Source organism: Simochromis diagramma, unplaced genomic scaffold (genome assembly GCF_900408965.1).
Source record: "Simochromis diagramma unplaced genomic scaffold, fSimDia1.1 OVJJ01000717.1, whole genome shotgun sequence".
Taxonomy (NCBI): Eukaryota; Metazoa; Chordata; class Actinopteri; order Cichliformes; family Cichlidae; genus Simochromis; species Simochromis diagramma.
Genome location: NW_024387503.1, coordinates 349,020 through 421,108, shown reverse-complemented (window position 1 = coordinate 421,108; position 72,089 = coordinate 349,020). Strand labels below are relative to the sequence as shown.

Here is a 72,089-nt window from a genome sequence, read left to right as displayed (position 1 = left end):
GACTTTACCTTTCTCTTTGCAGCAAGTCAAATTTCCTGGATGGTGGCAAAGAAGGCTTTTCTCCGAGCCTTTTGAAAGCTCGTTTGACACGCACTTCTTTTGGCTGTAGTCTCTGAACGTTACAATAAATAGTGCAGTCAAATCAAAGCGCGCTGTATACTGACAGTGGGATGGGAGCAGGGTAGGGTGTGTCTGGTTAAAGCTTGCTAAATGTGTCTAATCTAATGTTAATGAGAAATGAGGCCCCTCTGAACCCTGAGTGGAGGTGGTGATCCACGACGACCATATGGCTCCACAAAACACCTATGACCCCGTAGAAGACACAGCCAGCCATCATGACTTCCTGAGTCTGTGTGTGTGTGCAAACAGACTGTAACAGCTGTCTTCTGCAGAGTGCTCTGGGTAATGGCTGACCTTATGCCTTTCAGGTGGCTTCAGCTCAATTTTCTCATCACTCCCCTCTGCAGGGTGATTGAAGCTGTTACCCCTTTTTCTTTTCTTTTTTTAAGTTGAGCATAAAACACAGGTCGCACAGTAAAAGCAGCAGTCTGCTGCCCACAGTATACAGTGTACTAGTATACATAAATGTGCACTGTGTGTATACATTCACAAGCAAGGGTCACAACCCCCAGCCATGTTTAAGCAATGTTTTTTAAGATGGAAATGGTGGCAGACAAATAAATGAATAGCCCTGGGGAAGACTTCACTGTGGATCAGCAGCACCTCTCAGGACAGCTGGATCAGGTGATACCTATAAGACACAGAGAAAGAAGGAGGAAAGCCAGGGCCTGGAAACAAAGGGTTCACCAGTGTGTTAACATTTTTTGTACTGGTCTGAGTGAGTGCATAACCAGTTCTGTAATGGACCTTTTTGCAGAACTAGTCCACCTTTCTAGCTGGTTTGAGAAATAAAAGTTACATAGTCTGTAGATCAGTCACTACCCCTCCCTGAGCATCATTCTCCCGGAGCTCTTTTCCTATTAAGAGGGAGTTTTTCCTTGCCACTGTCGCCAAGTGCTTGTTCACTGACTTTTGATGTGTATTGGTGCTAATATCTACATAACACAAGTTGACACCTAACAAGTAGGGGTGCAACGATACACAAAATTCACGGTTCGGTTCGGTTCGATACTTTGGTGTCACGGTTCGATATTTTTTCGATACAAAAAAAATGTTCATGCCTTTTTAATTTGTCATTTATTAAAATTATGAATATATATTTTAACTCAAAAGTACACTTTTTAAATTTAACCCTAACCCTTGTGCGTGTTTTTTATTTTGACAGCGAATGCGCACCTGCAGACCACTTATGTGCAGCCCTGGTTATTTAGCTCGTCATATTGCAGCCACAGAAATTATTTTGTCCATGAAACCATAAAGCTGCACTTTCTTTTTGCCTTATAGTCTGATTTGTCATAACTTCTCCGTTTTGTGGTAAGCTTTTCTTTGGCTGTCACTTCTTCACCCTGACCTGTCTTATTTGGCTCAGCAGAACTAAAATATATATGCTGCTGGTTTTACACACGCACTCACATAAGCTCAGCGATTCTCTGCGCGGTCAACCTCTCACATGTTTAAGCTTGCTGCGGGAGATTTCACTTGTCATGTTTGCATAGTAAGCTAACGATTAATAAGACGATGTCAGAGGAATTGGTGCACAAATTATCATCACTCACAGATCAGTGCTGTCGCTCTCTATACACAGTTCGCGTGATTGCAAAGTGAAAGCAAAAAAACAAGCGCAAATTCAAACGCGATTTCAATATGTCACATATTGACAGTGGCTCACCGATGCCAATGACATAATTACCCAGCTACATTTCTGAAAGAATGCAAAAGCATTGACATATATTTTTCCTTCCTAAAATAGCCCAACGGGCAGGGCAGAGATAGATTTTGGTAGCCCGACTGAAAAAACCGCTAGCCCCGGGACGTTGGGCTAGCGATATTGCGAGCCCTGTATCTGATTGAGGAATCACTCATCTTTGGAAAAGAGAGTTTATTACAGAGAAATGTCTCTTTCCAAAATAAAAGCTATACTATCCGCTTCTTCTGGGCTATATTCTCAGCAGCATATTAAACATATAAGGAGAATCATGTGCTAACAGCTGTCTAAATGACTCGGCTAAAGTTAGTAGCATGCTTGCTTGTTTTTTTTCTGCTTCCACTTGTCTTTGCACTAGGATGATGTCGGTGTAAATGTGCAGTCATATTCGTTGTGTTCCCACTAGTGCTTTCAGGTTAATCTCGTTGAAATGACCTTAACGCCACAACACGGCAAATCTCCGTTAACGAGCTACCACCGATCGCCCCGTGCATGGGGCTAGACGGCCAACACGTTAACGAGCTAACTGCGCTAACACACTAGTTCCCACCCATGTAATTGAGCATTGCATGGCACATCCAACATACTGTTTTACTTTAGTCCATGACTCGCTTACCTTCAGGGTCATACGTCACATGAAAACCAAAATAATTCCAAACGCCAGATCTGAATGAGAGTGGGGGAGGTCCATTTTGCAAGGAGAGCTTAACTTCTGTCTCGCTAGCTTGCCCTGCGCTCTTCCTTCTGACGATGCTGTCTGTGTTGAGCGCTCAGTGGATCTGCGTTCGACTACTCCGCCTAGGCTGCACTGTCGAGCCTAGGCGGAGCAGTCGAACGCAGATTCACTGAGCGCTCAACACAGACAGCATCGTCAGAAGGAAAGTTGATAAAATAAATTACAAATGTTGTATTGTTCGATACATATGCGTACCGAACCGAAAGCACTGTATCGAACGGTTCAATATCGATACGAATATCGTTGCACCCCTACTAACAAGGTCAATGTTGAGATCTTTCCATCACTTCATGCATTATAACCACCATCTTTCATCTTTTTCAGGTGCCGGCAGACCAGCATGATTTAACAAAAAGTAAGATTCACTCAAAACATTCCAGTTTCCAAAGCACAGATGCTTTCTTCTAATTCAATACGAAAAAAATCAAAGATAATTTATAACATGGGGCTGTGGCTTAATTAGAGAGAACTGGATATGCTTTGTAAATATATTTTACTAAACATACTTGTGCATCGCCTCCACAGGGTGTCTCTGTGGTGCAGCCTGAAGAGGCCAACTGTAATCTTCGTCATCACAGCTCACAGGCTGTCCATCAAACAGAACACAAAGGGTTAACTGGATGAAAACTGTATGTACTTATCTTGGGGCTGCGACAAAAGAAAAAAAGGCCGGGGATAGAGGTGCTTTGTTTTTGATTCTCAAGTGTGATTTGGGAATGAGATCCAGTTTCCCAGCCTGGTAGAAAACAGGTGCTCACGCCAGTTGTTCTTTTGTCCCATTACGCAGATTGAAAGCAGAGCTAGCACCTGTTAGCATTCCTCAGCAGTTGTGAAAAAAGACACTGCGATGAAATACAAATGTTTCACACAGGAAGTGACATTCCACAAATCCAATTAAAGAAAAGTTGTTATGAGAATTTTTTTAAAACCTCTTGAAACCTGTTACAACTGAGTTTACTTTGGTCACTAAAAAAGGTTCCTGATTGGCTTACACTGTTAAATTTGATCTTTCGAGACTGGACAGTCTCCTTCAGCCAAAAACAGCAGGATTAGCTAATCGGCAGTTTTCAGCCAAGCAGAATGCAACCATTTACTTACTCTTTTAAAAGCCAGCATTTACCTGAAATGCATTTTTGTTTTTCAAAACATGTTAAAGAACTGCTTTGGTTACACAAAAAGTCAGAAAACAAGGGTTTAAATCAGCTCCACCGATGTTTAGGGACAGCATGGATGGGGTGGATCCTGGGTGTTGCTCAGCTCCACTCTGGCCACAGCTGTGCACGGCTGTCAAGAGGCTCTGATGTCATGTATAATGGGAGTCCACAGGGATGCAGGAATAGAGGGATGGAGGGAAGAGTGAGGTGAGGTGAGGTGAGGGGGGGATGAAACCAGATCCTTGCACTGCGCTTTTGCTGCGCTCCTCAGACTACGGGGCGAGGGTTAATGTGGAGCCACCTGCTGCAAGTACTGCACATCTGATACTGTCCTGCAAACGGAGACAGACGAGGGAAAAAAATTGCGTGTGCTGCTGGATTTCTTTACAGTTTGCATGCAGCAAATGGCAGTTGAATTGAAGTAAATGAAGTGTGCACGCTAATGTGTGAGTGCAGAGGAAAGGAAGGAAGAAGGCTGACAGTTACGGTGACTTAATACCACATGATATTTCATGGCTGGGGTAATGTGGCGGCACTCCCTGCTTTATGGAGCTGGCCTGGATTATTTAGTTGGATGAAGTCCTGCCCAGAGGAACAGCTGAATGATGTCATGCACAAGTATTTTTTTTCTTGTTAAATCAAGCGCTGGATTCGGATTTGAAGGGTTCTGGTTTGCAGAGTGGGATGTTGGGCAATTGGAAAGGTGAGCAGAGTAAGCGAGGGTGGGCCTGGGTTGATTTCACAGAGATGGGGGGCAGATGTGTGTTTGGAAAAAGAGATGAGCTATTGAGGTGGGTACCAGTAAGCTGACCTCACAGGGCATATGGCTCTACAGATGTGTGTGTGTGTGTGTGTGTGTGTGTGTGTGTGTGTGTGTGTGTGTGTGTGTGTGTGTGTGTGTTCATATGTATGTTTGTTCCATCTGGCCTCATTCTAAATGGCTAGAACAAGGTTCTCCTCTCCGCTGCTCAGAGAGGAGTGTGTTAGCATGCAAGACCCTCTCTTCTCTCCTCCTTATAAGAACCTAAATATGGAAACAGTGATTGGAAATTGTTTAGACAACCTGAAATGGTTTATCTTGGGGCTGTGCACAGCTCACAGATCAAAGCAGAGGAAACATGAATCATACAGAGTTTCTGTACGGAAACAAACCCTTTCTTCCTCCTGACACACACACACTGGCACAAATAAGAACGTTAAGGAAAACAAAGGAAAAAGAGGCAAAGGCATGAGAGAAAAAGCCTGCCTTTCCGAGTTCACACTCACTGACTTTTTCTTTGATCATACTGTACCTGACATCATGTTGCCTGCAACTTCACTCCCCCCCAGTAAATTGCCACGCATTAATAAAGAGTGCAACGTCACCCAGAGCCACTTCTGAAAGCAGCGGAGGAAAATCTCAGGAGAGGAAACTCTTCAGATGCCTGTTTTTTTCTTTTTCTTCACCTCCTATTCTTTCTTTCCCTCCTCTCCCTAAAGATCAGTTCCACTGCTATTCCAGGGAGCAGCATCTATCACAGGCTCTGCCTGCTCAGCTTTCTAAAAGATCCATCGTCTAAAGAGCATCACTCTCCTCCAGCCATCTCTACTTACTCTCTCTGGGGAAGGGCCAGGAGAAGTAAAGCCCAGCAAGGATTACAAACCACCAAATGACAAGCCCTTCGTAGACGATTCTATGTGACCACACAGTCTGACAAACTACCTAAACGCTGTCTTTCCCTTAAAGGGCTCTGATTAAGATGAAAAAAAAACAAGTGGAATCACCTTTTTGTCCCCTGCCGAGCTCCTTTTTCTAGGCTCAGTCTCTTTGATCTTCTACCTTTAGTTTGATCAGCCACAGTAATCTTTATCTTGCAGGAAAGAGAATGAGGGAAAGGACTAATTGTACACATTTTCAATTCTGATCAACTTTATTTAAATTATTAAAATACTCCTGAATTCAAAGTGAGGGTGCAGCGAAAAACATCCAGTGTTCAATCTCACCGAGCTTGAAAGCATTTCTAAAGGGCACACATATTTGCATCTTAGTTGTTCCTCCTCTTCTTCATCTTCTGCTTTTCCTCTCCCTCCTCTCTGTCAAGCGGACAGGAGCGGCTGACTCACCATTTTCAGGGAGGCAAAGCTGTGCTGATGTCATCCTGACAGACAGAGCAGTCCAGTAAACACGGCAGAGATGGCGTCAGACCTCGGACGCATCACTCTCGGATGACAGAGGTGCAAGGTTGATGTCAGCGTGTGATGAAATCATGATGTGGGCACGGCCCTGGCGTGACTGAGCGCTGTGGAACGTCACAGAAAAATGGAGTAAACCTTGGAAACACATGATGTAAATATCTTCACACCCACCTGTTTAAGTGGTTGTGGAGTTGTAAAAAGACCTCCACCTTCACCCCTACATACACACCCAAATTGTACCAAGAAATAACTAGATAAATGACTGCAGTGAGGCTGAACTTCTATTTAACTTGATTCCAATGCAACGTGTTTGATCACTAACCTTTGCACTGGAACACAGTGCAAAGGTTGTTATTAATATTTCCATCCATCCATCTATCTTCCGCTTATCCGGGGCCGGGTCACGGGGGCAGCAGCCTAAGCAGAGAAGCCCAGACCTGAATCTCCCCAGCTACCTCCTCCAGCTTGTCCAAGGTGTTCCCAGGCCACCCGAGAGACATAATCTCTCCAGCGTGTCCTGGGTCTGCCCTGGGGCCTCCTCCTGGTGGGACAGGCCCGGAACACCTCACCCAGGAGGTGCCCAGGGGGCATCCTTATTAGATACCCGAACCACCTCTAGTGGCTCCTTTCAATGTGGAGGAGAAGCAGCTCTACTCTCAACAACAACAATCCTCAAGGCGCTTTATATTGTACAACATTCTACAATAACGAGAGAAGACTCCAACAATCTCTTATGAGCAAGCACTTGGCAACAGCGGGAAGGAAAAACTCCCCTTTAACAGGAAGAAACCTCCACCAGAATGAGGCTCTGGTTGGGGTGAGTCAGTGATCTCAGTGATATATGGCCCTTCACCAGTCTTTCAACAGCTGGTCCAGTGCTCATATTGTTGAAGACACACCCATCAAACATTAGGTGTTCCAGATGTCCATTAGGATAAACTATGGGAGATAAAACAATCAGCTGTCATACACAATGCCAATTTTCATTCTAAACTTAAATCAGACCTCCTTTATGTCATCCAGACCATAATTGGATCGATACTATGCAGCCTTACAGAGAGATTATGAAGACAAAACACCCTCTTTTTGGGTGGGAAACTGCAGTCTGAGTCACATGTGGTTTCACTTTAACTTTCACTTTCAATCACTGTTTACTTGTGCTTTAGGCACAAAGACGATTTGGACAAGGTTAAGAAAAGATTATGTTTTGGGTTAAAGTACATTCTTTTACAATGTTGACATGGTTAAAAAGCACCACCCTCCAGCTTTCCTGGGTTCCACCCCACCTACAGGTGATGACAGCAGAGGACACATTACATGCGAGTGTTGGAGATCCCTTAACTTTAGAATGAAACTATAGTTTGTTGTAACAGCTGCTTGCACATACAACCTGTCTGTTCATTTTCTGGCGATGGACAGTCTCAGTAACCAGTCTCCTTCTAAATTAGACCAAAAAATATACTGTTCAATTAATTTGCACACATTTATCCAAATCACACATTTAACATGACAGTAGCTCTTTTGGAAGGCTATCCCAGTACCAACTACATAAACCAGCACCTTTCAAAATCTGTAAAATAAATTAAATATGGCTTTTGTGCCAATAAACAGAGCAGATACCTTCGGTTTGTAGTTACTGCTAATATCAGGCTGCACCTCGTGGATGGGCTCTCTCTTTGAGCATATCAGGTGTCGCTTTAAATATACCTCTGCGGATGGTTCATTTCATGGTCACTTGAACATACAAGGCATGCAGGGTTTAGCGCCCGATTGTGTCACTTCCCGTGTTGCTCAACTGAAGCAGGTTGAGCTCTAACCGGCTTAACATGGAGGAGAATTTCTCCTTTGTCTCCTCACGCCTGGCGTCTGGATGTAGCTGAGACCTACTGAGGCTCAACTCTGACCCTGGACAGGTGTGTAGGCTGCCCCTCCACAGTCACACACTTATTCACACACCTACTACACGCGCACACATGCTGTACATATTCACTTTAGAGGTGCTCAAGTTGCCCTGAAATAAGAGACTGCAAAAGATCTATCAACAGAAAAATCACAAGGTAATGACATACTTAACTCCCCTGTGTGCAGATATGTGTGTGTGTGTGTGTGAGTGTGTGTGCTGGCACATTCTCGTGTGAACTCACTCATATTTCACATGTGCACAAAATGCAGCCGGGGCAGCCCCCCTCCGTCCCTCTTCTCCTCCAACCACTCGGCAACTTTTACCTCGCCTCATTTGCTTCACGGTGAAGGGGCTGATTAAATATTTAAAGTATGGAGTACTTTCCATTGGCATCAGGTGTAACTCACTTCTGTAATCTCAGATAGCCTGCTGCACGGTGCAGTAATTATAGTCGAGTTAACAGTGTGAGGCTGAGAGAGGCTCAGCGACAGGCACAGCTTTGTTGTTTATGCCTGCTTACCATTTTATAGGCCTGTTTCTGCTTTCACTCGCTCCACTGTGCAGACTTGGGGCCCTTTTTACATTCATTCTTGTAGGAGTAACTGTATGCCTTCCAAGGAGTGAGAGGGTGTAAACGCTGTGTTAATGTTAGGAAAGGATGAGATTCTGTATATTTTAACGAACAAGAACAGTAACTTGTTCGTTACTGTTTATAATGTCGTGCAGAACCTGTGACCCTGAACTGAATTTTTATTTCACCCCAAATGCTGATTTGTGAAATACCTCTTTTGTATTTAAATATGCACATTGAACTATATCATAACCTGAAAGTTACTTGCTGAAAAGAAAATCATGACATCAGACAAGGAAAGAATACAGACCTAATGTGTGGAAGCGTTTTAAAGTCAAAAGCACTATTATTAGTGAAGTCAGGCAACACAATGAATAAAAATTGAATCCATAATATGTTTAAATAATACAATTTTATGAATTTAAACAAATGACACCCTGAATTTTTTCTTCTTTTCAAATGCTAGATACTAGAATAGCTAAGTAAGCTAGCGTATCTCATTAGCTTAATGTTGCCATTACCTGCTATGAGACCTAAGCAAATAAGATTAAACCGGTAATGTGTAATAACTTCTTACTTTTTTTATCTGTTCAGTTTGTAACTGTTCACTTGTTTCCCCTTATTGCAGGTTACAGTAAATAATCTTTAACATACATGAAAAGGTTAGCAGAGAGTTGATGCTGTCATTGATATAGTCTACATGTAAGTAAATACTTTAAAAGGCCTTTCTGTCAAGTTTATAGTCTTAAATGTGGTCCAGAATCTTTACTACCTGTTCTTTCCCCACAACAAAGTGGCTAAAGGAGCCATTTGAGTATTCATTCTGATGGACTGAAAGCTAGCTAAAAAGGAAGCTAAGTTAGGTTGTCGCTGGACTGAAAAAGATGCGGTGAAACAAATTCAGAGCGCTCAGAATGCTATGAAGCTAAAAGAACACAAATTTTGTCTTTGACCTTTCTAAATTTATTTAATGATTACTTATCTCTTAATAAAATGCACCTACATTAAAAGAAATAAATAAGCAGTAGCTTTTTTGTTTACTATTATGCCCCTTTTCCACTAGCACCTACTTGGCTTGACTCGACTTAACTCAATGTGGTTTTTAGTCATTTCCATTCGGTGGTAGTACATGGTACCAGGTACTTTTTTATACCTACTCAGCCTTGCACTCAAAAAATAACTCTTTGAATGAACATTTAAAAAAATCATGGAAGGAATTTCCAAGTGATTATATTGCTTCTGTTATTCCAACTTAATGTACTTTAGTTAGACCGACCTAATTAATTAATGATGACTCAACTTATTCATCTCCAGTTGAGTCGAACTTAATTTAATTGAGTTGATCCAACCCATGCAAATTACGTTAGTCCTTAAAAAAACACTTAATGCTAATAGAAAACCATTTATTAATGTGGAAATCCTTTCCATTGCGTTTATTTAAAGAGTTATTTTTTGGAGTGTTCAACAAAGTGTAGAGTCTGGTAAAAAATACCCTTACCATGGTTGCAGGGAGGCTGGGGCCTATCCCAGACATGATGGACCCTGAACAGTTTGCCGGTCTATCACAGGACTAACAGAGAGACAGACAACCATTAGCACTCACGGGTAATTTAGAAACACCAGTTAACCTAACCCTAATAACTGTATGACTTTAAACTGTGGGAGTTTAAAGTTATACAGCAGTCATACATTAATGTGAATGTGAATATAAACAATAGGGTTTGTTTTTTTTGGAAAATGACTGAAATTGAGTAGAGTTGAATTGAGCTGAGTAGGTGCTACTGGAAAAGAGAACGGAAATCACTTTAACGATCTACTGGAAATGAAAACTACATCTTTATAAAAATGTTTCTTTCAAACATTTCATTTTGGAGATAACTTGACATTTACAGGAGCCTGTAATGTATGCACAATTAAATATATAAATATATAATAAGAAACTCATAAAATCCTAAACTCCCAGGAAAATGAAAGAAAAGAAAAACTTTAAGACCCATACGAGGTGTCGTGTCAAACAAAAGCACTTTTACAAAACATATACCCTGAGCTGTGAGGCCTCGTGGACAGCCTCTTTTAATCTGTAAAAACAATGCACTACCAACAGTTCTGCAGAAGCACAGAGCCTTTAGAGGAAGAACAATAGGTGGCAGTCTTAGGCACCTCCAAACGTCTGAGCCTAAGCTATGCTGAACAGACAATTCAGCAGCTGGAAGAAAGTCACAGTGGGCGGCTGGTTGAACATCAAAGCATCCAGTCACAAAGATACAGTGAAGAGGATATATGCCTAAATGTCTGTTTATACAAGGACTGAATTGTGACTTTAATCCATTTAGGTGCGTACCTCCTCCAAAAAAGATGCCTTGAATGTGAGATGAGTAATAAAGCAAAAAGAAGCCGCATCCGTGCTTTACCTTAATCCCACACACTCTCATTTTGTCACTAATCTGACAGATTTACACCCTTTTATTACCTGAATATGCCGCCCTCTACATCTTTCACCTCATGGAGAATCCTGTTTGAGAATGTTTAAGTTGTAGGAGCATTTCTTCATGGTTTCTGAGAACGTGTTATCTCAAACAACAGCTGAATAGGCTCTGAAGAAGAAAGGTGAAACTGACTTTGAACTTTCGGTCATTAAGGCTGCTAAAGCGCAGTCCTAAATAAAGTTTCCTGGATACAGTTATTATTTCACAAGGAACTGAAATGCAAGACCTATAATTATAGTATCCTTCAGCTAATATCATGACTTTAGGGAAGATGACAGTAATAACCTCCATAAGGAATATGAGAGAGTGACAAATTGTGTTCGTGGACCCCTTCGTGCGGGTGTTTAGATCTTGCGTTTCCATTACACAACACGGATCGTCCTTCTCTCTGTCTCTGCTGTTCTTGTTCTGCGGACTGATTTGTTAATCTGCACCGTTGCCAAGGATATTTATGAGTTTTTGGCCGGTGATGCATTCAAATAAACAAACTCCCTCACTGTTTCCACAGCAGGGAAAGTGCAGCTCGACAGCGTACTGTAATGATCAATGAGGGTTTCTGACCAAACCCAAGGCCTCGTCATGTAGGAGCTGGAGCTAGGAGCTGCGAGGCCCCTCCAAAACACGGCTCGTGTGGTCGTGTTTGGAAACCCTCTGATTTCTTACATGTGTCTACCAGGGTGTGAATTGACAAACTGTGATTCTTGCTGGCTTGCCTGCTGCAGCTTTTATCTTAGGGATTGATGAACTGATTTTAAGGGAATGAATCCGCAAAGCCGAGATGCTTCAGTGATGTAAGTGTTTGACTCGGGTTCTTTCCAGTGGGAGCGATGAAGAAGCTTTCACTCATCATGTTAGTTTCACCCTCACTTTCTGAATCGCCTCATATGCACTCAGAGGTGGGTTTTTTTTTTTCTTACATGTGCTTCGAAAAGATGATAGAAAATCTCCCTGGTTGTATTGAGTGGGCGGAGGTGAGTTTTCGTGAAACGGCTGTGTGAGAAGTGCTTGTTTTCCCTCAAGTCTCCAGGGGATTCCCCTCTCATCTCTCTGCTGTAAACCAGCATCACCGCACCGCTGATGGACGTCTCTGTTTGGCAGGTGCTCATATACTTGGCGCCTACTGTTGCCCACAGCAATGAGGCTGTCAGGGCAGAATGCCTTCCAAGAGTGCAGGGGAACATTATATTTCACATTATCTCAGAACAATAGGTCATTTCCTGCTCGCTGCAGGCCAGAGAGGCTGATCAGAGGCTGCCAAGCTCCAGGAAGGGAGCACAGACTGCAAGAGAGGTTGGCGTCTAAAGGGGGGAAATGTATGAAGTTGATGAATTGTTAGGTAGGTGGTTCCAGAGTAGGTGCAAGCAGAACTAACCTGCCAGTTACTGTGAGTAAGAACAGCCCGAGTGTAGTTCAGGTATGACTTGAATAGAAACATGTGTCCAAAACTTAACTGCCAGTAGTGTTTTTTTCTTTCTTTTGTGGGGGGACAGCCCAGGGAAAAATGTCTCAACAACTCCAACTTATAAAGTGGTGTGAGATCTAACAAAGTACAATGAGTATAACACCTAATGACTTAGGTGACCTCATCTTCTTGTGCCACCCGCAAGCAAAAGCTCCCCTAATATTTGTAGTTTTCTGTTAGATACATGAGCATGAAGTTTGTTTAGATATTCACGATAGGCTTGTAATTGGGTGTTTCACAATTGTACAGTTTTTGACAATGCGTTTTAAAAACTGAAGTTCCAATCTTTATTTTATTAATGCCCATTTAAAAAAATAAAAATAATCCAACGGCAGTAATAATCCTAGCACCGAAATACTGAGTACCTGAAAAGTTAAGCTAGTAGAGGTTCAGACACACAGTCCTGTAGAAAGAGTTTTTCTTCTTCCACTTATCCAATTCCTGCTCTATTGCAGGGCTAACAGACAGATAAACCCTTTGTTATTATTTTGGCTGTTATAATGGTATAATGAAAGTAGGGTATTGCGGCAGCCCTGCTTTAGCCCCTCTATCAGCCATAAGAAGCTAAACACTGTGATAAATAATACATGTTAATCACCTCTTTAACATGCTAACAGAAAAGATGTCACAGCGTCACATCACAGCCTTACAGAGCCACAGTGGTCCTTCTTCCTCCTGGGATTGGTTGGAAGTAGTTAACGTACTGCTGTCACTTTTGGAGCAGCTGAACAAATTGTTAAATTCATAGATTACAACACACTGTTATTCCGTGAAAAACAACTCTGAGGGTAAGTTTAGGTCACTTGCTAACCCTAAACCCCACCCAGATCTATCCAGCTACTTGACTCGGGTGCCAAATGCTTCGCAACCTCTGGAAATACCTTCTCACTGAGTGCTCCTTCTCTCCCTCTCAACCCTTTCTTTGGGTTGCGTAACAGCTCTTGTGTTGTATTATTGAAACGTTTGGCTCTGATTAGTGCAGCAGATGAAACGGCTAAATGCTAATGTGTGATTTCCCAGGGGGCCGCCCAGCTTCATGGGCTGCAGGTGTTTGGAGAGCAGGAGGAGGAGGAGGGCTTTTAAAGCGCATCAGTGCCAATTACACCTTGCATTGTTTGTATTTTATGTTACTCATCGGGGCAGGTAAACACTCCAGGTTTGCTTCTGAGGTATTTTAGGTGTCGACAGATGCCAGCTGATATCAGACCCCTCCTCCATCCCCCCCTGCCCACGAGGAGTGTAAGCTATTAAAATCAGCCAGGCATTAAATATGAGAAATGTAGGGAGCACCAGAACCCCTTCTTGGCTCTGCTCTAGAGAATAACATGGTATTGATTATCTTGATGGACACAAACCCTCCCACATATCAGCCCCAGGTCACATTTCTGTTGTTTTCTTCTCTACAAGACCTGTAATACCTGAGTATTTATTTCAGCAGCAGAGCTTAGCATGTCTAAGGTGACGCTGCTTTGCATTGATGTTGAAAGATGTTTTTACAGTTCTTGCTCAAGGGGCGTGCTGAGGGCTTCCAGCTGTATGATACCCTGTGAGCAAACTCAGCTCCCTTTAGGATCGTGCATCCAGTGTCCAAGGTGAGTAACTCTCTTTTACTGTCCTGTTTCACTCTGCCACACCTAACCACCCCCACTCCCCATCTCCATCCTTCTGCGAAAGCCTGTGCTTTTTTCCCCCATTGTGCTGAGCAGGCAGGCAGTAGCACTGAGCCTCCCGGCTTCCTTTCTCTTCTCCTTCATTTAATTTTTTTCTACAGTACATCACTGCAGATTTATCACCTTGTGCCGTTTTCCTCCCGAAAGCGTTGGAAAAGCAGGGGAATTATTCCTCGGCCCTGACAGGATGGGGGGCCTCAGGGTGGTGGATGGGGGTGGACGCTGTTAAGAAAGAATGGAAGTAGATGCTCTAGATGGGGTCTGAAAAATGTGAGTCATGTAAACGCTGCTGAGGAGGGAAAAGGGAGCTGAGGATAATTGATTCTGACGACCCGAGTCAGACGGCGCTCCACCCCAAGGGGGAGACGGTGAGCAGATCCCAGACATAGTCTTCAATGTGAAGCTGGGGACGAGGGGATGAGCTGGAGAGGAGGTGGAGGTGTGTTTTCTACACAGATTGTTGATTTGGAAGTCACTTCACCTACAATACAACACTTGCTTTCCACTTAATGTTTAACCCTCTCAGGCTCAAATTAAACTTTTTGTTTCTAATGCACAACCAAGTCCTGCAGTGGTACTCCTGAGTAAAAAAAACTCATAAAATATGTATGTGGGGTAATCAGGTTGTTAGTTTTTAACTGTTGCAAATCGGCAACGCCTGCCTCGAGAGGGTTAATGCCACCTTCTTTAATCAAGCCAAATGCATATTACATTACATATGCTTGGGCTAATCAACCTATCAGGTCAGTAATGCAGATTTCCCCATTTCTTGTTCTTACCTATCTTAACTGTAGGCAGGACAGAATAAAAACAATGTGAGGATGATAGCTCTAAAGCAAAATTTCTCTTTTGCACAACACTCTGCAGAAGAACCCCCTTCCTCTTATTAGCCCACGCCCACGGCTCCTTGGAGCCAGACTAAATAAATTCATTACAGATTCAGATGCCTGCTTACTCGCTAACCTTGTTAGCTTTTGCGCTCCAGCAAACAGAGTCCTACTTGTTTGAGTGTGTGCGTCTGGAATGTTTGTATTGATGATTGTTGTATCTGTGTGTGTGCTCTCATATAAAGCCCTGATTCATTTAACCTTATGTGTAAGAATGCTCAGTAAATGTAGGTTACAGCTCAGGCAAACATAATTCCCCAAAGGCAAAGAGCAGCATTAGCATCCGGCTGTTTCGCCACATTCCCTGGAGCTAAGATGACTCCGGAAAGATGCTCTATGTCTTGTTTGAATCCTTTCGGACGCACACACTTAACTCTGCCACACACTCGCATAGCAGAAATAGAAGCTGATGTGAGGGTGAGAAATGAGGACAAGACACAGGTAAAAAAAAAAAAAGGCATATTGTTACAGTATAAAGACAACCATGGAAAAATACTAGATGGGACGGAATCTGACCTTTATCCTTTATCTGTGTCTTTACATTCACTGAGTTGAGGCCTAGAGAGTTGGAGTTATATGAGAAGATAGGGGAGGATCAGAACAGATGGCACAAGTCCCCCTGGGCAAATGCCGCCTACCCTGCTGAACACTGGGAGCTCTTGACCATCTGGACCAAGAGGCAATGAGTAGAATCCCCCTAGCAGATTCCCCATCGAAGCGACATGGAAAAGTAGAGGCGGACTCACTTGGAGCAATGTCACCAATATGGTTTCCAATCAGCTCCATGTCGGAATAAAGTGTCCCACATTTGGAAGTCAGTGACCAGATAGACCTGCTGTGTAGGGATATAGCAGAGTAGTGTGTTGCGCTTCCTCTGCAGACATTAATGAAATGCCTGCTGAGTTCAAAGTTGCAATAAAATGCATTTGTTATCCCGAGAAAAGAAGCCTGTCTTGAAGTCCAGGTAGCGTGTATGTAAATCATGGAGGGAAAGGTCCTGTATTTCTAAAGAAGGGAATGTACAGGGAGGCTAGAGATTTCTTAAAACTTTATGAGCTGTCCATCCTTCGTGTAGACAGTTTCTGGACCAAACTGCATGCAGTCAGAAAGGTTGGCTAACCCTGCCTCTCTGGCAGAATAATGTCTCTTCTACAAATCAAAAGCATATTTTTGGTTTGGCTTGATACGCTGTGCAGTCATCTCTCCTGCTGAAGAGTATGAGACTATTGGATCCAGACTGGTAATGGAATAGGAGAGTTGGGCAAGTTCTACATTTAGTTACTGAACTCTGAGCAGGAAAAAAAAATTGGATTTCAGAAGAAGATTGCAGCATTAATGGGTCTTAAGGTGGCTAACTCCACTAGAAGGAAAGTGATATCCCTGAATCTCTCATACATCAGATCAGCGAGCTAAGAGGGAAGTACACAAAGGAAAAGACTAGCAGTATTGACCAGACACCATGGAATTCCAGTGATATTTGGTGACACGTAGAAATGACAAGTAAAATAACCATAGGCAGTACTGACAGTCAGCTATGAGGACTGAAACACGTATCAGTGTTAGGAATACCACTCATTGACTGATAGGTTTGGAAATATACAAGAAGGTTGCCTCCATATCATGAAACTTTGTGTCGGAGCAACATGTTACTGGAGGCAGGGAACATCAGTAGTTTTCCGAATCTGGATGCATGTCACACATTTTTACTTTTAGCATCAGAACCCGTGTTCCAAAAGAAAACTAAAGCCTTTAAGCAGAGTTGCTCTATACTGTACTTATCCAATACATCTGTGGTTTGCATCCTGAGGGATTAAAGATTCAAATCTATGTTGTAACTGAGTACATGAACAGTGGAGAAGAAAAGCATAATGGAAACAAACCCCTCCAGAAATGAAGGCAATCCGATAATGCTGCAGCTGCTTGTGTCACAATATAAAGGTTTTTAGCCCTACTTAGTTCGACCTAGCTACACTGGATAGCTCAAGAAAGAGCAGTCACTGTTGTTGTTGGGCTTTTTTGTTTTGTTTTTTGAACTGCCTTAGAGTGAAAGTCAAAATCAGATGCTATCATTTCCTTAGTAAAGCAAGACAAAATGGAATATATAGGCAAAGTAAACTTTGCAGAGTTTTGTATGTCTGTCGGGTAGTTTAGCAAATCTGAAACTGCCTACAGCACCTGATCTAATAATTCCTAATAGTAATTAAAGTTTTTGTTTTTACACAGAGCCAAAAAGAAACCATGAAATTTCAAATTTGTCAGATGCAAATTTGTTGTGTAATATTATTAATTGCATTGCAATTTTGCAAAAAATTTGTCCTCAAAAATGCTCTACAAGACTAGTCTTACTAGATCATTTGTTCAGATGTGAGAAATCAGGAAAATTGAAAAAACTGAGCACGATCCCAGAAAATAAATCTGTCTGGTAGGTATGAACAGCTGCATAAAGAATAGGTGGGTCCAAAAAATATTTTTGACACACAACATATTTGCATGAATTTTATGTATTCTGGTGTGTAAAGGCCTTTGGTCCTTTAGTTTATGAGGAAAAATAGCAGCCATCAAAGCAACTGTACGCTCAAAGCTCAAGGAGCTGCTGGCACATTTCAGTCCTTTGCACACACAGGGGTGGCGGTTCTAAAAACAACACTCAACAACAAGATCAGACTGGAGGTTGAGTGGTTCAGGGAAGCTCTCACCCCCCAAAAAACTTTGGTGGTTGCTATAAAGAAATTTTGACCTCTTGCCATACCTCCATTTGCCTTGTTGTTAGCTCAGGAAGAGGAAAGAGAAACTGATGAATTGGACTTCAGTCACCTTCTGTCCCAGCAATGTTCCTCTGAGTTTTCATTACATGACCTCACCCAACATTTGTTATCAGTCATTAACAATAAAAAATGATCTATGCTGAGTTTTAATGTAATAAAGGTCAGCGCGATAGCATCAGCAAAACCTTTTTGGTTTGTTTTCCTCTATAAGTCATTTTCATTGAACTTAGTTTAACACCCTCCCCTCCCTGATCATGCATGAGCCCACTAACAGTGAAGATCTACTGTGGCAACTGGTATTCAAGTACATCTCTTACAACGGTTATCATCTGCATGCTGCAGCAGTGCAGGTATAAAAATACCTGCACTGCTGCGAGGTGGAATTTATTAACTGTTAAGGTTATAATGGAACCCCCATAATTTTAATGGCTAAGTTATAAAATAATTCACCCTCTGTACTGTCACCATGAATGAAAAAATAGGTACAGAGACCAAAAGTGTTTCTTGTACCGGGCTGTAAACTACATTGGACATTTTAACTTGCTAGTTTAGTCGGATTGGCTCGCTTTGGGTGCCAGCCTCAAGTGGCCATTAGAGGTAATGCACTTTTTGGCACTTCTACAATCTTTTTAAATCAGTTCTTTGTGTTCTACCAGATCTATTGCAATGCTAATAATTAAATTAATTAAAGCCTACTTATAAGGAAGAGGCCTCCCTTACTACATTAATTTATATTCTATTATCTGTATAGCACTTTAGAGCACACCTTTCACTTTATCAAAAGCACCTTATCAAGCATTTTATTCAGCATCACACTTTAAGCATGGATTTGCACAGTAAAACATTTGCACACAAGAAGTTTAATTATTTATTGAATATTTATTGGGAATTTTAAAATCAGTTGGTGGCCTTGTTTCAGATCCTGCACAGCTGCTCCTCATCAAGCAATGTGTTGGTTGTCTGTGAGGAGAAAAGAATGGTGATTGAGATTGTGATTAAGGTTTACCAGTAAGGAAAACTAACGCAAATGTGTGTGGGAAATCTAGGATTAAAAGTGGTGCAAATAAGTGTTTGTAAGATGTGATTACTCACTTTTCTTGCCTGTGTCCTCTTCAAGGTGTTTGGGCAAATGTTTCCCTGGGGGGTTCAGACACCATATGAAGGTTCCGGGAGAGACCATGGGCTGAGAGTGTGGTGAATCTTTTTATAATATTGGGTTTGGTGTAAAATTAAAGTGTGAAAGATTTATTAATATAAAAATGTGCAATGTATTTATGTATTTATTTATTCAAATTGATATATTGTATACTGTGAGTGGAATAATGGTTTAGTCTGTGACCGGTTGTCATTAGAGAGGGTTGATTGTGCTGTGAAGAAGCTCGACGAGTGAATTCTTTGTAAGGAGAGCTGTATGGCAAATAAATACTTTTTGTTCCACTACACTTGCGTTGGTCCATCTCACTGTGATTCCAGCCGCTAAGGGCCGCCTTGTTACACTGCTGCAACAATGAAATTATAAACTTCAGTGGAGGTATTATTGTAATTAAAGGCTTTACCTCAGTATTATCACAAATTCACATTCAGAGGTTTTATCAAGATTTATCAAGTTGGTCTTCCTACAAACTTTGTTGTCCAGAAGTGGCTCTTTAGCCTTTTCCTATTTGTGAATCAGGGAAGAATACTGAATCTACATCCTAATCAACTGAGCACAGAGTGTTGCAGTGGTGTACCTGCGCCTGCTTATCCTCCTGAGGTGTCTCCTTCCCTGCTCCATTTAGAGCCACAGCCCAGCTCGGATCGATCCCTTTCTCCAGCCGCCCGTCATCAATTATTCACCTGATCAGCACTGCTGCTCATTAGATGACTAATCTGGGAGGAGTGAAGAGAGATGAGGTGCTTTGAAACCTGAGACCAAGAGGCAGCAGGGAAGGAAGGGAAGGGTTGGGTCACATCTCCACATCGAGAGGAGAGAGATGGAGGGAGAGTTCATAGATGTGGGATTACCAATTTGTTCGCCTAAGTCCTGACATCCAGGAGAGTTTATAAATCTTTGATGAAACCATAGAATCACTTTGATGAACGTGCACATGGATCACCAACACGGCACACGTGCTGACAGAAGCTTCACGGGTGTTGGCTTATTGAGACAGAGTGGCAGCAGAGCGTGCGTCGACACTGAAAACTGAGAAAGTGGGAGTGGAGCCGGCCAGAAAGATTGCATGTTGCCCTGTCATTACACCCCACCTTAGCTGTTCACGAGAACATCTGTGGTCAGCGTGGGTCACATTTTTACTGTCCTATAAATCTCCCTCGGCTTTCTCCCGGTGACGCCAGTTGTTATTCCAAGTCTTCCTGCCTGTTGTTTTGTGCTCTTGTTTCGACCCAGCCAGACATGCACATCAGGGTCAGATGGAAAAGAAACAGGTACACACACCAACTAAGTACATAAGTGGATCAATGTGTCCAATATGAATAGGATTGAAAAAGCGCTGTTTAGAAGCTGCTCAACCTCAACACTTCCAGGATTGTTAACGGAGGTTTTGCTCAAAGGCCCGAGGAAAGAAAGAAAGAAAGAAAGAAAGAAAGAAAGAAAGAAAGAGGCAGCCCCTAGCTCTCCTCCTTTCCCACTGATCATATACAAGCAAGGTTGGGGTAGGTGTGTGTGTGTGTGTTGTGGGAGGCGGGGGGTCGTGGGGGAGGGGGTGGCTTTGATCTCCCCTGTCCCCCTGAGAGCCACAGTGAGGTGGGAGTGCGCCGTGATGGCTGTGGTGTGCGTTTGATTAAAGGGAAATATGCATCAGCGTACAGCGCTTTCCTTTTTATCTGCGCCTGCGATGTGGTGCGATGGTGACGATAATGTAGCAATGTCGCAGCTCTATCTGTGTTTCCACCCAAGCTGAAATCCACCTGAAGTCAAGTGCTTGTAAAGCAGTTTGGAGAAGTTGAGGCACCAATACAAAACCTGACAGAGGCTGTCGTTGTTTTGTGTTGTTTGTTTGAGTTCGTAGCGGCCGAATCAATTAGAGCCCAGGACCTGCATTCCACACCGGTGTGGCAATGGGTAGCATGGCTAGGTCCCAGGACACATCAGAGACAGTTTGAGCCTGGCAGCATGCAAACTACTATAACGTCAGCATCTCTGTGTTGTGTGTGAATTTGTCGTCTAACAAAGCAGGCAAAGGGGTAAAAGATGGAGATCAATACTCATGACTGGAAGTCCAAAAGCTAGAAGTGTTTGCACACATGTATCTGTAGAGTACATCAAGACTCTAAAACAGACAGATGGAGAGTCTGCTGGGAGGGGAGGAGCATTGAGGTAAGGCATATGCAGGCTCACAAACGCTTTTTGGGTAACCCACTTTACTTGACCTTTATATCCATACATACGTGCACGTTTCCAAAGAGAAATATCAATTAATGTCATTGTCTAAATCTCTTCTGGTGAGTATCCTGCAGTGCCTCTCTGCTGTTTTTGCTCCAGTGCATTCCTGTAGAACGGTTTCAGGCAATTAAAATCAGTTTCATTATTTATGTGATCATCTTTGCAAAACTTTTGACATTCCCATCAGTGTCAGTTTTAGTTTGGGATTAGTGCTAATTAGCAAATATTAGCATGTCAACACATGTAAGATTGTGACAATAGTAAACATGCACGCAAAACAGCACGTTAGCATATCGATGGCAGTTCTGAGCACTGAGCCCGTGTCATGCATGACTATCTTGTCACCAGTGCCGATGTTTTTCACATGCAGCCGGCTGCTGGTGAGGTGCCAGAGGTAGGAGCTTAGCAAAATGAACAATGTCTTTTCCAAACAAGTGGTTTCAAGCAAAATCAATCATGACCTTTCTAAAGCTGAGATTTTGGGTTCTGTTTTCAATGATAACCCCGGTAATCATGTCAGGGTTTAGAGCTTTTCAATTCAATTCAGGTTTATTTATACATTGTAAGGTAAAGACCCTGCAATAATACAGAGAAAACCCCAATGATCAGATGACCGCTTATGAGCAAGCACTTGGCGACAGTGGGAAGGAAAAACTCCCTTTTAACAGGAAGAACCTCCAGCAGAACCAGACTCAGGGATGAACTGTCAGCTATGACCGTTTGAGGGTGATTGGAGGGAGACGGGACAAGAGACAAGTTGAGGCACCAATACAAAACCTGACAGAGGCTGTCGTTGTTTTGTGTTGTTTGTTTGAGTTCGTAGCGGCCATGGTGTGGAAGCAGGGTTTTAATAGTTTTTCAATTTTCATTAGTTTTTATTTTTATTTAGTTTTGACTTCAGATTTTCAATTTTATATCAGTTTTAATTAGTTTTTACCAGTTGTTTGCTAGTTTAGTTTAGTTTTTATTTTTTTGAAAATCCTTAGTTTCAGTTTGGTTTTGATTAGTTTCAGTTATAGTTTTAGTTGTGTTTGCAATAATTAAGTGTAACAAAATCCCAGTTTCATCATATCAGTCATTCTCTTCTGCTTATCCTTGGGTATGTTGCTATTCCAGCTACCATACCCTGCACCCCGGACAGGTCGCCTGTCTGTCGCAGGGCTAACACGCAGAGACAGACAACTCACATTCCCACCTATGGGTTCTTTAAATAAATAAATTAGGGCAGATGAACAACCATTGATACCAGGCAACTATAAAATGTATATCTTGGCCCCAATGAGACTATTAACTCTTGCAGCACCAGGTGTTCGTAATTTTGGTTCAAGTGAATTGATAAACTTTTTGAAGGCAATTGACTCACACAGTTGTGTAGATATCCCAGTCCTGTTGTCTCGGGATGCATCACGCTGCCTTGCCTGGGGTTAGCTTCTGTTTTCTGGGGATGAGGGTTGAGTGTGCTCCCTTACCTTCTCAAGGTAAGCTAGGTTAGCCTTCTTGTGTGAGCTTTTCAAGTGCACTTTAATGTTTGTGGGATTTTTTCCCCTTGAGAAATGTCCCTCATAATTTGTCTCTTTCCACTACAAGACACTTGCTTCATCCAAAACACAGTCATATTCAAAGTAATCCCAAATTGGACTCTAGCGCTTTTTTTTTTTGCTATAAATTCAGTTAATTTTAGTTAGTTTTGTGAACACTCATTACAGTTTTAGTTAGTTTTCCTTTTTTCGTAAAGTCTCGTTTTTATTTTTATTTCCGTTAACGAAAATGTTTTTTCACTTCTAGTTTTCGTCATTTCGTTAGTTTTCGTTAACGATAATAACCTTGCGTGGAAGAGAGTGAGAGATTAATAATAACTAATGATTATTAGTGATTGTTATTCTTTATTGATATAAATAATGCAAGTTATCTACCAGCCACACCCAACCACTCAGCGTCATTACATAAATGAAGTAATGCAAACTTCTTTTTAATAAATCCTGTCCTGTGTGGAAGCTTTTGCAATCAGAACTGTGATCTGAATGCATTTTGGTGCCGAACACATTTTGCTTTTGCAAGAACAGCCGCAGAGAATCTCTACAGGCTCCTCTTGTTCATGTGAATCTTTTATCTGTTTATTTATTCGTTTCTTTTTGTGTTCATTTTGCTATTACATTGTAAGTGGAATAGTATGAAGATGTCTAAGGCAAGACAGGCAAGAGAAACAAGCCAGAAATGGTTGATGGAAACAAATAGAAATGTACAATGTATCGCCAACTACTGCACCAGGAACCCGACACTCCCCTAGTGGCCAACCCAAGCCACGAGGGGAGCGGGCCAATGACCACACTAGAACATCCAGCCACGCACCTCAGAACCAACAAGAACCTGAATCCCAGGGAGGGGCAGAAGCGTCCAGACGGGAGCAGTGACCATGTCCCATCTTAAACTAGGCCCACCAAGCCCCAGCCCCATTATTGTAAAGAGCTAATGTTAAACCTTCAAATACACAGTGGGTGGCATCATGGCGGCTCTGTCCATTGTTTTCAAATACAGTCTATGCTTCCTACAAGTTTAGCATTCTGAACTTTAACTTTTCCTGAGTTACTAACTGTTTAGTGAAAAAAAGAAGAAGAAAAAAACGTCCACACACACAGTGTCCTGAACAAAGCATATCTTTATTCTCATAAACATCAGGTTCTTCAGGTACATAAACAGCCACAAGCACGAACACTTTCAGTCTTTTGTTATTTTTTTTTGTTTCTGACAGCCAACATATCATGTGAGCCAAACACATTACATCGCCTAATGTGAGATTTTTCACTTTCTGACTTTTGCTGACAGTCATACACGCACGTATCTGAGGAGAGAAGAGACTGACCCTTAAGCCTGCCACTTCCTGGTTTGCGTTGAGGGCTTGAAAGCGAAGAACAAGTCACCGATGAACACCCAGACACATCAGAGTACTCTCTCAGTGCTTTGGCCTTCATTCAGTCCCCTGTTTGTGTCAGACACATAAGGACAGCTCTACATGGCTTTTTGTTGCCAGTGCTGGCAATGATGGCATCTTGTTTCCCCTCCTTCACTGACAGAACAAAGCAGCTGATTCACTTGTTACTCTATGTAAATATATATATATATTTATTCTCATTATATCTATATATTCTATCTATAGAATAAGTCTATGTAGCATATATATACTTTTGGTAGGTCTTTTAAAAGATTCAGGTACATTCACTTGACCCTGTGATTTTTTTCTTTTCTTCTTCATATGAAAGATACATACAGACAGACGTTAACAGAGCTACTGTGCCCCCCAACCAAGAGCAAGACATTTAAGCACCCCCACCCCCAAAAAAGAAGCAAACACAACAAATGTCTCAGTGCTGGTTCTTTAAGGACCAATAACAAGCATAAATATTCTCAGAGACCTCTTTAATAATCTATATAGTATAAAATAGCATATTTTCTGGACTTGACAACAGTTTATATTAACTCTATTCAGAGTCTAGGTGCACACAATTCCACAGGTGCGTACATGAGCTGGCAACAACAGGTAGGCGATTCAATGGTTTTCCTTTGCGTATTTACTAAACCGATGGTATTCTGTCAGTGGTTGAAAAAGCTTCAATGCAAACCTCACTTCTACAATCACAAGTGTGAATAGACCCTTGGCATATCACAGAATACACATATAGGCATTAATCGACAAGTCAAGAAGATAGAACTCGGCTTACTGAGGACCATACCAATGATAAGTCACGTTACGCATGAACACCAACATTTTTTTCCGTTTTTTTTTCTCAGAAGGCCACAAGGATGTCACTTGGGTGCTGGTTAAGAAAAGTGTTCCTTCATGGGTCCAGGTGGATAATGAACCCCAATACTGCCCTTAATCGGACTCTGTTACACGAGCAATACTACACTGAGGATTGTACAGTTACAGAACACTTTTAAACTGTTATGACGCAAAGGCCAGTGGTTAAATTGTCAGCCACTGAGATGGTACCCAATGAACTACTTTTAATTCAGCCGTCCCCGAATAAAATGATCTCCTCAATGCTCTGTTGTAGTATCTAGCCATGCAGACCTGGTAGCTTGAGTCATCTTTAAGATTTCTGACTCTATCTGATAAATGGAGGTGACTAGAATTAGTTTGTGCTCACATTTTACATATCCGCAGTAATGTTTTGCTTATAAAAATAGCAAAATGAATGGGAAATAACGAGTAGGAAGCTGCAGGAGCTATTGTGACTTATGAACAACAAACTTGGAGCTACAGCAGTTGACTGCTAAACCTTTGTCCTGTGAAAAATGTGCCTGGTGTTACATGGAAAGGATGATCTGGCTACAAAAAAATGTTTCGCTTTTAAACATTTGATCGTGTGTGGTGTCACTTTTCGTTTTGGTTCGGCATGTTTAAAAAAAAAAAAGAAAAAGATAAGAAAATCTGATCTTATCTGCATGGCTAGATATATTAAAGGGTGAAATGACCCCTCGACTATTTCAGTTGGGTCATAGATGACCTCTAATAACTTTTAAATAAACAATAGATAGAAAATAATCATTTGCATTTCCAACGAGATATTAAATACATACTTCCAAACAAAACAAAGTCCAAAAACAGAACAGTGCAATCAAAATAACATGAAAAATGATATTGTGTATAAAACTGGATTCTCTGACCTAGCGAGAGCATCTCTTGCAAATCTTAACACAAAGATCACTTTTCACCACAGGCTTGATTTTATCTTTACTGTTTTTCCTCTTTTGCACAAGGTCAGATTTCTCCAGTGGTGAAAGATGAAACTAGTGCTATAAGAGAACATTTCTATCCCTGTGCTGCTGATTGTTAGAACTGAGTGTGTATGAGTAGGAGCCCACGCCAACCCAAAGGGCCAGTCGGCTAACGCGGGCTTGGAGCGGGAGTTTCCAGATCCCGGTCGGCCTCGCCCTCTTCCTGGCCAGAGTATGAGCTCAGGGCATCCCACAGCAGGCTCGGACGCTCACAGTGGTGGTGACACCTCCAGTGCTCCATGACCAGCTCTTTAGTGTCTAGCACCTCACTGCAAAGCACACAGTTAAAAACTGCGCCTGTGGCAAGAATGCCGAGGCCTCCGCTGCTTTCTGGTGATGGGAGGACCCCGCTGTCATCTCCTTCCCTTCCTCGGTGGTGGGACATGATGTGCTTCTTAAGCTTGGAGAAAGAAAAGAATTCTTCGTCGCAGCTTCCACACTTGACCAGATTGCGCTTCTCATTTAACTGTCGCCAGTAGTGGGCAGCGTGCTTTACCAGTTCGTTCTCGGCCTCACGGCCTCCCCTTGGGGGTTGGCCCTCACAGAGTTGAATGTGGACCTCCTCCCCGTGCACATATCGCAAATGCATCTTCATGTCTGCAAAGGTGGGAGTGATTGCCTGACAGCGGCCACATTTGATCTGCAGCTCCACAGGATCTTCACAATCCTGTTCATCTGATGGTTCCGGCAAGCTGCCCCTGCAGAGAAATAAAAGGAATAAGGTGCAGTCAGTCAGTATCTTTGGCTGTTTAATTCCCCTTGCCAGAAGTTAAAGATCAAAAATGAGGTTGCAGCATATATTCATTAGTTATCTCAATCGCTAATAATCTTACCCCTCTACAAGCACGTCTTCCTCGTGATGACTGACTGACGGCTCCACGGTTAGCACCACCTTATGGACCTCTCTCAGATGACTGAAGTATACCCCAACATATCCAAAGGCCTTTTCACAGAACTCGCAGGATAGAGAACGACGTGGCCGTACCTCAGAGTGATGAAGCTTCTTGTGGGTGCTCAGGCTGCTTGAGTGAGCGTACGTCTTGCGGCAGACGGGGCAGATGTGCGGCCGATTGTTGGCGTGACTGTTCATGTGGCTCTGAAGGTGATGCTTGAATTTGAAGCAGCGGCTGCAGGTGGGGCAGCGGTGGGGCGGTCGGCTTCCTATGAACACTCTAGGATGGGAGCCTCCTCTGAGGTGGAGGGTTACCGGGGTTGGCTGAGGTGGACAGTCCAATGCTTTTGTTGTGGTAGAGGTGGGGAGCTGATGACCAAGTATGAGCTCCTGTTCTTGGCCATCTGGCGTAATAGCAGGCAGACTAACCAACTGGGGAACTGTCTCCATCACCAACATGGGCTTGGGTCGAATGCTGCGGTATTTTTTTGAAATATCAACTTCCTTTTGTTTGGATCCTGGAACAACTGCCGGCTGTTTCTCCGGGACCCTTCTACGGAAGAAGGATAAAGACCTTTTCTTGCGGGCTTCAAAAGCTAAGATGTCTTCCATTGTTTTTCTCTTCCTTCCTCTCTTCTTGCCAGGTGGCTTCTGGAGTGTTCCTACAACAGGCATTAATGTGGGCTGGGCCTGAGGCTCTAGACTGGAGTTAGGCACCCGGTTGTGACTCAAGGTTTCAGCTGTCTCGTGGGACTTGGATGTAGAATCTAAAGGGCTGGTGAGTCCTTTCAGGCCAGGTAAACTTTTCTTTTCTGGAGATAAATTATTGAGCTTGGCAGCCGGGATGAGGGTGCTCTTCATTTTAGAGTAGGGCAAAATGGGTAATTTCCCCTTAGGTGGGGATGGGATAATCTGGACTGCTTTACTGAAGATAGCTGGAGAAAGGACAGTGATACTGCCCTGGGTCTGGGCTGCAGCCAGCTTAGATTGGCACACTCTCACTGTAGTCTTATTGTCCTCCGGTGATTTGCTCTGGGAGCTTTTGATGGAAGCAGGGGGGTACTGCAGGTTCTGAATGAGACCAGTGGTGGTAGGTCGTTCTGAGCCATCTGGTACTCGCTCCAACTGAGAACCCGGGTAGAGGACAGCATTATCTGGTAGAAGAGCAGTAACAGAGATGTCAGAGGAGGCTGGGTCTATTAGAATTAGCTGCTCTGAAGGCTCTTCTTTGGGCACAAGGGTTTCCTTTGTGTGCTTGGTCTCTTGTAGATTCTTCTTAATAGCTGTTGATGCTCCACAACCCACTGATTTGGTCTGTGCTGAGTCAGAAACTCTGGAGGCTGTTTTCACCCTGGCAGGTAGTGGAGGAGATTTGACCTTATCTGTGGTCCCCTTGCTCCTCATTGGCTGGTATCTGGGAATGGGTAGTTTAAGGTTCTTCTGATGCTGCGGCGACTGAGAAGAAACAGAAGGTGGGAGCGCCACCAGGGAGAATGTGCCATCTTGACCTGCTATTTGCATGAGTGCATAGTTTTGGGTGGGCACAATGATGGACTTGGGGCTTGAGGCAGTGGTAGCCTCAGGCAGAGCAGATGAGGGCTGACAGGACTGGACCGCAGGGGAAGGAGAGGGCACCACAGCCGGGGCCTTGGGGGCAATGCTCCGAAACTGAAGGCTCTTCATCTGATGGTCTGCAGTCACTACCAACTGAAACACAAGCATAAAAAACATGTATATAAGTTCATGCGCTGAGGGCCTTCAGCTTTTCCAGTCTTAAATCCCCCTTAAACCCCGAACAGGCAACCCATCAGCTAGCCTGCATGCTGATGCTCTGACAGGAACAGCCAATAACAAACATCAAGGCCAAGACGTCCTGATCGCATTTGCAAATGCAGTTATACTTTAAAGATCTCATAAAAACTAAATCGTTTTCCTACTTCTACATGAAATACTTACCAGCATGCTGCCAAAATGTGCATTGCTGGTGACTAGAACTTGAACTAATAGTCCTTACAAGTATCACATTTATAAAGCAAAGACTTCTTTGCTTTGTGTCGAGGTGTTCATCAGTGACTTCAAGTATTGTAAATCTTGCCCCGTGGATGCAGATTTTGTCTATGAACGAGGCAAGATTTTTCCACATGAACAATGAAAGTCAACGCTGCAACACGTAGCACGTGCGCAGGCTTAAACTGGTTTGGTCTACAGACGGCAACAAGATGTGGTCAGAATGGGCGGGAGATATATTTTGGATGCATTTTTTACTCCTGATGCAAGAACAATTTTCAGAAGCCAAAATTTAAGTATTCTCACTGCACAGTTAGTGAGAACTGGTTAGAGTTCATGTCATTGTGGTTGATGGTTCGGACCTTAATATAAATGTAACCCCTCTGCATACGGTCTCCTTTTCTTTCTTTCTTTTTTTGTGCTGTCGCTACTTTGCAACCCAAGCAAGACAGCAGCAACGTGCAGTGTGTAAAATGCAGGCATATGCACAAGTGTGACAAGCTGTCCTATTACCCATGTCTCTCTAGACCCAAACAGCAGACTCTCTCTCCCCCAGGCTAAGGACAGAGTGCCCCCTTTGATATGGGCTCAGCATGTAGTCAAGGTACATGCTGAGGATCTGTGGTGAAGGGACTCCTTTTACCCCCCCCTCACTTCCTGTAAGGATCAGTCAATGGAGCGTGAAAGCTGCTCCCTACTCAACCTGGCCAAAGGCAACGAGGATGTCCCTGAAAAAAAAAAAAAAAAAAAAAAGACCTGGGTTTATTTTATCATCCCTTGTTCACAAATAACAATTCATGGTAGCCCAGTGGGGATGAGGCTTTGCACTCCGTGTTTCACCTTTCTGACTATGTTGATACAGTGGGGGAAACTATAACCTCAAAGTGAGGTTTTAAGCAAGTCTTTATTATCTCAATCTACCATAGCGTTTCCATCCATCAATCAAAAGCCACAGGTATGGTTTTAAAAACAAAGGCAGAATTCCCTTCATTTATATCAATACTCTATATATCTTTATATCAAAAGCAGGGACAGATTACACTGGAATGCTTCAAAAGGCCTAACTGTAAACAGACTCTGGGATTTCAATTTCACATTATGACCTGAACCTTAATAGCACCGTTTGATACAGGCAATGTTCCAGCTCCACTCTGTAATACCAAACAGCATAAAGTGCAACAATCTGGAGGTGTTACAAAAGGCAAATATTTAAACAAAATCATTTCTCCATACAAAACCCCCTGCCTGCTTTCACGCTCAAAGCCCTGCACACTCAAAAGGAGGAGAGGAAAAGAAAAACGGCAAAGGGCATATTGTTTAACAGCTGGAAGTGTTTCTGTGCACAGATTATTTATACAGTACCCCTACCGCATTACGACTCCATAAAGCTGGAGATATTCCTCCTCTGTGTGGATAGTTGATTCCAATTTGACTGTGACTTTGGCAGAACACAGAGTGGAATAAAACTGTGGGATGTGCGTTCCTCTGGGTGCTTTATGTAGGTATAAAAAGTGAGAGAATGGACTTGAGGCAATACCTGTTGATTAATTCTGCAATGTGTACATTAATTAAGTTTCTATCTGTGGTGTTATTGCGTTGCTGTGTTTTATAAGACCATATTCACTGCAGGAGGAAGAAGTAGGAACAGAAAGAAAGGGGGAAACTTCCTCATGATTTTTGTTCAGGGAATTTATCCTTGGGCAACTTTGTACACAAAGAAAGGAGAAGGCTCAACCTATGTAGGCAGCTGAAGCACAACTGCACAGTCACTAGGCAAACAGAGCAGCGCCAGCGGTGGGAGATCAGGAGGGTTATGAAAACTGTCCTGGTGTAAGATGGCTCCAGTGAGTCGAGCTGAAAGTTGATGACCACCGTTTATGTTCATAAGCTTAAAACAGTATAAATTTACACTCTAAAAATTACCTATCCAAAGCCTGAAAACTGAATACCTACCTAACGATCAGCCACCTGATCGTTAGGTAGGTATATATGAATGTTTTCCAGAGCTGCCATTGTCACTTAGCATGCTAACTTCCATTCATTTGTGGGACTCATTTTAGCTCATTTCAGGATTTAATCTCTGACTGTTTTTTTTGTCCAGACTCCCTCTCCACATCTGTCCCTCCCTGAGCCTTGTTCTGCTGGAGGTTTCTTCCTGTTAAAAGGGGAGTTTTTCCTCCCCACTGTCACCAATTGCTTGCTCGTATGGGATGATCTAATTGTTGAAGTTTCCTCTGTATTATTATAGTGTCTTTAACTTACAATATAAAGCATCTGGAGGCCATGATAAAACCATATTAAACTGAATATACTGTTATCACAATTAAGACTTGTTCTCATTTTAAGAGGCCCTAAAGACAACACTTTAAAAAACACTTTCGGGCCACATCTGCTAATTCACTTCACTGAATGGGTCAATGACACAACACAGACCCCTTTACTGTTGCACAGAAGGCAATACAGATATATGTCAAAGTGCTACTTTTAAACTTCCAGCTATTTTTGTAACCCTTCTACAGATTGTTAATTTCCCTCCGTGTGTTCCTGCTCATAATTTGATTCAGGTCTCAGTATGTGCCTCTATCTACATAACCTGCATTTTAAAAACTCACTTCTTCCACTTCAGGCACATTGGAGAGGGAAGAGACAAAAATGAGAATGAGAAAGAGGAAGGAGTGGGCAAGGGTTTGATTTCTTGTTGATGTAACAGCAGCGGTCAACTTGCCCTGTCATCATTCTCTATTCTCCCCAGAAGGTTATTTTGGTGTTCAAACACAAAAAGACACCAAATGAACAGAAATCAAGAGCAACGGTTGTTTAAAAGCTAGACCTGCAGCCCTTTGCAATGTCCAGTTACAATCAAGCACAAGCTATAATAAAATCCAGCTAGTGTAACTAGAATTTTTAATAGTTCTGTTGTTTTCTGTTTCACAGGTCAAAGCATTTCAAAGCTCAACATCTGATCAAAGAAGACAACAGAATGCAATGTCATTTTCAGTAGACACACAAATGATAGCCAAAGCTTTCAGATACCTTTAGTTGTTATTTTACACATGACAGGATGATGCTGGCACCAGCGTACTTAACCAAATATCCCATTAGGCCCAGTGATGAGCAATATCTGGATCCTGCCAGATTTTGTCTGTCCACTCTAGGTCTGATCAGCTATGAGTTTTTGAGATGGCTGCTCTGCTTACAGTTTCTCCAGACTAGTGGAGCTCTGCAACAAATGGAGATGGTGTTTCTTGACCATTTTATTGGTGAAAGCCTTTTCATTCTGGTTACATCACTTTGTTTGGCCATCTGCCTTGGATCTTTGAGGGATGATTAGAAAAATCCTAACAGAAAGATAGATCTTAATTCAAGGATGGTCCTGCTACGTGCCCACTCTTTGTCTACGTATAGAGAATGGATAAACTCCAACAAAGCACAGGCTACAGAAGTGCACTTATGTGCAGTCCTCCAAAAAAAGGAAAGAAAAAGGAGGGGTTGGGTGATGATGCCATATGTAAATTGGAAAGATAATATTTTTGAATGTGTTATTTTTTTGGGCCTTTCATTTTTATAGACAGTGGAGAGTGGACAGGAAAGTCGTGGAAGATGCACAGCAGAGGGCTTTGGATCGGTCGCTCCATTTCACCTTTGCGCCATGTTCGCCTGCTAATCGTGTGACCTAAGCTAGCATCAATGTAAACCAGACTCACCTCAGTAAAGCTCAGATTAGTGTGCCGTGACAAAGATTGCTCATTAAATAAAATTCACAGTAATTACAAAGAAGTCTTTGCTTTGTAAATGTGATTTATTGTGTGCAGAAAAATAAGCAAGAAGTGCATTTAATTCATAAAACGTGAAGGGCCTGTGAACACTTTCCAAAATAACTCATCCACACACTGATGGCCGACATGCTCCCGTAAAGAAAAATGTCTTCGAATGCGAACCCCATTCACCTTAACTGTTACGCAGCTTTGACTCGAGGGGGCATAACACAACAAGGCTAAGAGACAAATGTGCAAGCAGGTCACTGATGCTACTCAAACTGCTGCTGGATTCAAAACGCCAACTGCTCCGATCTGACTGGGGTCAGAGGTCACTGCTAGGGTGATGCAGAAATCTGGTTTCTGGAGAGAATGTAAGAAACTAAGGAAGAAAGAAGAAAAACGATAGTGTGTGTGTGAGAAAGAGGGGGGTTGCTCCACAGAGACAGATTATCAGGTAAAGCCAGAGGGGTGAGAGGTGAGGATCTGGTGTTTATGCTGGAAACAGGTCAGGGGTGAGCAGCAGGGCAGAGTGGGGACGGGCCAGGCATCCACCTGGAATGGAATGACATGGTATGAACTGCAGACGCTTTACTCACACACACAAAAACGTTAGCTCACGCTCTCACAGCTGAACGTTGGTCACATGAAGATCTGGTCCAGCCAAGACCGACTGGCCGACCAGCCAAAACAACCCACCTATTGTTAGGCAGTAATGCAATTTAGTGAGAGCTGAAAGCGCCACTTTGTTCAGTGTCAAAACATGAAGAGCACCGTGTTTGGGGAGCATCCCCGATGCGTTCTGTGATTCTGCTTTGTCTCGCTTTTAGCCAAACAACTACTGTTTAAACTGCAGAGTGCAGCATTTTTCTTCCTATCTATGAAGGCGGTGGCAAGGACCCAAACATAACAACAACCACATCTCGAAAAAAGAAAAAAAAAACATTAAAAAAAACCCAATTCTCACATGAAAACGAAGCAGACAATAAGAAAGGGAGAAAGGGGAGGTAATTTCTTTTTTTTCCCCTCACAGTGAGTTTTGAAGAAATCAAATCTGAAGTATTTTGGGGAAAGGAGAGCAGAGGAGTGTGAGGTTTGTTATCTCTTCTTGTAGGTGAGAGCAATGCTCATCTGGGACTCACAGATAGAGTCTGGAGATGGAGGGGGTCTGGAATGAGACTGCGCGTGTGTGTGTGTGTGTGTGTGTGTGTGTGTGTGTGTGTGTGTGTGTGTGTGTGTGTGTGAGTGTGTGAGAGAGAGAGAGAGAGAGAGAGAGAGAGAGAGAAGACTTAAAAAACAGCAGAGGCCAAGCTCCCCCAGGTTTTAGCCCAGATGAAAGGCCAGGATCTGGACTAGATAAGAGAGCAGATCATGGGGGGTCGGGGCCAGTCGGCTGTGAGAAGCCATGTCCAGCGGCCATCTCTCAGCAGCCCCCTCTCTCTTGCACGCACACACACACACATTATGTGTGGGATAAGTAAATGTGAGAGAGTTAGTTAAAAAGATAAACCTTTCTTGCCTTTGTTAAGATGCAAAAACATAAAAAAAAAAAAAAAAAAATGCATCCAAGAGGAAATGACATCATTCCCTCCTGTGTAAAGTTATCTGTGCTCCATTGCTTCTGCCTGCATGCATGCTAACTACTCATTTTTGCGCACCAGCTTGTGTGTGTGGGTGAAAGCATGAAAGCAGTCATGGGGTAATGAAGTCAGTGTTCTTGCTTTATCTCAGAGTGCTGCTGAATGAGAGAGCCAAAGAAGAGGCGCACACGCTGCCAACATCCAGCTGCTCCTTTTCACCTCTTCACCGGACAACAAACAGCGAAAGCTGTTGTAAGACAGAACATCAGAACACCATATGGTATTCAGCGCACGCACACACACATATGTCATCCACTGTCACCTGAGCAAATCAATGCAAGAGAGAAATCCATTCCAATTAGGATCCGGCTGCTCTGCCCTGCATGTGGATGTAGATTAATCAATAAAGAAATCCCATCACTGATCTGCCATTCACCGTACAGAACACACTGAACTCAGACTCTGGGTGTTTTGCTTTCATTCACTTGCAAAATAAGGAAGTGTACGCACTCGTCCTTTTTATATGAATCCAAATAATTTTCTATTCAAAAGGATTCCAAAGTGGTCAGTAAAAAAATGGAGGTCCTGCCCTTTAAAAGCAGGATCCTGTAAACCCCCGACAGCCAGCGACCTGTGACCCGATGTCCACAGCGAGGCCATGCGTCATTCCCCGGGAAGCCATAGCGTCCTCAATCATCCGTGCTTGCAGATGACCCAAATGAGCGTACGAGCACACATAAACAGACGCGGCCACGTTGCACGCAGCTGATGTGGCTCCCGGCTCTGAGCTGAGTGACGTCGACACGGATGCGAGGTGACAGCAGTGTGTCAAAGTGCACGTAACTGTGTAGAGCTAGGTGTGTGTGTATTCAAGGTCGGAAGTGTTAACGTGGCCCTCCTCCCCCGCCTCGACGCCCTCGGGCATCCAGCGCTGTGTTAGCCATCCAGACTTTGCTCAGCACTAAAACCTTTACCTGACCTTTCCCTCTGCTGTGACATTTGGGCCCTTCTGAGCAGGTCAAACAGCACTAAACAGTGGTGGAAAAGCAGAGGGGAGCTGGAGGAGAAAAGGAAAGAAGAGAGGGATGAGAGCTGTCAGAGATGACAAGACGTGTTACAGGACAGCCACTTGGGACCATTTTAGTTAAGAAACTGCCATCCAAGACTGTACATCAAATCAAAATCAAATCAAAATTTATTTATATAGCACATATTAAAACAACAGTGTTGACCATAGTGCTTCACAGTGCTGCATAACTACATAACTGCACTATTTGCACTGAAATCCACAAAGAAGAACCGTCATTGACAAGATCTCTTAGCTTTGTTTACCTGGTAGTAGGCACAGGTACAGTAGGTTAAACACATAAAAGTATTGATACTCGTAGATGTACAGCAGCAGAAGCTGCCTTCACCAGTAAGGAAGCAAACCAGGATTTGGCAAGCCCCACTGTGGACACCAATCTCCAACAAGTATACAGGGTGGGCCATTTATATGGATACACCATAATAACATGGGAATGGTTGGTTGGTAAAGTCCTGTTTGTGGCACATTAGTATATGTGAGGGGGCAAACTCCTCAAGATGGGTGGTGACCATGGTGGCCATTTAGAAGTCGGCCATCTTGGATACAACTTTTGTTTTTTCAATAGGAAGAGGGCCATGTGACACATCAAACTTATTGGTAATGTCACAAGAAAAACAATGATGTGCTTGGTTTCAACGTAACTTCATTCTTTCATGAGTTATTTACAAGTTTCTCTGTGTTCACAGCCATTGACATGTCGAAGAGGTTAACACGTGAGGAGCGGATCGAAATTGTGTTGATATCTGGTGAACGCAGTAACCGGGTCATTGCAGCAGATTTCAATGCAAGACACCCTACGAGACCACCCATCTCCCATGCTACAGTTAGCAAACTGCTTGCTAAGTTTCGTGAAACTGGTTCAGTGTTGGATTTGCCAAAATGTGGACGCAAGAAAACTGTCACTAATGAAGAAACATCAGTGGCTGTCCTAGCTTCATTCAGCAAGAGCCCACAGCGCCACTCGCCGCATGTCACTGGAGAGTGGCATTAGTTGAACATCCCTTCGGCAGATATTAGCTACTCACAAATGGCACCCTTACAAACTCCAGCTACTGCAGCATCTCAGCGAGGATGACCCAGATCGGCGCACTGAATTTGCAGAATGGGCAAAACAAAAATTGGAACAGGACCCTCAGTTCACGCAGAAGATTTTGTTCAGTGATGAGGCAAACTTTTATGTGAATGGTGAAACAAACAAAACCACCGCTATTGGTCTGATGCGAACCCACATTGGATGGATCCCTCCAAGACTGTTGGAACAACAAAAGTGAGGGTTTGGTGTGGTATATGGGGTACAACGATAGTGGGTCCATTCATCAATGGAAACCTCAAGGCCACTAGATATCTGAAATTGCTACATGATGATGTGTTTCCCTCTTTATGCACTGAAGCTGGCACGTTCCCTGAGTTTTTCCAGCAAGATGGTGCACCACCACATTATGGGTGCCAGGTCCGAGCATTCCTAGATGAACAGTTTCCTGGAAAGTGGATTGGTCGTCGTGGGCCAGTTGAATGGCCCCCAAGGTCTCCCGATCTGACCCCCTTAGACTTTTATCTTTGGGGTCATCTGAAGGCAATTGTCTATGGTGTGAAGATACAAGATGTGCAAGTAGTCCTGAAACCACGGATACTGGATGTCTGTGCTGGCATTTCTCCTGCGGTGTTGCTATCAGTGTGTGAAGAGTGGGAGAAGAGGGTTTCATTGACAATCCAACACAATGGGCAGCACATTGAACACATTTTATAAGTGGTCAGAAACTTGTAAATAACTCATGAAAGAATAAAGTTATGTTGAAAGCAAGCACATCATTGTTTTTCTTGTGACATTACCAATAAGTTTGATGTGTCACATGGCCCTCTTCCTATTGAAAAAAACAAAAGTTGTATCCAAGATGGCCGACTTCTAAATGGCCACCATGGTCACCACCCATCTTGAGGAGTTTGCCCCCTCACATATACTAATGTGCCACAAACAGGACTTTACCAACCAACCATTCCCATGTTATTATGGTGTATCCATATAAATGGCCCACCCTGTACTAGAAGGTCGCCTAGGTGGCTGCTGTGGCATCAGATCTCTCTTTTGCTTACTCTGAGTCGTCTAGTTTGAAATAGAAATTACATAAACTGTTGTTCTGTGACACCAGAAATTTGACCTGCAACATTCAAGAAAAAAAGATTTGAAAAGTGGTTAAAAAAAACCCTCTATACATTGAATGCATCCTCAGGTAAGTGCACGAAGCTGAACTATTCTCGCAGTCTTTGTACTAAGGAGACGGCTGGTTAAAGACTGTTTAGTGTCCAGTGTAACATTTGTGTTGCCACATGCACCTCTGTTGGGTAAGTCCAATAAAAGTTCAGGGATGTAGCGTGAAAGCGGCTTTAGTCATGCAACAAAGAGCCAGCTGGAACTGGTGCAACTGAGGCCGCAGTGTTTGAAATTTCAAAATCGCTAAGCTGCACAGTCAAGTAGGTTTACAGTGAATCGGGTACAAGCAAAAACAGACGTCCAGCGAAGTGGGTGTCAAATCCTTTAACCTTCACCTGGTGACCTCGCAACACCACAATCATACCCAGTGCCTGGCACACTGCAAAGACTTGTTAAAGCATGAAGGCTTTGAACTTTGAGCTTTCTTTTTTTATCTAATTCTTTTTAAAAGGAAAGACTACCCATCTTGTGAGATTATGTACAATCCAGTCCATTTAAGCAGCAATCTGAGCCCTGACATCTCACAGATATTCACTGGCGGCTGGATAACGGTGCACGACACAGAGCATTAAGGGGTAGGGTAACATGACCAAAGAACAAGACACTGAGCGCAAGATTTGTACAACCGCCTGATTGTCAAACACATAGATGTTCAAACAACAAGGCCTGTCCACTTCTATCTATTCTCTGCTGCTCCTTTGTCCATTGTTTATTAATATGCTCCTCCATCCTTGCTGACAGACTGAGCGATGTTCATTACTCACAAGGAGAAAGCTCAAACACTCCCGCAAATGAAGACTGCACAGAGTTTTTGCTCACGCTGGCCCCGATGAAGAAAAGTGATGCCACTGCAGCCTTGACTGGGGTGCTAAGAAAACACCTGCACTCCCAGACCCACCTTAATGATCACTCGACGCAATGGGAGAACTTTAATGGGGCCCTGGAAGGGAGGAAGGAAGGAAGCTGCCAGCTTGCTAATTTTAGGCACTCTGCATCTCAGATGAAACACTGGAAATGGCAGAGAGGAGGCGTGGAGAGGCGGGAAAGATTTCTGTCTCTCACTTTTGACTTTCTGCATCACGTCTCTCTAACCATCATTACACCATGCATCCGGTATGAGAGAGTCTCAGAGCTCTTTGATTCTCTGAATCATTTCTCCCTCTCTTCCTGTTTCCTAGCCCTCTCTTTCCCTCCCTCACTTCCCAGCTTTCTCTGCCTCATCCTTCCTTTTTCCAACTCTCCCTTTCATTCGCACCTCCCTCCCCTTCTGCCAGTACCTGAGTAAATAAACAGTGTTGTGTGGGATGCTAATTAGAGCAGGTTCAGGGACGCGAAGAGCCCAGAGATGGATAAACAGCAAGGTGGGGAGAAGAAGAGATGAGATGGAGGGGGTGGAGGTGGAGGTAACCCACCCCAAGGGCAACACAACACACGAACACGTCAGATTAGCGGTGAAGGACAGACAAGAATGGTTTTGGCTTTCAACCTAACTGAAGCACTGAAGCAAAGGGAGCGTAGCAAAGCAGAGGACTTTAAGGGGCTTGCAGGGGAGTAAAGGGCGCTGCCAGAGAAGGGTTCACATACTGGAGCTTTGGCCATGTTGAGAGGAAGAAAAAATGTTGTGTGAACCTTCTTAATGACGCCTGCTCCTAGAGACCCAGTGTGAGATCAAAAGAAATGCAGATGAATCCAACAGTTAAAACAAAAACAGGTCAATGTGAGGCAGCTTTTCCATATTTAACGTTGAATGGTCTTTCTGGTGGGGGGAGGGGGGGTAAGCTGCAGGATGTGTAGGTAAGAAGGTAATGTTACAAAGGAGAGGTAAATGCAAACAAGTACACTCACACAAGTGATGAATGTACCTCATTCATCACTTAAAACATTGCATCCCAACCTTTGGGATTCAACAAACACGTCACATGGGCTCAGGAACGCTGTTACTAACAACAACTGTGACTTTCAAATGTGCTCATTATAAACTGGATCCAGCCTACTGTCCGCTTTCCATTTACAGTTACAAATTAGGAATAAATAAAGAAACTGTCTTTTAGTTACTGCTACATATAACAAGTAATCTTTGTCTGTAGGGACCATTTGCGGCACACCTTTGCATCATTTGCAGCCAGAAGTTGTAACAATTCATCCATTCATCTTGTTAGCCAGGTCCACTATTTGATGCTTAGCTGGCAAATGTAACCATTTATACTTTTAGCTAGCCAAACACACTTTATGCTAATAATTCCAGTTTATCCTCTTTGTTTGGCTGATAATTCATTTTTTTTATCCACATTAAAGCTAACAAATTGACCTGCATCCTTTAAAATTTAAACTTCTATTATATTATTTTACGTACAGTAACTACTAGCATATAACAGAAACCAAATGGAACCATTTATAAAAAGGACCTGATCTTAAATAAATCTCTAAGTGACCTTTAAAACACAGTATGTGCATTGCTGACTTGTGACTATTGTTTTGTATGAAACCGTCTAATCCAAGGTGAGACAGATCAATGGGTGAATCTGAGTTCTGGTCAGTAGCTTTACTCCCACTCAAAGTTCCTTCTTACAGAAAGGTTCATGATTTTGCTAACAGCAATTGTGACGGAGGTGCCCAAGATTTGATGTCCAACAGACTGAGAAGCCAAAGCAGCCTTTGCAGTCCATTTCTACACAGGCAGGGGGAAAAAACTGAGGTAACTTTACTCTATAGGAAGTTTGATGTCGGAATTCTAATCAGCCTAATGCTTGTTATGTTGGCACATAACTGCATACAGCAACCCACACAGTCATTTTTCAGATTGCTCCGCTGCATGTGATAATTGTTTGTGTGCTATCAGAGCTTGTGCCAGACACTGGGCTTTGTGTTTGCTGTGGGTGCTTTTGTTATGAAATGACAGCGTGTTTGCTTAATCAATCACAATCATCGGCAGCAGCACCCTCCCCTGCAAGAACATTACGGATCATGTTCTGTGGAGACACTATTCCAGAATTTCTGATAGCATGGAATAAAAAAACTGGGATATAAAAATGTTTTTGTACTTTCTTATGGACATTTCATGAACTTGTCAAGGTTTCGCATTTTTTTAAAGCCTCTGAGATAAACCATTTCCTCCTCTGTACTCAGGCTGTGTGGATAATGTGTGTGTGCGTGTAGAAAGCGTGAATGTATGGGCGTACAGTTAATGTAAAATTGAAACCTGAAATGATTTCAAAATACTCAGAATGAGGCGTTTTTAAAAATTCAAAAGGAAAATCATTATTTTATCAACACTACTCGAAACTCAAAGCAGGCAGAGATCCACGAGGAGAAAAGAAGATCTTTCTGTCTGCAAAAAGCTACTGCGCTCGAACATCAGCTCAGATTTCATTCTGCGGCCTATGATTGTGTGTTTTAAAGCTTAGCATTCAGATTCAAAGTGACAGACTTTGTGACAAAAGACTTACTAGATAAGGTTCATATTTCCTAAGTTTGTTAAAGTGTTTGATTTCTTTATTACACACACTCTTTAAGTGTTAAATGCACCAGAAATTAGTTTCCTGAGAAACAGTAATTTTGCAATGTTTAAGTACACTATAACTCTGTTTCTAAAAAAAAAAATAACAAACTGTAGAACAAAGTGATTTGTAATCATTTGCACTCTAATTATTATTCCTGCAGTAGCCTAAGCTGCTCCAGCAGAGTGGCTCAGTGGCTGACAGTGCTGTGCTCGAACAAACATCTCCCACTGGTGACTGTGTTTAACTGTGAGCTTTACTAAACCTCAGCAGGAATGGTCAAATCGCCTTTATCTCCATGTATGATGTCTTCAGAAATTGTCTGTCTATCTCAGTCTTTGTTCACAGTCCATAAATCGAGCATCTGCTAAGGAGTCTCTGTTGGATTATAAAACCCAACTAAGACAAATGCTGTCTGGCAGGATCAAAGGCGAACTCGGACTGTAATAATCACTGATGCTGCTGTTAAATTAACCAGACGCTGCTCACTCCAGTGGGAGGGATTCCTCTCTTCTGGCAGGCGGTGGACCAGGTAAAAGAAAAGACAGGAAGTCTGTGGAAAAACGTCGAAACAGCTTGGAATCTCTACCCTACCAAGAAGCAGCGTTAACTGATTATGTAATACGCAATCTTTAATGTTGCTCTGAGATGTTGCATGATTAAAAGACATCCCCAGATTAGGGACACATCACTAATGACAGGGGAAGGAAACCTTGGCGTTACACGGACTTGCATAAGCTTTTAATCTCACGTTAAGTCCACCTCAAACACTGATGAAGAGATGAGAAAGAGGAAGGTAGGGAGGACTGCCACGTATCTAAGAGGCCGAGGAAGAGAGGGGAAATGTGGGATATGTGATGGCTGGATGGACGAGCTATTTTTATAATGAGGTCAGTGTGAGCTGGGGGATTTCATTCCCCTGGGATGGACACACACACACACACACACACACACACACACACACACACACACACACACACACACACACAAGAACTGTGGTGCTGTGATGCTTCTGCTGAGTGAGACCGTCTCTGTCCACAGGAAGATGAGGAGGAGGAAACCCAGAGCTACCCAGGTCTTTCAGGGATTTTTGCCATACCCTGATTAATCCATCTCTGCTACTAGAATGAGAGCCGATCTTTAATTATGGAACACGACTGACATTTTCTGATATCTCTAAAATGTTTTAAAATCCTAACATAATGACAGTAAACCCTGCTCTCTACAGCCATCACATAATTTCATTCTCTAGTCCAATTTTTAATTCAAACTTTCCTTAACTTCTTAGTGTTTTTAAGTCATCGGCTGAAAGCAGCAGGTACAATGTTTTGCTGTGTGCTGGTGTAGCACTTCAATGTCTCTGCATGGGGTCAATAAAGTTTATCTTAAAACAACTGACGTAGACCTGAGGTGTTTACCGATTGGATGATCTTTCCTTCCTTTTCAGCTGCTCACTTTCTGGTTGATGCCCAGGTTGTGGTCCCCTCCCCCCCAGTCTCCGCACTCCTCCTGTGAAGACACATCAACCCTTTCACTCATTTTTTTCCCAAATAGACAAAGTCAAAGCAATCACAAAATTTTGGTAAATGCTGACACAGATGTGGTGGATTATGGAGTCCCAAAGGGATCAAAATTATAATGTGGGATAAAAAAAATAAATAAAAAAAATAACAGGAAATAAAGAATAAAGTTTAAAGAATTATTTAAAAAAATAAAATAAAATGAGAAAAATAAGCCAATCAACAATTAATAATAATAATTACCCCACCTAATAACACAGTAGTTCAGAATATGCTAACTGTGAAGCTAACTAGCAAGGTCAAAACTGTATTATTACTCTGCATCAAAAATAAAGAACCCATCTTAGCAGACAGCTAATTCAGTTTTGCTGTAGTACCAGTATGTGAGGAGCAAAAAGCTGACTTTTTTTGTTATAGTAGCCAAATTTAACTAGCTAGCTAGTTAGCTAGAGAGACTCAATAGCCTCAATAACTCTAAATATGCTATCTAACTGGCAAGCTAACTAGCAGGGTTGAAAGTGTCTTAGCTTTAAAATATTTTAATTAGCATTAAAACAAACACAACAATCACCCTTCTTGTTTCTAATCTGTGATTATGGTGTAAAAAATAAAGTTATTATATCTAGACAATAAAAATAATTAGTGAGAATACCTTGAATAAAATTAATCTATAAATTGCAATTATTTTAATTACTTTAACTTATTTTAACTACTAAAAAAAAATACATGAAATATTTAAAATCCCATTGAATTTAATTTAATGTTGAAAAAGCATAAATGTATTCCATTAATTATCTGGAGAAATATTGTGGTAGCTGATCAGAAATTTAAAGAGCAAACTGGTGTGATAACAGACTGTACAGGAGTGACAAGGTTTACACCCTAGCATGGCTCTGCATGGCCTGTTTCAGAAGTTTGCGCGCACACACACTATATCAACAAATTCTCTCTTGCAACCCCTCGCTCGCTCTAAACGCCTGTCGCTTTGACCCTCCATTAAGCTGAGCGAGTGCTCGTTTAGCCAACAGTGTCTCAGCAGTTGGGGACGCAGGCTGCCCACTCAGTCAGATCCAGCCGTATTAAATAAATAAGGAGCGCTCTTCTGTGTAAATTATTCATTTAACACGCCTTATCCTCCTCCAACAACCTTGTTAGAGCAACTCAGGAGTCGGAGGGGGGGGAATGGGGCAGGGGTGGGGCAAAAGGAGGAGGAGGGGAGCAGACACCGCGGCTCATGTGCGACTCAGCAGAACCTGTGGTGCATCTCTAAGCTCTCTGGGCGTTCAGTTGTAGGGGGGCTAATTCGCTCTGACACCTCCTTTGTTTCAGGCGGAAAAGTGCTGCATACACACAGCTCCGTGTTCGCTCGCACTCTCTACACACTGACATGCACAAACTTGGAGAGAAAGAGCACAAGAATGGAATTTTTAGTGCATATTCATATAATAATCATTCTAGTTGTCTGGATAAATTATTGAGAAATAGGAGGCCGGGACACGCGATGCTGGAACGTGAGGGCTGCATTTGTTTTCTTGCTGCCTCAACTCGAATCAGACAACACAGCGAGTCATCCGCTCTAAACAAGCTGATTCTAATGAGCCGGGATGCTAACCTTGAGGACAAATACGCGACAGTACAGAACACCTCATATCTCAAGAGTGCACTCACGGCACGTCTGAGAAAACGTTTATGCAAGCTGGAGTAAAGCACACAATAAGCATCTTTAGCATTTTCTTCATATATATTTTAGAATATAAATATCACACTGACCCTTTATTTTCAACTCAAAGTCAGCTGCACTCAAAGAACAGTTAATTCCTTCTGATTAGGTGGTCTAAAAGCTTAAGTAATAAGCTTCAAAGCAGAGTGTAATTCTTTCCAGGTATGGGGGAATTAAAAGTAAAGTCTTTCATACTTTAAGTCTGAGTTTTAACGCCATTTAAGTCTAACCTCACACCATGTGTCACAGTTTGTAGAAAAGAAAGTCTGAATTTAAAGGAGACGGGGTTTTTTATTAGCACACATTACACTAGACTGGTGAGGTCTGACCGTCAGTCTGCAGCTGAATCAGGATCAGCCCGGCGCAGACCGACACACTCACTCTCTCTCTCTCTCTCTCTGACTCCAGCGTTCAGGCCCAGAGCGGGAGGTTGTTATGTCAGCTCTGACAGTGCTCATTACCAGCCTCTACGCTCTGGATTGGAGTTAACAGGCTTTGGCGCAGGCGTAGGCCAGTTAGACCCGACTGGTACAATGGAATCAGTGTGTGTATGTGTGTGTGCCTGTGCCGAGAGTTAATCACAAAACATTCTTTCATTTCTAAATCGCACCTCGGGGCCATTGTACATTACAGAGGCACCGATATGCTATGTGCAATGACATCTACTGCTTATTTCCATTCTCACTTGAGAAAAGTGCTCCATACGAGGGCTGGCCGCTCAGCTTCCGCATGCCAAAAAGCTTCTGTTGAAGTGTTGGTGCACTGCTGTGCATCATTTCTGATTTATCGTGGAGAAGTTCTCACTCGAGTGTTTGGATGACTGAATGAAAACGAGATGCTTTTGCTCTCTTATCAGGGAGACAAGAAGTTAAACAAAGTTGTTTTGAAATCTAAATAGTCTGTGGAGGAGTATTAGGACCACGTTCAGCAGACGACAACTGTAATCTTCACATTTCGACTAATCTTGAAATTAAGATAAAATGAAGCTGCAGTTTAAAAATAATCTTGTCACAACAAGTCACAGATTACTCATTTACACTCTGCCCGACTCTGCTTGGATCACCTGGGTGTTGGTCATGATGGACCTACTACACAACCCTCACAGCGTGGTTCCTCCCATCTCTTCTTTACCTTTCTTGTCTGATATAAATGCCAATACCGATGTATCAGAAAACAGGCCGACAAAATCATGCAATAAACTCTTTGTCTGTCCGTGTATACAGCCTACTGTGGTGACTGTTGTTCAGCAGGTGGGTAGGTTAGTGGGTCGGTCTCTTGCTCGTTCCAGTCCACATGCTTTAGTAGAGCCACTTCAGCAGCGACTGATCTCTGATGGGGGTCACCGCCCCTCAAGGAGTAGCATCGGGAATTGAAGCGTGGATTTCTTGCTCATTAGACAAATGTATAAACCACTACACTATGAAGGTTCTTAGTCTATACAGTCAATCAACCAATCAACCACTTACAAATAGATCTGATCTGAACTTTGGGTATAAACCACACCTGTCCACAGAAAAAAATTCTTCCATTCCAGCCACCATGGGCAAGACCAAAGAGCTGACAAAGGACATGACAGGACTGTAGACCTGCACGAGGCCGGACAGAGGTACGAGCCATCGACATGAACCTTGGTGAGAAGGTGAAAAATTTTGCCAACTTTTTGATAAATAGAAGAAATTTCAATGTCAAACTCTGTGTTGTGTTGAAGTTCTAGTTCAAATATGCAATAAGTCTGAACAACTTTTCCTTGAAATAAAAATGCAGAAGCTTCTTACTGTGAAATCAACCGCTGTCACCCACGAAACAATATGTTAAGGAGTGGTTTGCTCTACGTGATCAAAGTCTTTTGGAACTTACAAATTTTCTTGCACGCTTAAATTTGCAGGTTGCAGAAGGGGGGGATTATCCAACCAGTTCTATACATGCCACCAACGTGCGCCACCTAGAGGAAAGAAAAGCAGCACAAGTCAAGATTTAAACATTTCTCATTTATGTCCACAGACATTACAGCTTAGAAGCTTAATACGTAAAAGCAAAGAGATTTACATGATAGTTGTTTTGGTGTTAGCAGTTATCTGTTGCTGTCATATGGATCATTACACCGGCTCTGGTCTATCCTGCTGCTTTCAGGTGTCTCTGCAGGTCTTGCCCTCCTTCTCTGCCCGTCCCCTCGCAGCCCCGTAACCAGCAAGAGGTGATTACACTTGATTAAGGCCTTCTACTTCAAACAGACCTGATGTTTATACAGCCCCTGATATGGCGGATAGGATAAAGAGCAGGTTGAGTTCTGTGTTTGTGTCGGTGTGCATGTGTATTTGTGTTTGCCTAGATGGGAGGATGAACACCATTACACCTAGGCTTTGTGTACATACGATTGTAATGACAGCCTGTATAAAACATGCGGTGTTGTGTTGTTTATCATTAGGGGTGACTGTAGTTCATCGATGCAGTGTTTCTTCCAAGCCTAATTTTAAAAAGTTGTGGAAAACCTACTACCTTAACTTTGATTTAAAAGTCCAATTTTTAGACACGAGTGTGCCCCAACTCAACTACACCTAAATGCACCTACCTATGAGGCGGTGCCTCCTTATATGAGCTCTGCTGTATGTCTAAACCTGGCCCGTCATATTACTTTCCATATTTTTCTAATCTCTAGGCAGAAAGAGGAGGACAAAAGTGTGAGGTGTCCCGCAGCTGCAGCACTGCAGCCTGAATTAGCCCCGACCACATGAAAAGCTTTCGTCTCTATTCCAGGCCAGGGCGGGAAAATTACAGCCCTACTCGCTTTACTCTAGCATTAAACCTCAATTAGTGCACAAGTACGCCGATGATGTCATCACCCAGGGACCCAAGAGCCCTGGAAAGAAGGGGCGCTGAACAGTGAGATACGCTCACAAACCACGTTGCTTCAAACTTTCGGGTCCTTCTTCTCAGCCGCTGAGAAACTCAGTTTGGCGAGGAATAAGGTGACGCTCGTGCGATACGGCCTGGAAAAACAAACGTGCAAAAGAGGCTTGTGGCCTGGTTTGGCTAAATTTACCAGGAATTTTAATTCTGAGATGTAACTGGAGGTTTCCCAAGAGGAGAGAGAGGTCAGCGAGGTAGGACAAGAAAAACTCTGGTTTGACCCTCGGTGACCTGGCAGGAGACAGAGGAGGAGGTGGATGAGGAGGAGGGTGACGAGGCCTGGCTTCTATCCAAAAAACACACTGAGAGTTCACGCTGCCCTTCTCTCAGCAAACCACTTACATTACACAACAAACTTACATAATCATATGGAGGACTACAAAAAGCCAGCTGTAACAGCACCATATCACAATGATGCTACATTTCATTATTGCTGTCACATATCTGAGCATTATTTCTGTTAATATAACTGACACTGGCCTTCATTACAGGTTTTGGAATGAGCTTTTTGGATACAGTTTTTTACTTTTAACTGGGAATCAGAGAACGTTTCCTTAAAGGACTGAAAAAGCCGTATCTGGAATTGATCAAATCGAAATCTTAATCAGAACCTATCCTGTCATAAGTGGTATAGTAACCTAACCTGACGTTTCTGCTTCTTGCTCCACCACCATTAACTGAATCGAATAAAATTTGAGAAAAACAATAAGAAATTCTAAAAGTAAGACCCAAGCTCAAACAAAGTAATTCCCTTTTATCATAAACCCCAGACACAGCGCTCCCTGGATGTTTATTGTAATCAAAGGTAGTCCCCATGCTGTGGGGTCAATGTTCCTTCATGTCCTACAAAGAGGGGAGCGACTTCAGTGCAGCTCAGCATGGGATCACTCGCGGGCATCGCCTTGTACCCTTCTCTTTATAACACCCTGTGAATAATGCATCGCGGCTCCCAGCAACTTCTCACAGGTTGTTTGAGCGAGCTGCTCGAGGACTACGGGTCCTCTTAGGTGTACCTCCACCTGAAGAGATGGATCACTCTCACATCTTCAAAGAGAAGTCAGTCAAACCATAGATTGTTAGTACCACCCCGTGGGTTTACAAAATGTTACTCGGTCTCTCACAGGTGCAGAGAAAGAGGATGGGGCCAGCATTTCTCAGAAAGTAGAACAAAAATTTTTTTCCCCCTCTCCCATAGAGCCAAGCTCTGACAAAAACTTTGAGCAGCGGTGGGGGTGATGACGGGGGTGGTTGAGATCAAAAGCCTGCAAGTTCCTGGCGAGCGGACCCAATCAGCCGAGAGGGCCAAGGAGAGGAGGAGAGACAAGTGCTTCCCTTTTAAATTGATCCCACTGAGACCCTCAAGGTTCCCCTCGCAGGACTCGCAGAAAAGCGATAAAAATCTGGCCCTGTGGATCTGATGAGAGACTGGGAGGGGAGAAGGCTGAGAAGAAAGACTGTTTCGGGGGGGAAAGAGCGGCACAGAAAGAACAGAGAGGCACAGCGAGAGGAGATCAAGGAGAGACGAGAAGGGTGGGCTCATCCTCTGAAGGTGCATCCAGGCGGCGCCGTCGTGTGCCAGCGAAGAACCAGAGCAGTGAGGACCGGCACTATCAGCTATCTAAACCCATGTTACACGTCTGATCATGTGCTCAACCAATCAACCGTGGGTGTATCTTTATTATGCTCGGGTCCTGGCAGCCTGAAATATTGGCTCCTTCCGAGCTGGCCTGAGATCAGACTCTGGATGAGGCCGGTGTCGTTATCCGCAGCATGCTGGGGCCTCAAAGGAACACGCGCTATCAGAGCAACCCAGAGACCCCACAGCATGCCAGACTCACCACAGACCTGCCCAAGTCGCCAACACAAACACCCAAATGTGCTCAATAAGGTGCTGTGAATTTGCATTTCCTTTCCAGGTCCACTGGATGTAGTTCATAGTAGAATAGAAAAGTTATTATCAGCAGGGGGGTCCCAGTTATCAAAAGCGGCAAATGCGTGCGTCTTGTCAAATGTGACAGAAAAAATAAAGAAAATAATCATCTGCAAATCTCATTTATTACAAATTAGACTATGTAGATTCTGAAACGTCCACAGGAAGCTCTTGGTCTTCATTAGATGATGAAATAAAGCATACCTGGTTACAACTGAAATACATAGTTAGGTTTATAGTTTAAATTCAGATCCTAGACTGTGCTCACAGGTTTTTCCCCTGCTTGTGCCTTAAAACAAACACAAAATGAGAATAAATAACAGAAACAGTCACCCAAAGAGCCAGTTTATAGCGCCAACATGTTATGGAAGTCCTGTGACGGGTATGTTTCCTGCAGGGTCATCCTGGTAAAAACTGGGGATGTCTGAAAAAGATTTAAATTGCAGTGACAGAGCCATGAGTTTAAAGGCTGTAAACTTCTATCCAATAATATACGAGAAGAATTTACTCTATCATAATTAGCTTCTTTTTTTGTGGGCAGTTAATGCTATATGTAGACTCACTGCATACCAAGTATTTCATTTCATAAACCTTTTCAATTAAATATAAACTTTATGTATTTGATTGGCAGGCACAGTAGGATCTGGATGGCACTGTGTGCACTATACTGCTCTTTGCTACTCCACCAACAGCTGCATACGAGTGTGAACCCTCGGGCTCAAAGTGTGCTTGAAAACAACTAGTTTATATGACGTGCCTCTGACCGTCAGACAGAAACATTTTGCACCTTTTTTTCTCAAATGGTGGCACTCGAAGGCGGGGTGGCATTGCGGCTGTCGTGGAGAGGCGATAAGGGATAATTGTGTAACTGTGGGGATAATGACACACGTTTTCACACGGCTTCGCACGGAAGCCACTTGTGGTGATGCCCGTGGTTGTAAACATGAAAACTGAAAGCCACGTGCAGTGCTGCGAGCTGAGAGTGCTGCAGAAAGCTGCAGAAATGTTCGGACACCACGTAGCAAGAGGTGTGGAGGAAGGAAGGTTCAGATGCCGTCCGACCTGCCGACAGCCTTCTGTTTTTTGAAGAGCACACCGGCTCCTTTATTTCCATCTCTGTGACTCACTGCATCAAGCACACAAAAAGACAGGAGCTCTTGGAAAGAGACTTAGGAGGCAGTGGGATGCTGCCTGGAGGATGATGGCATGCTCTCTGCACCACTTTCAACTTTGGACATTTAGAACAGCTATAAACACTTTTGCTTTTAGACACGGTCAGACACACTGTATGAAGCGTGACGTATTTAATTTTAGGCATTCTGAGCCTGTTAGCGGGAGCAGGAGGCGGCAGGTGAGAGGTGAAGTCAGAAGGAAGCAGGCGGAGGAAACGTGAGCAGAGAAAAAGAAACATTCCTTGCTTCGGCCAGAAAGAGGCCTGGTGGGCTAACTCTGAGCAGTTTACCCCAGCGTCATGATGTGAGTGACTAGATAACAGAGCTCCATCTGATAATCACATACTCTGCTATTACACTTCTTAGCTGTGTGACTGTAGCAGGCCAGAATAAGACAACCAAACTGTGATGGATAGCCCACGCTGAGCAAGAATAACTTACAGCCTCATAAATAAGCAGATCTCTACTAATATGATTACAGTAGCCCTGAGGCTGACACCCCCCCTCTACCAGCCACGCTCCTCCTCTCCTTATGACAAGCACCCTGAAATCAAGTCAGCGTTCGACATCAATATTTTGACATTTCATTCAGCTGACTCTCCAGACGGAGCCATTTATTTAATTAGCTGAATCAAAATTGGCAGGAGCGGCAAATTCAAAGTTAACGTGACTGGGGCTCAGTTGCCACAGGTAACCTTTTTGGAAGGACTTACTGTGGCAAATTGATTGCTGAGAGCGCAGACTCATCATGAGTGCTAATTTTCAGAAGCGGCGCACGGCGGAGCAGGGAAATAAGAGGCTCTATTTATAACAGAAGGAAACAGCAGAGGGGGATTAGCCTGTCATTAGAATAAAAGAACCCAGAAGAAGAATCAATTTCAAGGTTTAAAAAGCTGACAAACTCAGTTCACTCGCTCGCTCGCTCGCTCGCTCTCCATCCTTCGCCGCTTCTGTCTCTGAGCTCACTTCGGACAGACCAGCCTACAGTCGGCCACATATGAGCTTTCATTGAGGCGCCAAGCTCGGATTTCTCCCTCTTCTGCCCAAATGGAAAACTAAAACAGTTGTGTTGTTTTATTCTAACAACGCCGTTGCTCCAGTCACCTGAAAAGTATCACACTGCTGCTTTTTGATTTAAGGAAATATTCCATCATTTTACTTTCTGTGGGTTTGACTTTGTGGGGAACAAATAGCATTGAAAGCTTGGTTAATCCATACTCAGTATTTTGTTTTTCAAAAATATCATCCAGCCAGATAATCCTAGCAGAGCTGTCACTATCACTACATTAAATCTCTTTGGCATGAGCCGCTTTGTTTACAGATTTCACGCTGCTCATTTCAGTGTTCGCCTCCTACAGAGGGAAGTGAGTGCGTTTGATTTAGAGGCAGATGAAATACTAAAGATGGCGTAACCGAACGTGTGCGGTTCACCTCTTATTGCAGATGAAAATAAGGAGGAGGACAATGACGACTCCCGTGCCAAAATCTTTCATCGAAGGTGATGATAGTCCTGCGCTGCCAGGAAGCTGTGACAGCATCCAGGAAACAACATAATAAAACTAAACTGCACGGCAACAACAAACAAAGTCTCACTTTTAGCAAGTCATGCTCACTAATTTTACTCTTGGTCTTTAAAAGAGCAGCTTTGCACGACAGTTCAAACTAATTAATATTTATCTCATGCTGGGCCTTAGTTCATCCACTGTATGAAACCAGCTGTTTTAGGTCTTGTCCCTGTGTGTCCAGGACACAATTTTAGGTTTAGCATTCTTATACAGGGCTTTCTATATGTGAGGGCACATGTAAGAATCACGTTTCTAGGCTTTTAGTCCATTTTTAACCAACAAATCATTGAGTTGACCTTCAAGGCCTTGGTGGATTGTAAGCCTGACTTTACCGGATTGTTAACATGACCCCACTCTACACCCCTACAAAATTTGATCACAGTATATCTGAAACTTTTCCAGCTACTTGTTTGCGAATAGAATGTCAGCAAAAACTACCAAAAAAACCTCCTTGGCAGAGATAAGAATAGAGAAGCTGTCTGAAACTCTGAATTCACCACTGTAACAGTGTATTTCAGAAAATAAATAAGGCCACCTTAGATAAGACACTGAGGCACTATAAGCGTCATATGATTTGCATCGTTGTAGCTGTAAAACTGTGAGGATGACCACCATCACTGTGAAATACACTCTAAAATCCCAGAGCTGCTCAGCGAGGTCACAGCATCCAACTCCTGTGCTGCCAGTGACTTTGTCACCTCTCCTTTCCATCAACAGCTCACTGAATTATGTGACATTTTCATTACTGGCACGCTACCTGGTCTACCTCCAGGTGTGCATAATGGAGACAGCCTTGGAAAACCACCATCTCCCAGCATGCCGTTGGGAATTGGACCAGGAAGGAAGCTTAGAGCCGATTACCAGGCCGAGAGGCAACCCAAACTGTGTCATCTTCCCACTCCCTCAGCACAGAGCCCTCACCCCCCTGACCCAGGCCATCATGTGCCCGGGTGAAACACGGGGCACGTCTCTGGGACAGGAACCGCACAGGAAGCAGCGCAACTCGACAAGGACGGAAACTCGCGAATCGGGGGAGAGGGCTGGTGGTGAGAACAAATCGCAGAAAAGTAAACTTTTCCACCAACGCCACATCGCAGCAGAGGAGAGGCAAGCGGGGCGGGGGCACCGGCGCATTCCTCATTTGGGGAAGCAGCTAAGCTGGCTGTAGGAGGCGGCAGCAGAGGGATTTAGCGGGCCTCAATAGCGAGGATGAAATGAAGACGGGCTCGCAGTGTCGCTTTCAGAGGATGCTGCCAAGAGTCGTCACATTACTGATACAGAGGCAGGAAAACAGATTCAATTAATACACTGCAGCAGACAGTAATGCTGGACTCTTCAATCCAATCCGCTTAGAGAACATCTTAATAGCGCATGAGAAGGAAGAATATTGTGCTAATCTGTCTTGTCTGCGGAGCGCTCCGACATCCCCCATTGATGTTGACATCCCTTTAACATGAGGTTAGTGGGTGTTTGGCCTCCCCTCCAGTCATTTGTGAGCTGCAGAGCCTGGAAATGATTAGGCCTGGGAGGGCAATTAGCCGGAGCATCGCCGAGCTAAATATAGTCCAGCTTGGACTGTTGCTCCTGGGTCACATCTACACTGCAGCCTCTACGCAGGCATGTTAGCACAATCTGGATCCCGTTTTGTTTTATGACTGATGCGAAGGCCGCGCTGACTCAGGCCAGATAACATAACTCAGCCGTCGATCAGGTGTCTCCAGGGGAAAGGGAGTGGGAAGGAATCGCGTAAGGAAGAATAAAGAGATGAAGTTTAAAAGAGAAGCACATGTTAACCGTGATGTTCAGAAAATACCAGTCGACTCTATGAGCTGTACAATCGAAACCTTTTGGACTTATTTCGTAACAAGCTGCCTCAAATGAAGCATGGTTGGGAAAACATGCTTTCCCACAGCCTTACAGCAGCTAAATGGTATGCAGGGAAAGAATTCTTTCCCATCGCACAGCTCCCTGCCCCACCAGTCCCCTCTAGTATCTCCAACCCCGAGTGAAGAAAAAAAAGAAAAGAAAAAAAGGGGGAGATTTTATCCTTAAAAACAGGAGGTTCGCCCACTCGTTCACCTGGGACGGCTCTTGGATGGAGGAGGCAAGCTAGAGGGTTATAAGAGCCTGGGAATGTTTAACATCAAGAAAGCAATCAGAACGTAGCCGGAGCTCTGGGAATTAAGACAGGAAACATGGAGAGTAACCCCTTCCAGACCGAGAGGAAGGAGAAGAGGAAGTGATTTAGGTTTGGTGGCAAATTCATACTGTTACCTGAAAGTGTAAACTTCATTTCCACCGATCTAAATGAAGCCATTTCACAGAAGGACTTTTTAAGGACCTGAAAAGTTTCACTTGTGCCTTCTTAGCCAGATCTCTGCTGCCTACATCAGTGATCACAAGGCTGATGAGGGGCTCAAACATAATACAAGAAAAGCACTGGAAAATTTTAAAAAAAGCTCAACATAGGCTCTGCTTCAACTTCCCCATCACTGGTTTGACCTGGTGTATCTTTCAGCACAATATACTTGTGTAGACCGAGGTGAAACATAAGTGGAAATGTTCTGGCACTACACTGAGCTCAGCACAAATTGTACAAGACAGCTCAGGAAACAGAGGTTTGCTTTGTGCCCTGAGCAGAGAGCATTTATCATCCAATAAAACCTGCAGTAAGAGACCTATTCCTGCACTGTCCTCTGACCCACAAGTGGCATCAAACAAGACCGAGTGCCCATAGGAACTCAGGAAATACATGATAGAGAGAATTCTTTGGTTAAATTTAACTTATAATTGGGAAAATAAGTTGAAAATCAACACGTAAATTTTTTTTAAACTTGGTCAAAATCCTCCCAGCTGTATTTTCTTGAGTATTTTCTTGGGTCTCCGTATCAACTTTGAAATTCTAGTATCGTGACAACCCTATAAACTATATCAGTGGCCTCACCCCCAGACTCTGTTTTCATTATGGAAAGCATGACAGTGGGATTGAGGAGATCCTTAAAAGTGTTTCTTCCATCACTTGACCGTAGCATCAGTTGAGGTCAACAGCATTCCCACTGTATCGTGTATAAGTAGAGCACTGCTTCCCCCTCTGACAATTTGCAAGAATCATTTTGAGGCTGACAAAAGTGTTGATCCGTGGTCTTAAACTAATCCCAGGGGAGTGGGCCTTCCGGTATCTGACCTGGTACCTCTCCCAGCATCTGTCAGCTACCTCTAGGGTCCCACAGGCTAACCAAGTCCAATAAGACCCCTCCGTCAGCCTGACAGATCCTTTCTGGTGTTCATCACCTGGATCTGGGTTTACAGGCACTAACGATTTTGGACTCCCTCAGATTGCAATCGAAGCTCTACTGGGAATTAAAGATCTCATGGACGGGCACCTCAAGCAGACATACCCATGCTATAGCTCCACCCACTTGTTCTTTTAAACCTTTTGTAAGCTGCAAACAATCACTAGAAATCTAGCTGCTAGTGGCTGGTAGCAATAGGTCTCTAACTTTTTCTGACATGCCCCAATTTCCAATTTTTATGAATTATTAATACTAAAAAACCATCCAATCTGAATTTTTGTTGACCCACAGTTTGAGACTTACGGGCTTAAAGTGAGGATGAGGAGAGCTAAATGCCTTTATGAGCAGAAATGTGTTTTTCAAGCAATCACTGTCTTGTTTGATTTTCACAGTTAACAAGCTGCGATTTCAATTAATGGTCAGACTAGAAATCTGCCCCAAGCAGCAACATTATTGATTACTTTTAAAGATGAATCAGTCATTTGTTGTGTCCATAAAATGTCAGAACATAGTGAAAAATGGCTGTACTCTCATTAAAGCCTCTCATTAATAATGCCATCACCAGTAATTATTGGGTATTATTATTAAATTAGCCATTTTTTTCAGTTGCTTGCCCAATTATTCTACATCCAACTGCTTATACACCTACAGTACATTCACAGTATTCAGTAGATCTCAAGATATTTTTCTTGGAATCACAGACTTGCTGATGGTGCAAGAAAAAAGTAAAGACATTCACAAAGTAATAAAGATTTAACATTTTGAAACATAACACATATATGCAATTCTGTCCCAGTTCAAGTAGGAAAACCTCAGGACCGGGAAACAAATAGTTTGAAGGAGAAAAACTGTACATAGCAGTGTACCAAGCAGTAACTTCCAGAACAGGAAAGTAAAGCCAATACTGTAGTTAATCAAATACCCACTTGAGGGTGTCTTCAAATGTGAATCAATGGGTTTTGGGGAGTTGGAAGCCCGATGGACTGAAAGTCGTTCCTGTTCCACTTCTTTGAGGTCTTTTTGAAGTCCACCGCCTGGGGTGCATGTGCAGTTGGTTCATTGTAATATAAAGTGTCTGTGGATGAGCGTCTGCGTTCGAAACAAACTGGCACGGACGTGGACATCCACATGAATCCTCGTTGACACAGTCTGATGACAGAATTAACAACACTTGGACCCAAAAATGGACCCAAGCGGACTCTAGCAGACTAGGGAGACACGTGAAGTATAACGCAGGCCATGTTAAAATTACCAAGATCAGTGACAAAATAAGCATGTTTAGGGTCAGGTACAAAAATTTGTTATGGTCTCAATAGCCAATTTCCCTTTTCATCAAAACTGTACAGGAAGGTAGCCATCTGCTGGACTCACCTCCATTAAGTCTCATCTTGAACTGTGCACACTCTGTGCTGCTGATGCCTTTGAGCCTTTTGATCGAACAATCTCATAATAAAAACAGCATGCTGCGCGGTACAGCCTGCCCAAGAAGCTCATGCTTCAGTTTTAGTGAATGAAATTTTAGTATTTCATTTGTCAGATATGTTCATCTGTGTGTTCCACTTGTACAGTTTATGGACCTATCTTGCTAACCAAGCGTTAGCTCAGTGGTTCCCAAACTTTCTTTGCTGGGCCCCCTTTGTTTTACAAGAAAAATTGTTCGCGCACAAACACATCCTCCAACCACACACACCCTTATTTTGCTCCATTTCGGTTTATTTCACACCTCAAACATTTAGTAAACAATTACGCAAATACAAGTAATCTGCAATAAATTACAGGTAGTAAGAAAATAAACTAACTTTTTTACAGTACGTCCGCACCTACATGAGTATCTTTGAAAACGCAGCTGTTTCGTCCACACGTAAACAGCGTTTCGAATCACCGAAAACTGAGATTTTTTAAAACTCCTTTTTTGCGTTTACGTGTGGACAAGGAATACAGAGTTCGTCACACAACGTCAAAGGTATGTGCTTTCCACGTCACGCTGTGCGCCACGTTATTGTTTACATGAGATGAATTGCAGAATGGCAGATAGAGACAAAATACTGTTAATCTGACTATCTTCGGTTTTTACAGGCTTACATACACACACACAGTTACTGTCCCTCCATTTACAAAGGCAGAAGCGTCACGGTGTGATTATTTTACATGTAGTTGGGGTTTTTTCCTGTGTAATAATATTCAACATTGCTATCAATACACTTTTCAAAAAATGCCTCTCTGTGCAAAATGGGTTTAAAAACATAAACAGCTGTGGGATCCTGTTTGTCCGTGATTTAGACAGGGGGAACAAATCGCGGCAGGATCAGCCTGATGTTATTTGTATCCCGCTATAACTTTACTGTATAAAGAGCTAACATCTCCAAAATGTCAGGAGTAGTTAGTCATTACAAGGAGTGTTTGTGAACTAAAAATCAAGAATGTGGGATACTGTTTGTCGGTGATTTGAAGAGCCCAGCGAAAACCAATTCTGCAGGGGAGACCAAAGGGAATATTTGCTTCACTATATTTTCTAGTCTTTGGCTTAGAATGAAGTTGGTTTGGAAACATATTCACTGATGCTTCATCTCCTGCTTTGCGTTTCTGTGGCCGCCCCGTGCTAGCAGTGTCCAAGCGTTTTGTTTTTTCTCCCCCTTTTCATTCCGCCCCCCCCTGCAATGCCTCTGCGCCCCCCCTAGGGGGCGGGCCCCACACTTTGGGAAGGTCTGCGTTAGCTGGTGACTCAGCACTCCAACCCCCCCTTGCTCAAAAAAAACCAACTAAACTAAACTAACTGCAGCTAAACCAGAGAGTTCAAAATCCTTAGAGACACTGCAGGGAAACAATGCTACAAAATGCCCTTTTTTCATGAATGAGTTTCACAATAGAGGTCAACCAGTCAACCACTCACCAATCCACGACCTCTTTTACACTTCCCTTAATTCCCAACAAGCTTTCTACTTCTAGAAGAAACTCAGGAAAGAGACAGGCATAGGGAAAAGTCTAAACAGTACATGCTAGCACCACCTAAATAGCACCTACCAGAAAAAGCACACTGGACATAATCCCAGCCATAAATCGTATCCACTTCTTGCCCACCATATGAAATTCCCTGTAAGCCCTAACATTATGGCCATACCTAAAGATAGCAGTCCAGCTTGTAGGAGCAGAATAAAACTGGAAAATACATCCATCATAAAGAGGAGGAGGTTATTTTGGCAGTGTGCGGAGATGATAAAAGTGCAGACATACTCAGTGCCCCGTTTCTAAACTGTTTGTTAATCTATCATTTGGCACAAGGAGGAATGAGATAACAATACGACGTGGCTTACGGTGAGCGTGGCCGCCGTGCAAAGATCGAAGCGTGTCCTTGGAGTGACATTATTTATTGAAATAAATTCACTCAAGCTGAAATGTGTATAGCGAATGCATTATGAACAGCGCTTCTGATGGAGTGGAGAGCGCATTAACTCACCGTAACATTGCCTTGCTCTTTTCAACAGATGTCCCTTGTGTGACACACGGCGGGGAAAAATGGAGAGGAAAAGGTCTGAACGCTTTAAATTAGCCCTTTCACAAATGGAAGGGATTTTCCATTTGATGGCCTATTTGAACGTATAGACAATTCTGTGAGCCGAGATTCCGATCTTAATTACTTCGTTAATTAGCTGTGATTCATGGGGAAAAGCCTTGCCCTACCCAAAGTCCCTCTGTATTGCTTAGGGGGTTTCCGAGAAGCTCTCACATCCTCACTGACTTTTTAAAGCACCAATCTTGCACTTGTGACACTGTCTGCCTTTGCTGAAGGGCCCCCTCCCCAAAAAAGAAAATGTCAGCAAACCCCACAGAGCCAGAGAGCCTTCGAATTCTACTGCCTGAGGAAGGCGAAGCAGATCGGGCCTTCTGCTACTCCCCGTCATTCCCTGATCCACCACGGACTCAGATCACAGGGATGCATTCCACAGATTTATGTTTATCGTTTTCCAATGAAAGAGTGATAGCCGGTGCAACTGCCCTGCATTGCTCCTCTCTCTCTGTGTGATAAATATAAAATATGGCTACTCGTGCTGGCTGCTTAAACTTGGCCGATCGTTGGAGCATTTAGTTAATCGGAGAAAAGCAGCATGAATAAAAAATAAATTAAAAAAAAAAACCTCTCAGGACAAAACGACAAGGCTTTGTCCAAACACCCCAACAAGAAGTTCTCACTCAACAAGATGGATCAAGCCTTTTCCCTGTCATGCTGCATCCAGATTATGTGCCACCTACAGCGCTTAGTATCTCGGACAGCCAGGGCAGAACTTGGGGGGGGGGGGAGTAGGCGTTCTGGCATGCAGGTTAGCTTTCAGAGCAGCAGGCTAACAAAAAGGAAAGGTAAGGTCCAGCTGAGGCAGCTGCTTGCTATTACTCCATCCCAACCCCCCCAACTCCACTCTTCTCTGGCAGGAAATAAGCAATCATTTAGTACTGACAGGTACATGCTGAACCGCTGCTATCTCTGCTCTGAATCCAACCAAAAACTGGATTACAGCAGTTTAGTATTAACCTTAAGCGTCTTAAATATCTGTGCCGAGGTTAGCCTCATGGCTTTTAGAGTGTGAGCATATATTTTCCTGAGCAGGATAAAACGTGAAGTAACGCTGGTGTTCCACACTGAAGTGAGAGAGATCCAACTTCTGCTTTTAACAGAAAAAAGCATCTTGCACAAGGAAAGATATCAGATTTAAGTGTTTTCGGTGCGTGCGTTTGTGTAGTTGCCACTGAGACAGAAAAACATAACTGCAAACAAAGAAAAAGAAAATAGAAGGGGGAAAAAAGCTCTTCTCAAACATGCAAGGTGCTTTTCTGGTTGTGAAAAGCAGTAATTTAGAGGTCTCTGGTGAGCCGCACAGGGTTCAGCGTGTCCAACAGGATTCGAAGTGTAGCTGCAGATCTGCCTTAATGCACTGCCAGGTCACCGTTTCTGTGTGAAAATGGCAATGCAAGGACAGTGTGACTGCTTGTAGCTTGGGGCAAATAAACAAGGTGGTAGTAGAACGAGGGAGGGGGGGGGGAGGCAAGAATGACTGCCAACCGGTCATGCTGCAGTGTAAATCCATGTCTGTTAAGACTCATTATGGGGACTTCAAAGAATTTAAGAGATGGGAACAACAGCTTCAAGCTGCCATTTCATTACTGAACCAAATGGGAAAATGTGATCACAGATCCCTCTTTGTTCCTCCTTATGGCATCAAAGAAAACATTACAGTGTTTGCCACTGAGGTAGATTGAGTAGATCTAACTTGTAAATATTAGTTTACAAGTTTCTCCTCTTGTCTCAGTAGTAAGCTGCAATTAATTCCAACTCCGATGTCACGGAGTTACTGTTCTGCAGCCTCAGCACAGAGGAGCGTAGCTCTCCAACTCACAGCTGACCTCCAGAGCCCAACGACTACACCTGCCAGCTGCAGTCCATGACAGTGGAGTTAGGGACCACATCCGTCTGCATCAGCAACAACATGGACAGGCCAGCCGTTAGATTTAAAAAACAGAAGAACAACTGAACTTTCAGATTCAGGGAGGGTTGCCCACCAGGAAACTGATCACAGACGAGTTGGGAGAAAAGAATGATAAAAATGAAAAACACGCACGTACGGTCTTAGCAAAGAAAGTGTATGTGTGCAAAACAATATGTCGTTATCATTACATTATCATTTTAACCAGTTAGATCACTACCAGATGTGCTATGATTACCAAGTGAAATCTTGAGAAGTTCATCCAAGTTCATCCATCAGTTCATCCTCGAGTACAAATACATCTCCTCCTGGTGCTCCTGAGACATCACATCCAGAAGAATAGGATGGACATGAAGTCACTGTGGTAAAGTTCTTCCTTTCCCTAAAGACAATGTTTAAGAGGTGAAGAGAATAGGATCGATGCACCAAAAGGGAAGGAACAAGCTCAAGTTTACAAGGTTACAAGACTCCTTTGGAAATATTAAAAACATCTAGACAGAACTAGTTATAGCTCACAACAAACAATGGAAGGAAAATTAAAAATAAAACCATATGCAAACACTTACTTAGATTGGTGGTAGATCAAGAAATTACACACGAACAGAAAAAGCACCCATATAGTTCTCTTATATGACTGTTTGGATCAGCCTGCTCTTATACTAGCTGTAGCCTATGGACAAACATCCACTACCCTACTCAAATCAATGGGGAAAAAAAATCATAATAAACGCTGGGTGGCATAAAACTATATACTTACATATGGTATAAACTGCTAAGTGCTTTCAGCCTACATGGAGAAAATCAGTTGAGTTGCAGTCAAAACTGCAGAACCGAGAACATGTCAAACTTTGGTCAATTTCAACTAAACTATAAGCTCACGAGGAACATCAGTGTGGTTGAAAAGAAGAAAAAGGTTTCTCTTACTCTCCTCATAAACAGGGAGGCTGTACTGAGGGCCAACCTGGAGCTATAAGTGACTGAGTGACACTATGACACCCACAGTGCCCAGCCTGCAAGGTTTTTGTTTTAGGCCTGCTGCTCTTCACCATCTAACTAACAGAAACCAATTTTATTCTTCAATACATAAACTACAGCCAACACACAATATAAATAATAAGTAAATACATTTGAAGTAAAACAGAACTTTTGAACTGATGCTAAAAAAACCTATAGTCAAATTATACCTTAAGTGACAGCCTCTTGGCAGCTTTATATTCAGAATAACAGGCTACAGACCAACACAGGAGATGTAGAGAATGCAAACTTAATATTAGAAGACAGGGCAATGAAACGTCCTCCCTTTAACTTAAATAGCCTCATCCTTGTCCTAAATTTCCCAAATGTATTATTCTTTCCAAAGAAATAAATCAAATCTAACATTAGCATGGCTGATGACACTGTGCCAAGGCGGCTAGGGCAAAATAAAAATGCCCACATACAGATAGGAGCAAACAAGCAGTCAGCTCTGTTGTTCTGTCTGCGAAAGCCCTGCAGGCCCTCGGGCTCGGGAACCACTTCTCCCACTACAAACAGCTCTGCGCTCGGGCCCCAGATGTCTCATTACTGTAAAACAAGCAGAAAGATGAGCGACGTACAAGCCACTGGCCCACAACGCTGCCTCCTTTTCAATTAGAAAGGATTAGCTTAGCCTGAGCGGGCCTTCCTGTGCTGTGATATGCTACCTTGCCTCGTGCAGGACAGCCATATGTCAGAGTTAAATAAATTACAGAGGAGCTGAAAAGCTTGGCGATAGCAGAAAGGGAGTTATGGCTCCACTGAAGTGCACAACAGGCTTAATGGGAGTAAGATGCTATAGCCTCTATAAAACTTTACACCCAATGAAAGGGGGCGTGGGCAGAGAAACAGGTATACGCCTTCCCCCAGTGACTGCCATAAATTAGACCTATAGGATCCCACAATTCCTCGGTGGATTTAGCAGTTTTACTCAGCGTGCATCAATCAAGTGATAAAGCCAAGCCTGTGAAATTTCTGCAGCGTCATGTTTTGGCTACACAAGCTGGACAGCTCTCATCCAGGCCCCGTGACACGCTGTCTAGGATGGGAGACCAAACCTAACGGGATAGCCAGGCCCTCATACTGCCTGCATCAGTCACTTTTATGGGCACAGGGCGGTGTGGGCTTTAACAAGACATTTTACTCGTCAAAGGAACCGACATTACATAACCATAAAACGATGAGGCCCACAAATCACCCGTCGACTTGTGACGCATGGAAGGGCTGGGCTTGTTGTGTGGCTCACAGCCGGTACACAGTCTGCACAGTCTAGTGTTTGCGGGTGAACTGGTAACGACAACAACAAAAGATCCCCAATGCAGCCCGTTCGCTCTGCGGGCCAGGCGAAAGCAACCCAAGTGCTGGAGTTATGACAGCGTCCCACATAGAAACCAAAGTAAAACTACACTAACCCCTCTGCCCACCACGCCACATCATTTTCCAGGGAGTCTGTGCCATAGCTGGAGAGACTCCACTGACCAGGGGCGTCTGTGGTTGAACTGAGCTAGTCTGCAGGTCTGGAGAGGCAGGCAGGCTCCGCTACACCCCTGACATGGAGCACCATCGCAGGGGGAACGTCTGAGTAATGGCGGGGTAACCTGATCCAGGGCTGGGAAGGAGTGGGAGCAGCCCTGACGCCTAAATCATAGCTGTGGGATGGAGGCAGGGAGACACACAAATGTGTCTGGAGGAAAGATATGCCGAGAGATGAGAGGCTGAGGAGACAGTGGGTAGGGCAGGCAGAGAAATGAGCAGCAAGAGGAGAGCGGAGGGGAGGGAAGGTGAGATGGTATATCTGGGAAATGGCCAAATGACAGGGGATGAAAGCGAACGCCTCTCTTCTAACTTTCATGCGAGCGCCGTGCCCGCCGCCGGAGTGGGAGGGGCCTCGGAGGGACGACAAGGCGTGGGTTTGGGTTTCAAATTCTCAAGCCCGTCTCAAACAGAATAAACACGCGTAGGCCCAAAATGACTTCCATTTTCCCTGATGTCTGGAGCTAAGTGAGATACTTAGACTGGCAGACATAAATAAATATATCCCTCTTCATATAGGCCAAAACATTTAACTGGGAATTAACCTGCTCTACGGAGCAGAAAGCAAAGGATCACTTTAACACTTACAGAGGCTAGCATAAAATAAATGTCAGTTACGTGCATCATTTTGCAGTAACTTCACCAACTAACAGGACATAACTGGCCTCTACAAGTTTCCTCATAACTGCTCGGATCGTTTGCTCATACCGAGGCTGCTAGCTTGTGGCTAACTATGAACTCCAGCGTTAGCCCCTTTTCCTTTATCGGCTTCTTTAAAATGCTCACGTTCAGCTTGGTGAGCATTTTAAAGAAGCTGATATCTGTAGCCCCATTTTATTTTTTTAGAACAACTCCTATACTCTCTGTTTCTCATAAAAACACGACATAATATCAACATTTGGAACAAGAGAAGACCAGACATATTTCACATTTTATATCAAGGAAAATAAGACACTGTAACACCGGTAACAACACAACAAAGTGTGTTAGCTCTGCTACTCTAGTAGAGTTAAAAATCAGCACTGTGTATGGCATTCAAACTCTTAAACTGTAAGATTAAACTGCCTGCTAGTCCCTAAAGAATGCTTCTTACACAACATTAGTGATAATTTTAAGTGTCATGACTCGGGTCCTGCTTTATTGCGAGATGTGTAGAAAAACAGAACAGGGTTCACACAGAGTGGAGGATTGGGGGGGGGGGGGAGTAGGAGCTCTATGCCTTGTTTTTGTAGGGGCCAACAAGAACCAGAACAAATGAAACCTACTTGATTCATGCTTATGGATTTATGCCCAAAGTAACCAGTTTGAAAGTCATTTATTTCCTCTTAAGACTTAATGAAACTGAGACTTTTTTTAAATAACTTTAAACTTTAAAAATACTCTTGTTCTTCTTTAGCAACCATCAGTATTTGCAAAACATTGCAGCAAAATTAGACCTTTAAAAATACCCTGCTATACACATTTAAAAAACTCCAATACAAAAATAGAGAATGATGAGAAAACCCCATGACTGCACCAACTCATAGCAGGGCTAGGCCACTAAACCACTTCATGATCGTGGCAGAACGCAGCTTCCTTTTCCTAAAACCTTTATATACAAACAGAGAGAACATCCTGCTACACATTTTTAAGAGCTGTTTTCAGTTGGAGGTTAAGCTTGGGGTTAAGGGCTTTGATCAAGGGCACCCCAGTGTGGAGGTATTGCAGAAAAAGGTATATACACTTTCTCACTAGATCTGTAAGAGCTGTAACTGAAACTCGTTATCATAAAGCACCTGATTTGACTTGTGACGCATCACACTGACAAATCTAAAAAGTACCACCCTGTAACCATTACCGTACAGGGTCGGTACTGAAGTCTACTCTCATCACAGCACTCGGTGGCATTTTTGACCAAAATGGTTTGCTAGAAGTGGAACACAGCCAGGAACTATGCTAATACTCAGAGGGGCAGCCTAATATAATAATATACCTTAGCTGCCTGCAGCCTACAAATCCTGTAACAGTCGGTCATTAGACTTCACATGTAATTTTCATTAACTTTTCTTGGAAACAAGAGTCTAGCAAGACCAACAATTTAGCCGAGAAAGAAATGCTCACCAGACTATTACTGAACCACATCCTCCTTTTTTTCCCCCATCCACAATATGGTCGCCTATTCATTATTCAGGCTAGAGATGCACTTTCCTTGTTCTTCAATCCGCCACTCTTGACTTCTTTGGGCAGCACTTAACAGATGCAATGCATATCATCTGCACAGAATTCAGATAGAACTAAAAAAAATGGGGGGGGAAAGTGGGCTAAATGGGATGAGAAACTTTAAGGTTTTCTTTTCAAAACTCACACAGGAGAGTTCTATCTTTTTAGGAAAAGAGCTGCATGTTAATTCAGTTTTGCAGGGTCTATATTGGGCCCATAATGTAGACGCACCATAACTGAGAAAGTAGGCCAAGCCTTCCAGCAAGTTTCAGCTCAGAAAAACACAATTATTAGCAGCTACACAGTCCGACCTGCGAGCTAATCCATGCAGAATGACGGGCGGAATGTTAGGCTGTATTATCATATCCCTCGTGTAAAATGTCAACAAGTTTTGGGAATGCTCTCAGCTTCTTCTTTGTCTTTTTTTGTTACTCTACTACTTAGGCTGTTACTTCAAAGCTTGGAAACAGAATGATGCCTGAGTGCAGAAATCTGGTGTGTGCATGTGTGTGTGTTTGTGCGTTATGGTAACCTGATCTTGGTTATGATTGAGCGGAAATGTTAGACAAGCATCTAAGTTTCCTCTGCCTGCTTCCACCATCCTCATCTAGCCACATGTGAAACCACAGCTTAGCTGCGCGCCGGCTAGAACTAAATGCTCCAGTTGTTGGCGCTCAAACATGTTTACACGCTGGATGCTGGGCTTTGCATGCCAGTCCCTCGCTCATATTCTGGGAGCAGGGGGTGGTGGGAGATGTTATCATGTAGCACAATTCTTTTTTTTTTTTTTTAAATCGTTGAACCTTAAAAGTGTGAGACATTTCCCACAGTGAGTTGTGTGATAAAGGAGGTCGTGCGTGCGTGCGTGCGTGTAGGAAGACAGAGAGGGTGTTCCTCATGCTGAGTCATCTGTAGGCCAGAGTGCGGCTCTGAGTCGGCGAAAAAAAGAAAAATCTTTAAAAGAAAAATGTGTAGGCTAACCAATTTTCCAAGTGAACAGAAAGCTGCTCTGTGAAATGAACAATAAAAGTAAATGCAAGTCATTTCCCAGATTTACCAAAGCCACAATCAAAGCTGATTTATGAGTACGTCATTAGCTTTATAAGTGGATATGTCACATAATCTGGCAGCTAGCCTAAATGAAGTGCACACTCAGTTTACGCTGCCGTGCTCAGCTGGAGTGACCTGCGCTCATGTCACATGAGACAGTCTTTGCAAGGCAAACATAAAGCAGCCACTTAAAGGCAGAGAGCGCCATTCTGCACATCGCAAAAGGGCCACTTCACTCGAATTAGGTCAAATCAAAACATTTTGCCACTTATCTAGCCATGCAGGTCTGATGTCTATTAGCTCAGATTCTACTGTTCGAGGGGATCCTGGGTGCCCGTGCCATAGCCCTATGATTCTTCTACCCGGGGTTAAGCTATGTGGCATCTTACTTATATTTCAGGAAGTCCCACAACAGTTACCCACAGGAAAGATACACAACAGAGCAAACTTTAGGGGAATGTCCTAATTAAATTAGTCTAGCTACGAGATGCAGCCATCATATACATTTCTAAATCCTGGTGACTTCCTTTTTGAGTTACTGCATTTACAGAGATTTTCAGAAAACTTGACCTCTGACCTTGAATATGAGGTCACACATAATTGGAATTTTTAATACATACACTACCGGTCAAACGTTTTAGAAAACCCCAGTTTTTCCAGTTATTCATTGCAATTCAAGTCATTCAAGTTTAGTGAATAGTTAAGTTAAACCCTACAACCATAATGGGTGGCTGTGGCTCAGGTGGTAGAGCAGATCAGCTACCCATTGGAAGGTTGGTGGTTCGATCCTTGGCTTCCCCAGTCTGCATGCCAAATATCCTTGGGCAAGATACTAACCCCAGGTTGCCCTCCAATGTGTTCATCAGAGTGTGAACGTAGATTAGTTTGCACTTGTGTGAATGAGGCATGTTGTATACAGCGCTTTGAGTACTCTGGGAGAGTGGAAAAGCACTATATAAGAATCAGTCCACTTACCATAAACCACCTATCTAAATGTATTTATTTTATTGAGACCTTTCCTCTTTCTTTTCACTTTTCCTTACACTTAATTCTTTGTACAGCATACAAATACTAATTTTCTTATGCAAATATTGGCAGGGTGCTGCCATCACACCTCACTGCTTGGGTTAACAGCGCCTGCAGCTTTGATCGGGGATCCTGACCATTTTGGTGATCAGATAATAGCCTTGTGTTTACAACATCAGAAATCATTGAAATAAATTCATTACAATACTGAGTGAGAGTGGAGGAGATCACCAAATATTCTGTTCAGCTCACAAGAAACCAAAAACTACATTTGCTATAATATGTAATATATCGACTACTGTCTCTATGCTGTCTGTGGCAGCTTTGCTATAAAAACTACTTTCAGTAATGTATCCATTATGTTTAATTAGTCATCTGACTAATTGTCAGGAATTTCTTCTCCAGTAGAAAGCAGTTCCAGAGAAATCTTCAGATTTTCCCGTAGAAATAACAGCCAGGGACGCACACAGCAAGGATTTCACAAATATTCAGGTCACTAAGAGTGAAAGGCAGCCAGCTGCTCTGCTGCCTTTAATGCTTCATTTAAGTTCACAATAAATATGCTGCGCTCGTCTCCGTGGGCATTTTTTTTAATTCTAAAGAAGAGAGTAAAGAAAATGGCAAGTGCAGCATATTCATTATTACTTTAAATTAGCTGGAAGTCCAGCAGTGCTTAAATACATTTTTTTTTTTTTAAATTTTTCCTTTTTCAGTTTTTCCTTCCATAAAAGACGTTATTACCCAGGGCCAAAGGAAACACATTAGCACCGTAAATGTTTGATTGACAGGGTTTATTTAGATAGAATAGAGTATTTATTCTTATGATACAGTCATAAATAACAGGAAAATACACATTCTGATGACATTCTGGGGACACGTTTATTCCTTTTAAATAAGGGAGTGATTCATTTAAAATGTTAGCATATTTCTGCATCAATCCGAGAGAACATTGCATATACTATCAGTTTAACAGTGGACTGTCCTCCTAACTTTTGTTGCTGTTAGCTGGCTAGCCCCTGCCAACTGCATGTTTTCGCTGCCATTCCTGTGACCCGTCAGATCTCTTTACTGTGATCAGCTGTGAAGTGGACAATCACACTAACCAGAACCTGCATCTGATGGAGAGCTGATGGTATCGAGTACATCATGTTCAGCAAGGCAGCAGTGTAGGGATGAAAGAGAAAATTCCTCTGTTCATCTATTTGCCAAAAGCTACTGGATAGTTTGAATATCTGCAGACAACTACCTGCTAAAAAGTATTAATCAATAACTTGGTAGCTCGCGTCTTATATTATACATACACACGTAGACAGGACAGAATTATTAAGTGCTGCAAAACAGAGCAAGGAATTAAACACAGCTTTTCCAAGCACCCTAGTTATATTTTGGATGCTTATATTATTCTACTAGAAATAAAAATTTTCCACAGCAACAATAACAATAATTATTTGTTTTTTGCCCGTTACAGTTCAAACCTTTCCTGAAGTTTGTATGCTGTGTATAAACTGGAAGCTCACTCTCAGTTTTAACTTGATTTTACAAACTTTGAGCATTACAAAGTTAAATACTCAGCATTGGTCAGTTTTTCAGGGGGGCTAGTATTTTGTCAGGCTAAAAGAGGTGATGATAATGATGACTCCCTCCTGGCTACTCCATGCTTTCATTCACACACTATAAAGCTGCATGGCCTGGATATGACATCCAGGTCCTAGGCTAGGACACTGTTTGTAGAGAGAGAGATTTTTCTGTCAATTCTTCAGCTTTTCTTTTCTTTTTTTGGTTTCATTGTTTTTTCTGTGAGCCAGCCAATCAGAACAGAAACAGAATGCAGGATTTCCAGTGATGACAACAAGCTCAATCACACTGGAGAGGCTGGTGGTAGGAAACTGAGTGGTGGCGGTTACTGTTTGTGAAGCATGTGTTGGAGGAGTTTTGTTATGAGTGTAAGACCTCCACTAAATGCAGAAAGTCATCTTCTGATTTGAGTGGCACGACCTGTTTTCCATCATCAGCACAAATATCGCTGAAACAGCGATTTCTGTGAATAAAGGGTTTTCCAGTGAAAACATTTTTTCTCTGCACTTCTGAATTAGTTCTCACTGGCATCAAATCAAGCAGACCAGCAAGAGGAGAAAAAGAGCTCTTCTCTAAAACGCTGCCAGCCGGGTGCTCTTGAGCAAGGCACTGAACTGAAGTTTCAGACTTTCCCACAGTAAAGATAGACTGTTACAGCATCTTTATTATGTATAAATAAATAAATACTGGGCTGCTGTAGATCGTGACCATAATATATAGCTGTGTCTAGAAAGAAAGACCAAGAATACTGGCTGGAACATGTATACCACAGCAAGACAGATTTCCAGCTCCAAATAGATGGCTCTGACTGGCGGGGAATTTTCTCCCTCGATCCTCTCCAAAATCCGTCATTAAAACATCTTTAAAAGCGTTTAATATCCACTTTCCATTTTCTGTGAAAGAACTGAAAAGGGCATCAACAGCAGCCCATCGGCCTGTTTACTGAGATCAGAACTGGAACCAAAAATCTAAAAACCACATAAATGTGTAACAAAGATTTCATTCCACTTCTAGTACATGTCTCATTGTTGTCATACTACAAATTCTCTGACTCTTCCACAGCTCCCATAAGCAGACAGCTGATCTAAAACTGAAGCCTGCCAATCACAGGTCTATTAAAGACGCCAACCCTCCTCCAGCCTTGGATTTCCACTGTGTGAAAATGTCACTAAGCAACGGCAATTAAGTCAAGAACCTTGACTTCCACATCAAACAGCATGCCTGAAAGAAAAAACAAAAAGAAGCCCTCTGTGGCTCTACAAACGAGCAGCAGGAAGGTTTTGCTGACTCAGGAGTGATGGTTCCACTGTGACGCATGGATGTGCAAACCGGGCCGACATTGGAAGAGTGATCAGAGGGAAACCTTACCTGCCATCTCATCACAAAAATCAACATCTGGATAAGCGAGACTGCACTTGGAAACAAGCGCTCTGGACACATGCAGGTAAACTGAGCTCTTCTGGGACTATCACCAGAGGTATGTTTGGAGGGGGGGAAATGAGCAGCATTTGATGAAAAGAACAGCTTGTCAGCTGTTAAGCACAGAGGTAGAAACATTTTTGGGGGTTGGACAGCAGCCACTGGCACTTAAAACAATGCACAGAGAGTGGGGAGAATGGGTTCCCCTAAACACCGTTTCAGAAATACTCAGTATTGCTGATTTCATCTGCTTTTATTCCAAAGCAGGAATACCACCATCTCCTGTGCCACTGCCCAGGATCGCAGAGTTGAACTGCAGGATGACAGACTCAGTGAGCGCCCATGATAACAATCAGATATTTTTCAGAAGATATCATGCAAAATAAGTGTTCACAGAGGGTGAATGCATAATCACATCACATGTGCACATTCCAATCTCCACTACAAATCACAGACAGTTCTGTGTCAAGCACTGTACACAGTTTCACATAGAAAAGTGATTAAAAACCGATTAAAACACTCTGAAACAAATGGTGTGCATGTTGCAGATGTTCTTTAGTTCTGATCATCTTTTGGGAACCTCTTGAATAAACACTGCAGCTCTTAATCTGCAAAGGGCCTGAGGTGGAAAATATACAAGTACGTCTATTATTATCTACTTTAAAAAATCACATATGCTATAATAAAATCACAACTTCTGACAATTAAGAAATGTTTTGGGGGCTGCATCTCATTGCACTGCTCCAAAAGGTCCTATAAATTCTTGGCAGCATGACTTGCAGTGTTCTTTATTTTAGATATTTGACACACATATTTGTATAAATGACAAAATCTCTGCCAGCCACTAAATGTCAGCTGGCATTATACTGCATATCCTGGCTAAACCCCTGACCCATCTGCACAGCCTTAGTTATAACGTCTACAGCAATCAAGACTGATATCCATCAAATTTATACACACTGGGGCTCCAGCTCGATCCTCCACTCACACGTTAAAAGCCCAGGAACTGAGCTGAGGGCAGACGTTGGGTTGCATTCAAAACAATATGAATCAGCCTAGTATCTGCTTCCACATGTCTCGGGTCTGCTTTGTGTCAGTGTACACATCTCACTGCAGGGAATCCTATCCTGGTGACGTATTTGTGCACAGCACAGCTGCAGGGTTAGCCGCAGGCCTGCTCTGCATTAGCTACACACAGCCTGTATGACATCGTAGTTACATTTCCTCTACCCACCGTGTGATGCATGAGTACTTTTACACCAAATTCCACACTTTCTGGAGACTGTTATTTCAGTTTGAAGCCGCTATCCACACTATAAATCAACACCAGAGCCAGGGATTGTTCCCGCTGCAAGTACAAGGCACCCTGACAACATTGCAAAGCGAGCCGTTTTCGGCCTTGTTTTTCCCCCCTGTAAGCTACGGGTTGGGTGCAAATGTTGAATAACCTTTAAACGTGTCTCACCTGGATCCCCAGTTATGTGGCGGATGTGCCCTCAAACTACAGGGTGGCTCATTTTTCTTAAAAACCTGGCAAAAGCGTCGATCCTCAAAACTGTTTCTCTACAGCCATTTTGAGCCAAACCATCCGCTTGATCCGGCGAGGGGTGATGAATGTGTGCGACTTATCAAACGCTTACGTTTCTCGACGTTCCCACACTTCAACTATATTTTAAAAGTTAAATAACACACAATTATTCGACTCTGCAACTGGCAGTGTCAGTCTGAGTGAAAAGGGAAGAACATAATACAGTCGCTCATTTCTTTTATCACCCCGTTTAGGCATAAATAGTACGGCCCGTTAAATACTGGGGACCTACTTTCCTCTGTTCTGTCAGAGCAGCCAATGAGTAGCCGTGTAATAACCTGTAGC

At 43.1% G+C, this 72,089-nt stretch overlaps 1 protein-coding gene across 7 annotated transcripts; it reads right to left on the bottom strand.

Annotated features, from left to right (window-relative positions):
• Positions 1–23,652: 23,652 nt before the first annotated feature.
• znf438 (zinc finger protein 438) lies at positions 23,653–71,832 on the bottom strand. 7 transcript variants are annotated; one of them, XM_040018738.1, is made up of 7 exons: positions 71,682–71,831; positions 60,639–60,782; positions 46,106–46,310; positions 45,917–46,001; positions 42,238–42,328; positions 26,626–28,391; positions 23,653–26,490 (listed from the first exon to the last, which is right to left on the bottom strand). In XM_040018738.1, exons 6-7 carry the CDS (start codon positions 28,365–28,367, stop codon positions 25,902–25,904), a joined length of 2,331 nt encoding a protein of 776 aa, XP_039874672.1. In that variant the 5' UTR covers positions 28,368–28,391; positions 42,238–42,328; positions 45,917–46,001; positions 46,106–46,310; positions 60,639–60,782; positions 71,682–71,831; the 3' UTR covers positions 23,653–25,901. The 7 variants fall into 7 exon arrangements, with proteins under 7 accessions (XP_039874672.1, XP_039874671.1, XP_039874668.1 ...); XM_040018737.1 differs by lacking the exon at positions 60,639–60,782; XM_040018734.1 differs by lacking the exon at positions 71,682–71,831 and having other exon boundaries at positions 60,639–67,017.
• Between the last annotated feature and the right edge of the window lie 257 nt (positions 71,833–72,089).

What these genes read in the sequence shown, in the direction of transcription:
- znf438 (XM_040018740.1), bottom strand. Translation starts at nt 28,367, where the DNA reads ATGAAGAGCCTTCAGTTTCGGAGCATTGCCCCCAAGGCCCCGGCTGTG. An exon ending in GAAGACGTGCTTGTAGAGGG is followed by an intron (nt 26,491 to 26,625) that starts GTAAGATTATTA and finishes ATTTCTCTGCAG; the next exon opens with GGGCAGCTTGCCGGAACCAT.